The 72,089-nt window shown below is 43.2% G+C and overlaps 1 protein-coding gene, 1 non-coding gene and 1 pseudogene across 2 annotated transcripts; all 3 read right to left on the bottom strand.

The window, feature by feature from the left end:
- Window positions 1-33,321: 33,321 nt before the first annotated feature.
- On the bottom strand, window positions 33,322-51,726 carry ZNF41 (zinc finger protein 41). The gene is made up of 5 exons (XM_054714223.1): window positions 51,551-51,726; window positions 47,259-47,503; window positions 41,948-42,074; window positions 40,527-40,622; window positions 33,322-35,447 (listed from the first exon to the last, which is right to left on the bottom strand). The coding sequence occupies exons 2-5, from the start codon at window positions 47,328-47,330 to the stop codon at window positions 33,397-33,399; spliced, it is 2,346 nt and encodes a 781-aa protein (XP_054570198.1). The 5' UTR covers window positions 47,331-47,503; window positions 51,551-51,726; the 3' UTR covers window positions 33,322-33,396.
- A 6,230-nt stretch (window positions 51,727-57,956) lies between these two features.
- LOC114226903 (small nucleolar RNA SNORA28) lies at window positions 57,957-58,077 on the bottom strand. The gene has a single exon (XR_003613014.1). It is a non-coding gene; the product is annotated as a small nucleolar RNA SNORA28 (small nucleolar RNA).
- Window positions 58,078-59,442: 1,365 nt separating this feature from the next.
- On the bottom strand, window positions 59,443-67,729 carry LOC129149998 (glutathione S-transferase P-like; annotated as a pseudogene).
- Between the last annotated feature and the right edge of the window lie 4,360 nt (window positions 67,730-72,089).

Raw genomic sequence — 72,089 nt, 5'->3', positions numbered from 1 at the left:
GCCTCACACCTCCAGTTGGGAGAAGAGAATCTTAGGTCTTTGGGATGAAGGGACCCAAGTGTTGCCACCCTGTAGTTGCTGTTTTGGAATATTGACTTCAAGCGGTTTATTAAGAAATAAGACTGGGACCTTTGACCCTCCCCCCTTTCCTGCTCAAGAGACTCAGACAAAGAAACCTGCTTTAGGAGCCTTGGCTTAATCACCTTAGGAATCTTCACAGTAGCATTAGAGAAAAGTCCAAACCTGTTAGCCAGCTACCCGCTGTGTCCCATAGTTTCTGAGTTGCCTAGAAAGAATGTTTATGCCCCGTATGTTCTTCCTCAACTACCTGTAAATCGCCCACCCTCACTTCTGAGATCCAAGACCCCATCTCCTCCTTTTCTCCTCTCTCTAAAAATGTCGTTTAAAAAATAAAAAAATAAACATGGCATATATACCAATGTTGCCTCACTGTCTGGAATTTTCACGCTTATGTGAATGTCCCATGGGCATGTATTCAAACTTTTATTTTCTCCTGTTAAGGTCTCTGTTCATTTGATTATTGACCCTGCTAGAAGAATTTAGAAGGCGAGAGAAAAAGTATTTATTTAGGTAAAAGACGTTTTCCAGGCTGCATCCCTCCAGCAGGTTTCCCCGGCCTGCCCCGGGGGTGCCGATTGGGCCGATTGGGGAGAGGAGTCTCAAGCCCAGTGGAGAAAGAGCGTTCTTCTCATGGCCTCTTATTGTAAGGGAACCCCCAACCCACACCGTTGTGGAATGAGACTTGCCTTATGTTGTCAGAGGGACTTCCATTTGATCCAGAGAAGGAAGGAGCCTACTTGAACTGCCTTGTGAGGCTAGGTTGGGCACCAGGAAATGCTGGGCCTGGCCTCGAATCCTCATCTTCTGTTGGGTGTGGAGACCAAAGCTGCCCTGCCGTTGGTCTGTTCCTACAGTCCTGGCATCCGAAATGAGCTCACCTTCTTCTTACCGCCTTCCACGGTTTTCCTTTGTCTCGTGTTTTATTTCCAGGGTTGCCAGTTGTGCTTAGCGGGCTGGAACAGGAAGAAATGGGTCTATGCTATCCTGGTTGGGCTGGAACTATTTTTAAACTAATATAGGGGAGCAGAATTTTCCACCCCAAAATATGTCTCTTTGGCATAAGTATTATTTTCGGGTGGTAGGTTTTAAGAAAAAGCATATGCAGGAGAAGCTCAGAAAACCCAGTAGAAGTTATCCTTTGTAAGGAGATATTTACATTTGTAAGGGAAATCTCCATTTGTAAGGGTGTCCTGGGAATGGGGGTGGGGGATGACGGGATCTTTAGAAACCCCTATCAATGGAGAAGTCAACCACTAAAATCTGCATAACGACCTTACCCACAGCCTCCCCTAACTGACACCCTCACCCCAACATCTTTTGTTTTCAGCTGAAGATAATATTTAAGGTAATGGTTTTAACCATTTTGGAGAGTTCCTGCTTTCTTGAGTCCCTTCCTTGTATAGAGGAGGTATACACATGACAAGGAGGAAATTCTGACGTCCTAAACAAAATTGCAGCCTGCCAGAGGGTGGAAGAAGAGACTAAAAGGGGTTAAATCAGTGAACAACTGCAGTGCAAAAGCAACAAAAGACTGCTTAAACCCTGTGGCTATTTCCAAGATTATCTACAAAACCAGAGCCAGGCACCGCGGAACCCCAGGAGCGTCCACTTCTTGTTTACACAGGAGCTGTGCTGCCTGCATCCCAGAACCAGTCCCGCCTCCCCCTCCCCATCCCCTTGGTGTGGAGCTGATGTAAGTCCTTTCAGAATGGCTTACATCTTTCTCTCCCCTACTTGGTGTCTGAAAGCACTCGCAAAACTCGGGAACAAAGGGCATGTCTGTCTTTCCTATCTAGTCATGCTTGTTTAGACTAGATGCCCCTGACTGGTCTTTTTTCTCTAGTGTGGACAAAAAAGGGGCTCATGCTAACCTGACTAGCTCAGGGGAGGCCTGCGTGGCGGCCTTGCAAACTCAGAGACCTAACGTAACCCACAAAGGATGGACTGACATAAAAACGTTTTAACCAAAAGCAGTTTATGGCAGGTAGTCAGGTCCTAGGCTAGATTCTTCCCTGACAACAATCTTTGCCTTAACTTAGCCTGTTGTCTTTTGCATCTATGATAACATGCCTGTGGAATGTCAAGGTAACTTACCTTTTTCCGGACCCCTCCTGAAGACAACTACACCAGAACAGAGGCCATAAATCCTCGCATTGTTATAAAGTGTTCATTGTTGACTGTTGACTATGTAAAAGATGTATAGGTCTATCATTTTACCTTTTATCCAATCCCAGAGGATCCCTCCCCCTTAATTTGCTTTCTTCTGCTTCTCTGATTTATCACCAATCGGTTTCACGTACCCACTTGCGCCTTCTCTTTCGATTGTAATGTGTAAAATAAGGCACAAAACTGCCATTCTCTGGAGCATTTTCTCAATCTGTTGAGATTTTGCTTCCGGGCAATTGTCGACAGTTTGGCTCACATAAACTCACAAAAATTCTTTACAGGTTTGACTGTTACGTTGACACTAGCAATGTCCAAACAAACCCTTATTTAATTTTTTAATAACATTTGTGTTTAACACATGTTATGAAACGTGATAGATCCTCCCTTCCCCCAACTGATGGACAGAGTATGATGTAAACTCCACCTGCAGCCGGATATTCCTGAACACCTTATATGGACTGTACATTGAACCACCAATCAGCACCTGCCAAATACCCTAACCCCCCCCCCCCATTCCTAAGTCCCTAGGTCCCTAATCATGTACCTTACATGAAACCACCAATCAACGTGTGCTGAGTGCCCTAAGCCCCGTCCCCTCCATTCCTCCCCTCAAAAGGCGCTTTCAGCCGAAACCGGTTTGGCTCAGTGGATAGAGCGTCGGTCTGCGGACTGAAAGGTCCCGGCTTCGATTCCGGTCAAGGGCATGTACCTTGGTTGTGGGCACATCCCCAGTAGGAGGTGTGCAAGAGGAAGCTGATCGATGTTTCTCTCTCATTGATGTTTCTAACTCTCTATCCCTCTCTCTTCCTCTCTGTAAAAAAATCAATAAAATATATTTTTTTAAAAAAAAGGCGCTTTCACCAACCCCCCGCCCCCCCTGCATGCTCTCTTTTTCCCTCTGGAAGGGAGCCGGCAGGGGTCTTCTCTCCAATAACGCCTGTGTCCTGGTATCCCATGGTCTCCGGCCCTCTGTTTCATCTTTCAAAACGTTTGTGTTTCTCCTGTTAATCTGTTTTTGGTCAATTTAATTATTAAACCAGCCAAAGACCCTAAAGGGTAGAAGGAAAACTTTTCCAACCCTACACTATCAATGCCGGTGAGGTCTGACCTCAAACCCAAGCCTCTGTAAACTCTGCCAAGGCCAGTGGTACACTGGTCTGACCTTTCACATAGGCTTCTGTCAACACTTCACCACCAGTGGCCATCTCTCTTCTATCTCCAACCTGGGCCCTCTGACCTCTTCTTCCATCCATGCCTCTCTGGATTACAACTGAAAACCATGGCTCTGTCAGTTTCATCCATCAGTGACATGTCTAGCACTATGCTCTCTGACATGACACACACTGGCCACATGTGGCTACTGAGCACTTGAAATGAGGCTTGTAAGACTGAGAATTGAATTTTAAATTTTATTTACTTTAACTAATTAAAATTTAAAGTAATCCAGTTATTGGAAAACTTCTGAAGTATGTTTGGAACAACTTGTAAATATTAATGTGTTTTCAACTAAATTTTCTGAGCTCTAAATACAAATCACATATTTCTGGTGAATATTTAGCATTCCAATTCAGATATAAGTATAAAATATATATATGATTTCACAGACTTATTAAAACAAAAACAATGCCAAATATCTCATTGATAATTTTTTTTAAGGCAAGCATGTTTTTTTTTAATTTTTTAAATATATTTTTACTAGAGGCCTGGTGTACAAAATTTGTGCACTCAGGGCGGGGAGGGGGGTGGTCCCTCAGCCTGGCCTGTGCCCTCTCGGGGAGTGGGCCTAAGCCAACAGTCGGACATACTTAGCGCTGCTGTGGAGGCAGGAGAGGCTCCCACCACTGCTGTGCTTGCCAGCCCCTGAGCCAGCTTCTGGCTGAATGGCGCTCCCTCTGTGGGTGCACTGACCACCAGGGGGGCAGCTCCTGCGTTAAGCGTCTGCCTCCTGGTGGTCAGTGCGCTTCATAGCAACTGGTTGTTCCGCTGTTCAGTCGATTTGCATATTAGCCTTCTATTGTATAGGATTGCCTGGCTGGTGTGATTCTGTGGTTGAACGTAGACCAGGAGGTCATGGTTCAATTCTCCGTCAGGGCATGTGCCCAGGTTATGGCCTTGATCCCCAGTGTGGGGTGTGTAGGAGGCAGCCAATCAATGATTCTCTCTCATCATTGATGTTTCTATCTCTCCAGCCCTCTCCCTTCCTCTCTGAAATCAATAAAAAAAATATTAAAAAAAATAAATGAAATATATATTTAAAAAAAAATATTTTTTTATTGATTTCAGAGAGGAAGGGAGAGGGAGAAGGAGAGATAGAAACATCAATGATGAGAGAGAAGAGAGAGAATCACTGATCGGCTGCCTGCTGCACGTCCCTTACTGGGGATTGAGCCCGCAACCTGAGCATGTGCCCTTTACCAGAATCAAACCCTGGACCCTTCAGTCTGCAGGCCAAGGCTCTATCCACTGAGCAAAACCATCCAGGGCTCATTGATAATTTTTAAAAATTGATTACATGTTGCCTGACTGGTGAGACTCAGTGGTTGAGGTCACCGTTAGATCCTGGTAAAGGCACAAGACTGGGTTGCCAGCTCAATCCCCAGTACGGGGCATGGGGGAGGCAGCCAATCAATGACTCTTCTCATCATTGATGTTTCTATCTCTTTCCCTTTCTTCCTTCCTCTCTCTAAAATCAATTTCTAAATATTAAAAAAAATTGATTACACGTTGAAATGACAATGTTTTGGATATGTTTTGGATATTAGTTTAAATACTGTATGTTAAATTTCATTTGTTTCTTCTTCTTCTTCTTCTTTTTTTTTTTAATAATCATCTGTCCAGAACCTCCACCTGGACTGGAAATTGAGGCTGCTGTTCTGCGTCAGTGATTTAGATTCTCCAGGCAAGAGTGAGAGAGTTCATTCTTACTCATTTAATGTGGAACAGCAAAGCTATTGTTGCATAGCAACAGGGATGTTCGCACTTCAGTGGCCATGGAGACTAAAACCTGTCTCCCACACAGCCATTGGCCCAAAGCAACCTCAGGCCTCGCCCCACCCATTTCAACTTTCTGCCCAGGGCTGTGTCATCTGCACCTCCTCAGCCCATGCTCTGCCCCCTCCTTGCACTGGACAATGGGGACCTCTGCTGATTTACAGACCTGGCAGCCTCATATGACTGGGGAGACCAGAGCCTGATTCTCACACTCAGCCATTTGCTAACTATGCCTTCTGTCTACAGCCTCTCAGGAGCCACTTTGGATGCTTCATTTTCACAAGGCAGTGGGGTTGCCACCTAGTGACACTTTACCTTAGGCTTAAGAGGCTGAAGCCAGCTTCTGCAGTCATTAGCTAATTACTTGTCCAATGCAACTCTGGCTAGACCCTGTCTCTCTCACTCCCCACATAGCAACAGGGGCTTCTCCCTAGCAACAGGCTGCTACTTCATCCCATTAGCCACCAGAAACCAGATCCCACCTCTCATATACAGCCATTGGCCAGCTGCACCTTCTATCTACAGCCCCTCAGACTTGGTCTAGAGGAGAGAGCTCAAATTGCTGTCTTCTATTAACTCTTTCACTACCACTGCTCATCTGGTTGGCTCTTGAATCTGCTCATCTGTTATCTAATTCTCCATCAACGGTTCTCTTGCCAAATTTAAATCCAGGCCCTTGTTAACATTTCCACCATTACCCAACTGGTGTGGCTAAGTGGTTGAGTGTCAACCTATGAACTAGGAGGACAGGGGTGGATTCCCAGTCAGGGCACATATCCAGGTTGCAGCTTCCCCCGTAGGGGGTGTGCAGGAGACAGCGGACCAATGATTCTCTCTCATCACTGATGTTTCTATCTCTTTATCCCTCTCCCTTCCTCTCTAAAGTAAATAAAAAATATATTAAGAAACATTTGCACCAACTCTGGACCAATTTTTAACCCTATAAGTATTGCATTAGTCTGACCTCTAATCTAGAGCTCTGATAACTCTTCCACCGTCAATGCTTATCTGGTATGGTTTGGCATTGAGTCTTCAACTATTACTCCATCAATGCCCCTCTGAAGTGGAGCTTGAACCCACGCCTATTAATTTTCCCAACATCTAGGTATACTAAGACTGATCTCAAACTCAACCTCTGTGAAACCTTCCAACATTAATGACCTTGAGAAAGTCTATCTGATAAAGACCACCAGGGTCACATTCATAGTCCCGACAGGAATGGGGTTATTAACTTGCTGCAGCAAGGGAGACCACGACACCATAGGGTAGCCAACTTTTCCCAGTTTGCCCGAAACTTCCTAATTTTACCAGAGAATATCCCTTGCCCCAGTAAACCCTTGGTCCTGGGCAAACAGGGATAGTTGATAATTGGCCACCCAAACCTCACCAAACAAAGGGAAAAAAGGGATTACTACAGGATTTAATAATTGAGTTAGTTAAAATTTATTTATTCATTTTTAATATACTGAGTGGCCAGATTATTATGATCTCTGAATGCATAATAATCTGGGCACTCAGTATATATATATTAGAGGCCCGGTGCATGAATTCGTGCATGGGTGGGGTCCGGCCAGCCTGGCCAGGGGAGGGGACATGGGCGGTTGGCTGGCCTGCCTGCTGGTCGAACTCCTGGTCGAGGGGACAATTTGCATATTAGCCTTTTATTATATAGGATATACACTGAGTGGCCAGATTATTATGCGTTCAGAGATCATCATAATCTGGCCACTCAGTGTATATTTTTACTGATTTCAGAGGGGAAGGGAGAGGGAGAGAGAGCTAGAAACATCAGTGATGAGAGAGAATCATTGATCAGCTGCCTCCTGCACAGCCCCGCACTGGGGATCGAGTTGGCAACCCAGGCATGTGCCCTTGGCCGGAATCAAACCTGAGACCTTTAGTCCACAGGCCGATGCTCTATCCACTGAGCCGAACTGGATAGGGTGAGTTAGTTAAAATTTAAATGAAGCAGTGTTTTGATTTACCCAAAGCAAAGCAGGTTGGGTATGTAAAGACTCAGCGTCACCTCTGAACTGTGAAATAGATCCAGAGACCTGTTTATTTGGAAACGCTAACGCAAAGGTGGATGTGACATGTTTGCTCCATGTGCTCCTTGAAGCTCCGAACCTGGCTTGAAAATGGAGGCTGCTCCTCAGTGTGGCTTGGATTCTCCAAGCAATAGTGGAATGTTTTATTCTTACCGATATCATCTCGAACAGCAAAGTTTCCGATCCTCTATGACTTTAGAGAACAAGGTTTAAGGCTGGGACTAGGGTAAGGCAAGTGAGGCACTTACCTCAAAAGGCAAAATTTAAAGGGGCACCAAAAAGCTCAGTAATCAAGATAAATAAGGTTTGCCCAGCCAGTGTGGCTCAGTTGGTTGAGTGAGTGTCGCTCCCATGTACCATCCATTGGATTCCTGGTCAGGGCACATGCCCAGGTTATGGGCTCCATCCCCAGTAGGGGGTGTGCAGGAGGCAACTGATGTTTCTCATTGATGTTTCTATTTCTCTCTCCCTCTCTCTGAAATCAATAAAAACATGTAAATAATGTTATAGTGCAATATTTTAAAAAGTCAAAATTAATGCAAAAATCCATTAGGAACAAAATACCTAAACGTTAAATGCCTGTATTAGTTCTCTATTGCTGCAGAGCAAATTACTCTTAGATATAGAAGCTTAAAACAACAAACATTTATTCTTTCACAGCGTCTGTGGGAATCAAGAACTTAAAAGTGGCTTGGCTGATCTCAGGGTCTCTCCTGATGTTGTAGTGAAGTTGTCAGCTGGGGTTACAGTCAGCTAAGGCTGGATGTGTCACTTCCAAGATGGATCTTTTTTTTTAAGGATGACAAAATATTTAATATTGAATTATCAGTGGGAGATATACACATAATACTGAATGATCAGTAGAAGATATACAGATGCTCAATGCACTACTCTTTAACATTCTTGTACATTTGAAATGTTCCACAATAAAAAAATTAGCTTTCATGATGTAAGCATTGTGGGAAACTGGGTGAACGGAATATGGGACCTCTCTTACTCCTTTACACCTTCCTGTGAATCTAAAATTATAATAAAATAAAATGTTAAAACAAAAATGTTGGGAAGACTTCCAATTTGGTAATAAACACATACCCCCCCCCCCCGTTTATTTTCACTGAACTAAACTATAAAAACTGGACAGAATAAAACAGCACTGATAAAGCTCTAAGAACTGAATTGGCATTGGAACCACAACCCACCAAAGTCTAAAACAAAAATATCAACATTTGCCATGGAAAGTAAAGAAAATGTAGACTCTCATTAAAAGACAACACTTGCAATCAAGATGGCTCACACTATGGCTACAGGCTAGAGGCCTCAGCTGCTCACTGGCTATTGTCAGGAGTGCTTGGTATATGGGCTTCTCCAAAGTCTGCCTGAGTGCCATTGTGCCATAGCAGCTGGCTTCTCCCACAGTGAGTGCTATGAGGGAAGAAGAAGAAGAAGAAGAAGAAGAAGAAGAAGAAGAAGAAGAAGAAGAAGAAGAAGAAGAAGAAGAAGAAGAAGAAGAAGAAGAAGAGGAGGAGGAGGAGGAGGAGGAGGAGGAGGAGGAGGAGGAGGAGGAGGAGGAGGAGGAGGAGGAGGAGGAGGAGGGAGAAGAAGAAGAAGAAAGAAAGAGAGAGAGAATGAACACCCAAAATGGCCACCAAAGTCTTTCTTTTTTTTAAAATGTAGTCAATTTTATTCTCCTTAAACCACAAAATAGAGTCTTTGGTTGTACAAACATCACTAGTTACAGTCTTGCCAAGAGGTCCCTGCTGGGGAGGGGGCAGTTAGTCGGTGGCCAGAACTCCTGAGGGGTCTCTAAAATGCTAACACCCAGGTTAAAAGACTTGGGGCAAAGGTGGTATTGGTGCTGGCAGGGTCCCCACCCTAAGTCCAGGGAAGGGACCCGGCCCTCTAGGAGGGCAATGGGCCCGGGCCCAGGCCTCGCCCCTTGCCGCAGGGGCAGCAGCTGCTGCACAGTGTGACGACCTTGGAGCCCACAGCGTCCGGTGAGGGCCTGCCCAGGAGCACCATGGCCACCTCTCTATCCTCCTCCTGTAGGCCAGGGCTAGGAGACGGGCAGCTAAAGTCTTTCATAATCTAATCTCTTAAGTGACAAACGATCACTTCTTATCTTGAGCCCTGGGCCTCCATTAACGATTCCATGTCTCTATCCTAGGAAAATATTGACATTTCCATCACCAATTTCCCTGGTTTGATCTAAAAATGTCAGTTAATGATTATAGAAGAAATCACTATCTTGTTATTGATAAGCCCAGGCCTATAAGCAGACTTCCACCGTGAATAAACGTCTACCTTCAATGGTCTTCAGGTCTAGTGCTTGAACTTGGGCCTCTGTTACTTTATAAACATCATTATCCCTCTGGATTGAACTTGAAACCAGGCATCTATAACAGAGCTCTGTTTGGGAGGTATAATCAAAATGACATTGATAGTTAAAAAGGTAACCAGGGTTGAAACACAAAGAATAGAGACAACAACAACAAAAAATGAGAGAGAGAGAGAGAGAGAGAGAGAGAGAGAGAGAGAGAGAGAGAGAGAGAAAGTTAACCAGGGCAGGGTTGCCCTGGCCAATGTGGCTCAGTTGGTTGGAGCATCAAAAGGTGGCCGGCTGGATTCCTGGTCAGGGCACATACCCAGGTCTCAGGTTCCATTCTGGTTGAGGTACCTGCAGGAGGCAACAGATCTCTCTCTCTCTCTCTCTCTCTCTCTCTCTCTCTCTCTCTCTCTCTCTCTCTCCCTCCCTTCCTCTCTCTAAAATTAAAAAGAAAGTTAATCATGGTCTAATAGTTGAGATCTAGACCAGATAGATATTGATAATGGAAAATTAACATATGCCTAGTCTCTCAATCCATAAAGGACACATATGGCGGAAAAGTTAGCAATAGTTTGTATTCAGGGTCAAAATACAGGGCTATTGATAATAGAATCATTAATAGAGGACATGAATCTATATCAGAAAAGTGCAACATAGGTGTTGTAGAGTTAAAAAGAAAAAGTCCCAGGCTTGAGATCAGCCAAGGAAACATTGGTGATGGAAGTTAAGAGAGTCCAGGATTTGAGATGTTGACCAGAAGTCACACAATAAATTCTGGTAATTTTCTTTCTTTTTTTTTTTTATTAAAAAAATATTTTATTGCTTTTTTTACAGAGAGGAAGGGAGAGGAATAGAGAGTTAGAAACATCGATGAGAGAGAAACATCGATCAGCTGCCTCCTGCACACCCCTCACTGGGGCTGTGCCCACAACCAAGGTACATGCCCTTGACCGGAATCAAACCTGGGACCTTTCAGTCCGCAGGCTGACGCTCTGTCCACTGAGCCATACTGGCTAGGGCAATTCTGGTAATTTTCATACAAGTGTGTGTGTTATGGCAATGTTCTCACATTTGCCACTCTGTCTTCCATTCAATTCACAAATGCTGCAGGGGAGACAGAGAAAATGGAATACTCTGAGAGGCTGTCAGTCTAACTCCTGAAGGTTGAGCTGAGGCCCAGAGATCTCTCAATGTCTGTAGGGTACACAGCAACCCATACCCAAGTTTAGCCAGCGCCTGTTGGGTCTGGAATGCCTTCAGCAGGGGAAAAAACCCTCTCTACCTCTTGTCAGAGAAGGCTTCCTGCTGGAGCATATACGTAGACTAGGTTTTGAAGAATGGGTAGTTCAGAAGTGAAGAACACCCAGAATCTCTCTTCTTTCTCAAGACTCAGTAGCATCTCCTGAATTTCCATACAAGAGAGCTTAAACAGCTGCAGCCTGAATGACAGCAGAAGTCAGGGTATGTCTTGGAGATGCATTTTCATCAAAATATGCTTATAATGTTTTCCTAAATATTTTTCTATTGACAAATTTCTGAAAAATGTTAGTTGTCCGTATTGAAGGCTAGTATTATAATTATTTTCCTGGCTACTATTTTTTAAAAAATGTATTTTATTGATTTCAGAGAGGAAGGGAGAGGGAGAAACATTCATGATGAGAGAGAATCATGGATCAGCTGCTTCTTGCATGCTCCCTACTGGGGATTGAGCCCACAACCCAGGCCTGTGTCCTTGACCAGAATCGAACCTGGGACCCTTCAATCCACAGGCCGACGCTCTACCCACTGAGCAACCCAGCTAGGGCTTGTAGCTACTATTTTAGTGGGGTAATGGAGGGAATGTAGTCTGAGGTGAATTCAAGTCTCCTCCATACTAATTCCTCCACCTCCCTGCACTCCCCCGTCCCCCGCAACATCAAGAAGAGACTGTATGGGGGTGTGGGGGTCAACTGGGGAAAAAGGAGACTTATGTAAAACTTTAGACAATAAAAAAAAAAAAAAAAAAAGAGGCGACTGTACCACCCTGACCCTCCTCACCCCTCTTCTCCTGTGGTATCGCCCAGGAGGGGACTTGCTTTAGTCTGACTTTTATCGGTGGATCTCCAGGGTGCGGATTATACCACCCTGATTCTTCCCTCTCTTGCCCAGTGGTATCAGCCAGGAGGAGGACTGTACCATCCTAACTTCTCCTTTCACCTAGTGACATCTCCCAGGAAGAAACTGTAATCATGACTTTACCCCCCCCTCCCAGTGGTATCTGCTTTGAACATCTGGAAACATCTCCCTCCCCCCAGGGATGGGAGACTGCCACCTCTACTTCTGTAAACTTTGCACAGACCTTTAGAACCCAGTTCCAAAGATCAGTTGCTCAAGGAAACGCACACTGAGGTTTCTATCCATGAACAACGTCCCCCCCCCCCCGCCCTCTCCCCTTGTGGAACAGCCCACTGTACGGAATAGGCTCCAACATGGCGTCCCCTTATGGACGGGCGCCTGGGCGCAGCCATGTTCCTCGCCCTACAACGTCACTCAGGGACAAAGTCTGGGCGGATCCATAACTGCACCTGGTTCAGAGTGAGTAGACCACAGCCACACAACCCTTAAGATCGTGTGCAAAACCAACAGCCCCCCCCCCCACCTCCCCCCAAGGGGTAGTGGCAGGGGTGATGACAGGAAAGGATAGTGTCCCCTAGAGGCCGTTAAGTCTTAGTGGCGCGCGGCGCTAACGCGAGTGCACGAGAGTTTGTGATTTGACAGTCATTGAGGTGATTTTGAGGTGGTGGCTTTTGTTGGCTTTTGGGAAGGATACACTGTCAGTTAGTGGGGTCAACTGGTGGGCAATTAAAGAAGCTACTAAACGGGAGTCTATGCGGGACAGGGATGGGGTTTTCTGGGGTTGCTAGTTTTTAGACTCCTTGCTGTGTCTTGTTGCCAGGTCTTAATAATAATACATAGTGTGTCTGTTTAGATTTGTTCTTCATAAGTCTCCCCAGAAGTTTGCTAATTTCATTAGTCTTTCCAAAGAACCAACTTTTGGCCCTGTTGATCCTCTCTAATCTACCTTTGTTTTCTATTTCCTTAATTTCTGCTCTAACCTGTACTATGGTCTCTTTATCTAACTTCTTCAATTAGATGTTAATTTATTAATATTCAGTCTTTCTTTGTGAAAAAAACATTTCAGAACATGAATTTCCCTTTAAGAGTCCCTTTAGCTAAAATTGTATATGCACCATCTTATTACTGAGCTTTGTGTTTAAAATTTCTTCTTTAATTCTTTGCATTACTTCAGGATAATGCTTTGGAGAGGGTTGACATTTCTATTATACTAGTATCTTCTCATCCAGGGATATGGTATGTCTATGTGACTTTAATATTTGTCAGTTTTTTAAAACTTTTTAAAACTTTGTAGGTACAGTTTCTTTAAAAGTTTATTTTATATGTGTCTTGCTATCATTACTAATGGGCTTTTCCCATTTTCATTTTATCATTGTTCTAGAGGAAAAACCATTTGCTCTTATAATTTTATCTTGTATCTAGCCCCCTTATGAAATTACGCAGTGAATTCTAATAGAGTCTGGTAGGGTTTCTATGTATAAAATTGTATCTTTGGCAAAGGAAGCTACATTTTCATTTCGTTGCAATATTTATTCTGATTGTTTCATCTTCTATTGTGTGAGCCAAAGCCAGAAAAACAACTTTGAATTGTATCAGATATCCCTATCCTGTTGCTAATTTTAACAGCAATAGCTTCACCATTTTACTTTTTAGCATAGTGTTCCCGGATTATGTTTTGTACATGATTTTTGTGAAATGTAAATAATTTATTTCTTCCCTAATTTTAGTTTTTTATTAGTAAAGGCTGCTGACTTTTTTCCCCCCAAAGGATTTTTTTCCCCCTGTAAGTTAATAGTAGCATGTTTTCCCCATCCCCAATTTGTTGATTTAATAAATAATAATATTAATGTCGAATCATTTTCATCTGGGAAGAAGAGGCTAAGAGATTTCTGTATAAGAATTGAAGGACTTTCATCCTAAAATGGCAAAATAATTCACGATGGCAGCAGAGAGTCATTCATTCAGATGACCAGGTTTCCAGGTTTCCTGTCTCTACAGTCAGCCACCAGGTCCCCATGGACAAGTCCTCCCCGCACCCACCACTCCACGAGGCTTCAGCACCATTCAGTGCTCCGGTTTGCTCTCCCCCAAACCCAGCTCTGCCTTGAACCTGGAATTAACGGATGGGCTGGCTGGGTATGGTGAGAAGCCGCCTGGGGAGCCACCCAAGAATAAGAGACTCTGAGCTCATTAATTTGACTCCAAAACTCATGGTTGTTTAAATAATCCACCCTGACTAACCCTCAGAGTGGGTTTGCTGACCTTTGCGGGGTAAATGGGGAATGACACAGATAACATGGATACTATCCTTTTAGGAGTTCTTGGTGTCTCTGTGGAGCTTGCTCCTTCCTGGAGGTGGCAGGATCTTCCATTCATTCTGACTGCAGCCCACATACAGACGCCCATCTGGCTTTGAAAGGTGGGCTGAGCCCCAGGGTGAACATGCCAGCTAATGAGAAATCACTCCAGAGGTTCTCCGCCTTGGTTCCGGGACAACCTGACAGATCATTGAAGGTAAGGAGGAGGAGCCTACTGTTTCCTATTTCCTATTTTTTAGGTCAATTTTAATTTTGAGATAATTGTAGATTCACATGTAATGTACTGTTTCCCCAGTTTCCCCCAATGGTAACACTGTGCAGAACCTTGATACAGTATCACAATCAGTATATTGACATACAGAAAATGTCCATCACTATAAGGATCCCTCATGTTGTCCTTTAATGACCACAACTACTTCCCTTCTATCCCACTCCCTTCTTTTTTTTTTTTTCCCCACTCCCTTCTTAACCACTGGCAACCACCAATCTGTGATCCCACTCTATAATTTTGTCATTTCTAGAATGTTAGCCTGGCGGTGTGGCTCAGTGGTTGAGCATCAACCTATGAACCAGGAGGTCACGGTTTGATTCCCATTCAGGGCACATGCCTGGGTTGCGGGCTCAATCCCCAGTGTAGGGCGTGCAGGAGGCAGTTGATCAATGATTCACTCTCATCATTGATGTTTCTATATCTCTCTTCCTCTCACTTCCTCTCTCTGAAATCAATAAAAAAAATGTTATACAAGTGGAATCATACTGTACGTAATCTTTTGGGACTGGCTTATTTATTTATTTAAAAGTTTTCAGTATTGCCCTAACTGGCTTGGCTCAGTGGGTAGAGCGTCTGCCTGCGGGCTCAAGGGTCCCAGGTTCGATTCTGGTCAAGGGCATGTACCTTGGTTGCGGGCACATACCCAGTAGGGGAGTGTGCAGGAGGCAGCTGATCGATGTTTCTCTATCATCGATGTTTCTAACTCTCTATCCCTCTCCCTTTCTCTCTGTAAAAACTCAATAAAATATATATTTTTAAAAAAGTTTTCTGTCTTGCTAGGTTGTTCATCTTCTTGTCCCCCCCCCTTTTTTTAAAAATATTTTTATTGACAGTGAGGTTCTGGGTAGGCCTCTTATTTGAACATTGACTAGGCTTCTGAGAGGAAGTGATAGGTCCTGAACTTCCTCTTCCGGTTTATACATATGACTTTGTTTTTTAAAAAAATCTTTATTTTTCAGATTATTATAGATGTTCCTCTTTTTTCCCCCCATAGCTCCCCTCCACCCAGTTCCCACCCCACTCCAGGCCTTCCCTCCCCCACTGACCTTGTCCATAGGTGTAAGCTCTTTGTCCAATCTCTTCCCGCACCCCCCACAACACCTTCCCCCCGAGAATTGTCAGTCTGCTCCCTTTCCATGCCCCTGATTCTATTACATTCACCAGTCTGTTCTGTTCATCAGGTTTTTTATTCATTTGTTTTTTGGTTCACTTGTTGATAGATATGTATTTATTGTCACTTTGTTGTTCATAATTTTTTATCTTTACCTTTTTCTTCTTCTTCTTCCTCTTCTTACAGAATACCCTTCAACATTTCATATAATTCTGGTTTGGTGGCGATGAACTCCTTTAGCTTCTTCTTATCTGTGAAGCTCTTTATCTGACGTTCAATTCTGAATGATAGCTTTGCTGGGTAGAGTAATCTTGGTTGTAGGTTCTTGCTATTCATCACTTTGAATATTTCTTGCCATTCCCATCTGACCTGCATAGTTTCTGTTGAGAAATCAGCTGACAGTCGTATGGGTGCTCCCTTGTAGGTAACTAACTGTTTTTCTCTTGCTGCTTTTAATATTCTCTCTTTGTCTTTTGCCCTTGGCATTTTAATTATGATGTGTCTTGGTGTGGTCCTCTTTGGATTCCTTTTGTTTGGGGTTCTGTGTGCTTCCTGGACTTGTAAGTCTATTTCTTTCACCAGGTAGGGGAAGTTTTCTGTCATTATTTCTTCAAATAGGTTTTCAGTATCTTGCTCTCTCTCTTCTGGCACCCCCATAATTCGGATGTTGGTACACTTGAAGTTGTCCCAGAGGCTCCTTATACTGTCTTCATATTTTTGGATTATTTTTTTCTTTTTGTTTTTCTGGTTGGGTGTTTTTTGCTTTTTTGTATTTCAAATCTTTGACTTGATTCTTGGGATCCTCTAGTCTGCTGTTGGATCTCTGTATATTATTCTTTATTTCAGTCAGTGTATGCATAATTTCTGATTGGGCCTTTTTCATATCCTTGAGGGTCTCACTAAATTTCTCGGAGGTTTCTCGAAGATTCTTGAGTAATCTTATAACCGTGGTTTTGAACTCTATATCCAGTATTTTGCTTTCATCCATTTCTTTCATTTGTGACTTGTTTCTTTGTCTCTGCATTTTGGCTGCTTCCCTGTGTTTGTTTCTATATACTGGGTAGCTGCTAAGTCTCCTTGAGTTGATAGAGTGGCCTTGTGTAGTAGGTGTCCTATAGGGCCCAGTGGCTCAGCCTCCCCAGTCACCTGAGGTGGACACTCTTGGTGTACCCCTTTGTGGGCTGTGTGCACAGTCTTGTTGTAGTTAACCCTTGATTGCTGTTGGCATCACTGGGAGGAATTGACCTCCAAGCCAATTGGCTGTGATGACCAGCTGTGTCTATACTGGAAGATCTGTTGTGCAGGAGACACCCTTATGGGGCAGGACTTGCTTCAGTGGGGCTTTGGTGCTCACTGAGTCTGCCTTTTGAGTGTGTCTCTTATGGATGTGAAGAGTTGTAATCTGGTATGGTCTCACTCTGACCACTGGGTATACTGGCTCTTGGATCTCCAAGGAGGTGCAAGGTCAGCCACTGTCTGGGGCTGCCCAGCAGGAGCTATAGAGACATCTGCAGATTCCTCCTCTTTGTATGGGGTTTGGAAGTGCCCAGACGAGGCCCAGCTGTGAAGCAAGGCAGGCTGCTGCTGCCAGGCCTTGGGCCTTCTTTTGGAAGCTCTGGGGCTCTCAGACCCAGCTGCAGTTTGACAGGTTTTAGGTGGAGAAAGGACAGGCCATTCATATGCAAAAGCCGATGTGTACAGCTTGGGTGGGGTTGTAAATTGGGTGGGGCGGGGTCTCTGGGAATCACCAGGGCAGAGCAAACAGCAATGGCTGCCAGTCAGCCCTGCACCGGAGAAGTCCCCAGGTCTCTGTGTCCTGCGCCCCATGCGGGAACAATGATCGCTGCGAGCACCTAGTGTTCCTGTCCTGATTCCAGACAGTCCAGTTTCTCCCCCTATGTGCCTGGGTCCCCCAGAGTCTTGCCCAGAACTGGAGTTCAGAGCAAGCGGGAGCTTGTACCTTCCTTCCCGATTAAAAGAGCAGCACATCCAGGTGCCAGCACTTTCTGCGCCTCCGCACCTCTTACCGGTCTCAATGTGCTCTCTTTACCTCTCTAGTTGTGGAACTTCCACTCAGCCAGCTTTCCCGCAGTTCTGGGTGGTGGTTGTTCTGCCTTTTAGTTATAATTTTGATGTGGTTGTGAGAGACAGCAAATATAGGTGTTTATGCTGCCATCTTGGTTCTTTCCATACATATGACTTTGTTTTAAGAGAGGTGTATCACAAAATCTGGATGGAGAGTTTTTAGAAGTGTTACAGGGTTCAAATGAGGGATGAAAATATACTAAACTTCCTGACTGGTTCCCATTTGCAGCTGTTATTTCAACTTTTAGTGAGTGCATCTTTTGGTATTGATTTTAACAGCAACAGAACTGTTTGAGGATGCTTCTATCACTTTGTCATCTTCCCAACTTGCAGCCATCTGTGTAGACTGCTCATCATCACCTGCCGTCAACACCGTGAAGACCCTGCTGCTCCTCTTGGCCAATGTGATGGCTACCTGAATGGTGCTCAGGAACCACAGCATCACTCCCCTCTCCTCCATTATCTGTTATAAGGACACTTGTCATTGGATTTAGGGTCCACCCAGGTAATTCACTATGATCTCAATTCAAGATCCTTAACTACATATGCAAAGATCCTTTTCCCAAATAAGGTACATTCACAGAGTCCAGGTGTTAGCATGTGGATATATTTTTTGGGGGCCACCATTCAACCCATTATAGTCCATTTCTAGTCTCCAAATTCGTGTTCATCTCACGTGCAAAATAAATTCACCACATCTCAACATCCTCGAAAGTCTTAACTCATTATAGCATCAACTCTAAGTCCAAAATCTCACCTAAGTGTCATCAGCTCAAAAAGCCCTATATCTTATTATTTAAACTATCTAAGTCAAGTATGGATGGGATGAGACTGGGTATGATCCATCCTGGGACAAACTTTCTTTCCATCTGTGAATCTGAGAAATTAAAAAACAAGTTATCTGTTTCCAAGATACAATGGTGGACCAGGCATAAGATAGACATTTCTATTCCAAAGGGAGAAATTGGAAGGAATTGAGGGGTCACTGGTCCCAAGCAAGTTTGAAATTTAGCATGGCAATTCCATTAGGTTTCAAGGTGTCTGAGGATGGAGCACCAATGTAGTGACCACTGTAATGAGAGGGTTTCTTTTAAAGAATATATATTTTTATTGATTTCAGAGAGGAAGGGAGAGGGAGAGAGAGATAGAAACATCGATGAGACAGGAACATCATCAATTGGCTGCGTCCTGCATGGCCCCCACTGGGGATCGAGCTTGCAACCCCGGGCATATACCCTGAGCGGGAATCAAACCTGAAACCTCTTGGTTCATGGGTCGATATGCTCAACCACTAAGCCACACCAGCCGGATGAGAAGGTTTATTGAGACCAAAAAACGATGCAGGCAACTCCATATATGATAATGGAATTTATTATAAGTTAAGTTCCTTACAGGGATAGGATTGGAGCAGGCAGGTGACTTAGCAGTCTGTTTAGATACTCTTTGCTATCAGACTGCTGTTCCATTACCTTTTTTATAGTAGAGCTTAGGTATTAATGATTGTCAAGACAAAGGGACAAATAATGCAGTATGTGCCAGGAGCCATATCTCCTGGCGGCCTTGCGATAGATGACTGTTTAGAGTTGATGCTAACACTAGTTTGATATTTATCTCGGTTGCCATGCCATTCTGGCCACTACTGACAAGAATCTTTACAGCTACATTGTGCAGGTTTAAGAAACACAGATAATCATTAACTATAAAGCTTTGGTGTACTGGTTAAGAACAGTGAGGTTGGTCAGAATTCATAGCATGAAAAACCTGAATAGAAATGAGGAACACAAAAATGGAGTTAGTTTTGTTCACAGCTACATCTGTACACAAGGCCTGAAAATAATTCTTTGTGGCTTAATACTTGCCCTGTGGGGCTGAGGTGGCTCCATGTTTTGGACCTGTGGCACCGTTTTCAACCCCTGTACCACCTACTGCTCCATTGGCCTCTCTCTACCTCTGGGCCTGCATCTCCACTCTCTGACTCTTCCCTGGAAGTCATTCTTCCTTTTTTTTTTTTTTTTTTACAAGCTTATGTTTACAGCTAGGTAGTTCCATCAGATGGTTTCCTACCTGTAATATTTTAGAAGCCTGACAGCCTTTTCTCTTTTTGTCCTATATTTGTCCCTTTCAGTTTAAGCTTGCAGTGTTTTTGCACATACAACATTCTCAAAAGCCTTGTGGCTCTCCTGTGTAGGTCCCCATCAGCCAAGAGATCTTTACTGGATAATCTCATCTCTATTCCTAGATGGTTCAGTGGGTCATGAATCACTTAGCTCATCTCTTCAAGAAAAGATTATCTAGCTATACTCTTGGCTTTCTCTCCATAGCACTAGTTCCGAACAGTGAATTTTCTAATTTTATTTACAATATGGGTAGGACAAGAATATCCCAAATCATCAAGTGTTGGTTCCTTTTTTACTTAATAGTTTCTTAGCCAATATTTTTCTTTTGTCTCACCTTTCACTATAAGCAGCAAGACAAAAACAGGCTACACCTTAATACTTTGCTTGAAAATCTCTCAGCTAAATCTCCAAGTTCATTCCCTATAAGTTCTATTTTCCACACAACCGTAGAACACAATACTATCAAGTTTTCTGCCACTATATAATCAGGATAGTCTTTTCTCCAGTTTCCAGTAACTTGTTCTTCATTTTCATCTGAAATCTCACCTTAGAAGCACCTTTTATGTTCATATTTCTATTAACATTCTGCTCATGATGATACACTTATTCTCTAAGATGATAGATGCTTCCTCTACTCTTTCTCACTTCCTTTAGAGCCCTCTGCAGCAATGCCTTTAAAATGTTTTAAGTTATCGATTTAAAAATATATTTTTATTGATTTCAGAGAGGAAGGGAGAGGAAGATAGAAACATCAATCTCCTTCTGCAGTTCCCCTACTGGGGATCAACCTTGCAACTCTGGGCATGTGCCCTGGCTAGGAATCAAACCGTAACCTCCTGGTTCATAGGTTGACGCTCAACCACCGAGCCACACTTATTTATTGGTTTTAGAGAGAGAGAAAGAGAGAGAGAAATATAAATTTGTTGTTCACTTATTTATGCATTAATTGTTTGATTGGTGTATGTGCCCTGACTGGGGATTGAACCTGCAACCTTGGCATATGGGGACAATGCTCTAACTAACTGAGCTACCCAGCCAGGGCAGCAGTGCCTTTAATGTCCATATTTCTTCCAATAGTTTCTTCCAGGAAATCTAGGTGTTTTTCTGTCACACACCTCAAAATTCTTCCAGATTCTACACATTATCCCAAGCCAAAATCACTTGCACATTTTTAGGTAATTATTACAGTAGTACCTCATTTATACTAATAAAAGAGTAAGATGCAAAGTGACTGTACCTTTGTGACTCCCACCAGCCAATCAGGAGGGAGTATGCAAATTAATGCAACAAAGATGGTGGGTTAATTTACATATACAGGTGCTTGGGGCCTCTGGGCAGCATGGGAAGGTGGAAAGGTGGCTCCGGGCCGGAGTGAAGGCGGTGCCAGCAGCCAGGGGAAGGAAGGCCCATTCTTGCATGAATCTTCATGCATCGGGCCTCTAGTGTCCCAATAAAATTTGTGTTAGTTTCCAGGCCTGCCATAGCTAATGACCAAAACCTTGGCTTTAAACAACAAAAAATTTATTCTCTCATATTTCTGGAGGCCAGAGGTCTGAAATCAAGGTGTTGGCAGAGCCATGGTCTTTCTGAAGGCTCTAGGGGAGCATCCTTCCTTGCTTCTTCAAGGTGTTCTTTGGCTTTTGGCTGCATTACTCTCTGTGGTTTCAGGCATCCCCTGGGGGTCTCAGGGAACACATCCCTGTGGATAAGGGGTGAGGAAGTACTGTATATATAGCCCATTGGTAAGAGCCAGTAACTGCTTGTTGTCTTCATAGTATTTATTTCCATATTTGTCTCCCCCGACTGATGTACCCACAGGATTTGCCCTGAAGAAAAGTTGTGTATCGCCACAGAGGCTGCCGTGGCCACTGACCCTCTGCAGCTCGTGCTTCAGGACCTGCAGGAACTCCATCTTGTCCTGCAGGCCTAATTGAGTCTTCCAAAGGCTATTCAGTCATTCTTTCAAGCCAGCTGCTTCGGGATGGTGGGGCACATGGTAAGATAAGTGAATGCCGTGAGCTTGGACCCATTGCTGCACTTTATTTGCTGTGAAGTGAGTTTCTTGATCAGAAGCATTGCTGTGTGGAATACCATGATAGTGGATGAGACCACAGATGGGAGTTTTGGCAGAAGGATTGTGTGCAGGGAAGGCAAATCCATATCCAGAGTAACTGTCTGTTTCAGTAAGAATAATGTGCTGCCCCTTCCATGATGGAAGTGACCCAATGGAATCAACCTGCCACCGATAGCTGGCTGATCACCCTGGGGAATGGTGCCATATCAGGGACTCAGTGTTATTCTTTGCTGCTGGCAAGTCAGGCACTCTGCTGTCACCAGGTCTGCCTTGGTGACTGGTAGTCCATGTTGTTAAATCGATGCATAACCTCCCTCCCCGTCACCATGGTTATTTTGGTCATAAGCCTACTGGGCTCCCATCTTTGTTAGTACAAGTAGCACACACTCTGAGAATTATGTCTGAGTGTGGAGCATAAGGGTCCAAAGGCATCAAGAGAGCTGTTTGCAGTTCAGACATGGCTTACTTTTCTTTGGGGCCTTATTTAAATACAGCCTTCTTTTAGGGAGTGTTATGGAGAGGAACTAGCAATATTCTCAGTTGTGGAATATGCATTTTACAAAATTCGAGTCACCTGATCAGGTGCTGTTTCTTGCTTAGTACCGGGAGTAGGCAACAACAGCAGTTTATTTTTAAATTTTTTTTGGTAAATACATTTTTCTTGATTTAAAAAAATATATTTAAAAATATATATTTTAATTTATTTCAGAGAGGAAGGGAGAGAGGGAGAGACAGATAGAAACATCAATGATGAGAAAGAATCATTGATTGGCTGCCTCCTGCACACCCCACACTGAGGATCAATCCCGCAATCCAGGCATGTGCCCTTGACTGAAATCGAACCCATGACTCCTCAGTCCACAGGCCAACACTCTATCCACCGAGCCAAACCAACTAGGGCTTAAATATATATATATATAAATATATATTTTATTGATTTTTTTACAGAGAGAAAGGGAGAGGGATAGAGAGTTAGAAACATCGATGAGAGAGAAACATCAATCAGCTGCCTCCTGCACACCCCCTACTGGGGATGTGCCAGCAGCCAAGGTACATGCCCTTGACTGGAATCGAACCTGGGACCCTTGAGTCCGCAGGCCGATGCTCTATCCACTGAGCCAAACTGGTTAGGGCTTAAAAAAATATTTTTATTGATTTCAGAGGGGAAGGGAGAGGGAGAGATAGAAACACCAATGATGAGAGGGAATCATGGATCGGCTGCCTCCTGCATGCCCCACACTAGGGATCGAGCTCACAACCCAGGCATGTGCCATTGACTGGAACCAAACCTGGGAAGCTTCAGTCCACAGGCTGATGCTCTATTCAATGAGTCAGACTAGCTAGGGCTGTTTTTATTGATTTTTTTAGAGAAAGGGGAAGGGAGAGGGATAGAGAGATAGGAACATCGACGAAAAAGAAACATCATTGATCAGCTGTTTCCTTCATGCCCCCTACTGGAGATCAAACACGAAACCTGGGCATGTGCCATGACCAGGAATTGAACTATGCCCTCCTGGCTCATAAGTTGATGCTCAACCACTGAGCCACACCATCTGGGCTCCAGTGTAGTTTTTCTAGTAAATTCTTAATGGTGTTCTTTTGAGAGAATTAGTTCCCAGAAATCTTTTCTATGTGTCCCATTCTGATCATTTCAGATTGTTGTTACAGGGACCTGTATCTTTCGAGGATGTGGCTGTGGATTTTACCCGACAGGAGTGGCACAGACTGGACCCTGCTCAGAGGACCATGCACAAGGATGTGATGCTAGAGAACTACAGCAACCTGGCATCTGTGGGTGAGAATTATTGTCTCTGTAACTCCTGGTAGCATGTGCTTCCTTTTTGGTTGTTGTAGAGTTTAATGATATTTTAGTTTTAGATTCAAGGGTCACAGATGATTGATCAGTTGGGGGCACCAGGAAGAGTGTGTGTGTTCTCACTTCCCCCGATGAAAGGTTTAAATGGGCCCCCTTCCTCGTGCAGCTCATGAAGATGCACCTTCCTCCTCCATCAGAGGCCCTAAAGCTCAGACAAGTTGGCCCATGTCCTGTGCCATTTCCCATTAACAGGCCTCTGCGTGGCCAAACCAGAGATGATCTTCAAGTTGGAGCGAGGAGAAGAGCTGTGGATATTAGAGGAGGAATCCTCAGGCCATGGTTACCCAGGTGAGTGAGCAAGAACTGGGCATATGGATAATGAGAGAGAAGAGCCCAGGAATTCAGGTCTAAGGTTATCGTTCAGTGCCAGGGTTCTTGTCCCAGCATTATGAAGGGGTTCAGCAATCTGGAGAAAGGAGCTGATGTGTAGATTCAATAAGGAGTCCAAGGACGAAAGATAGTTTTGAAAGGCACTGGGGGTCAGAGGAGCTTCAGCTAAAGGAGCTAAAGACTTCTCCTTGACTCAGGACCGAGTGCTTTTTATTAACACAATTTGTCCTAAGGCAAGGTGGAGACATACACTTCAAAGGGTAGGGCTTCAAAGTGTAGGGTTTACAGAAGCATTGTCAGATTGGGGAATAGCCTACAACTGTTCAGGTGTTTGGCCAACAGGAGGCAATCACATGCAGATTAAGATGCCCTGAGCTGTCTGGCAGCAAGCAATCCTATTCAGGTTTGGGGGAGATGCTTTTTAGCCATTCCAACAGGTAAACTACATATGTGGCTCAGCCATTGTTGAGTCCACCAAGCTTCACCAACCTTTTGATGAAACGTGTAATTATGACATGCTGAAACTGGCTTCCAGCAGTTCAGTAATCTTTCTTTAGAGATCCTTGCTCTTTGAAAATGACTGGAGAACAGAATACCCGTATGTTTCAGATGTCTAAATCACACATCCCAGTATCATGCTCACACTTTGATGCTCTCTCCTATTTTATCTTGATTTTTGTGGTTATTTATCACTCTTGTCCATCCCTGCCTGCCTCACCTTAGACATTTATCCTTAGCTAGCCTCTCTCTCTTTAGTGTTCTCAATGCCTTTCTTCTCTCCATTGCTTCAGATGCCTTCTATTGTAGCTATTCATTCATTCATGAGTGTCAACTATATGCTGGTCACATTCTGTGCAAAGGTGTGGGGATCCAGCAATGAATAAACTAATATCTCTGTTCTCCCTCTACACAAGGGAAAGAGACCAGAAGTAAACAAATACATAATCTTTGGTAGGGAAAAATCAATGCAAGATAATAAGGATAGGCAATGATGGGAGGGGGGTGCTTTTAGGGAATGTGGCCAGGGAAGACTTTTTTGGTGAGGTTAACATCGTTGTACCAACATTAGTGAAGTGAGAGATATGGAGCCATGTCGATTTTGAATATTCTGGGGACAGATATCTGTAAGTGCCAATCCTAGTCTGACTGATATATCCTAGTAATAGCAAAGAGGCCAGTATGGCTTAAGTATGAGTGATGAGAGTGTTAATAAGCAATATCAGAAAGTTCGCTAGGGGCCAAATTATGTAGAGTTTTATAGGTTGTGTTAAGCACTTTAATTTTATACTGTGACAGGGAAAGCCATTGTTGGGTTTTGAATGAAAGAGTGATATGATCTGATTTGTTTTAAAAGGATCTTTCTCACTGCTGTGTGGCAACAGTTCTGTTGGGGGTGATTCCCTCAGGCATGATAATGACCTTCAGCATAAGACGATTCAAACTTTGGATCAAACTCTTGAATACAATGGGTGTGGGAAAGTCTTCTACAAGAAAACAGGCTTTGTTGGACATAAAAGAACACACACAGGAGATAAAAACTTTGAATGTCATGAATGTGGGAAAACTTACTGTAGGAAATCAAACCTTATTGAACATCTGAGAATACACACAGGGGAGAGACCCTATAAATGTAATGACTGTGCAAAAACCTTTAGTGCAAGATCCTACCTCATTGCTCATCATAAAACCCACACAGGGGAGAAGCCCTTTAAATGTAATGAATGTGGGAAATCTTTTGGTAGGAAGTCACAACTCATTCTACATCAGAGAACACACACAGGAGAGAGGCCCTATGAATGTAATGAATGTAGGAAAACCTTTTCTGAGAAGGCAACCCTCACCATTCATCAGAGAACTCACACCGGGGAGAAACCCTATGAATGTAGTGAATGTGGGAGAAAATTTCGCGTTAAGATATCCCTTACCCAACACCAGAGAACTCACACCGGGGAGAAACCCTATGAATGTGGTGACTGTGGGAAAAACTTCCGTGCAAAGAAATCCCTAAATCAACACCAGAGAACACACACAGGCGAGAAACCCTATAAATGTGAAGAATGTGGGAAATTCTTTAGAATGAAGACGACTCTCAATAATCATCAGAGAACTCACACAGGTGAAAAACCCTATCAATGTAATGAATGTGGGAAATCTTTTAGGGTGCACTCATCTCTGGGGATACATCAGCGAATTCACACAGGAGAGAAACCTTATGAATGTAGTAAATGTGGTAATGCTTTCTATGTTAAAGCACGCCTCATTGAACATCAGAGAATGCATTCAGGAGAGAAACCCTATGATTGTAGTGAATGTGGAAAAATCTTTAGTATGAAGAAATCCCTTTGTCAACATCAGAAAACTCACACCGGAGAGAAACCTTATGAATGTAGTGAATGTGGAAATGCCTTTTATTTGAAAGTGCGCCTCATTGAACACCAGCGAATTCACACAGGAGAGAGACCCTTTGAATGTGAGGAATGTGGGAAAGCCTTCTGCCGTAAAGCACACCTCACAGAACATCAGAAAACTCATGTAGGTTGGCACTTGCCTTATGCTAAGGAGAAAGCTTCTCTGTGAAGACTCCCTTCACCATTTGATCACCAGGGCACACAGAGTGCACCTGTAACAATTTGGCTCCTACATTGGTGTGAAAATATGTCCTGATCCCCTTAGGGGAGAGCTCATTGTTGTTTTTATTTCATTTGGATTTCCCTAATTAGTGGTGAGGTTGAACATCTTTCTCTCTGTTGATTGGCTGCATTGACTGACTGTTCATATCCTTATGCTCATCGTTTTCTAATGGGCAGTTTATCTTTTACCTCTTGGTTTAAATGTTGTTTTTAATATATGAGACTATAAAAATTCTTTTCCAGTCCTGTATGTTGCAAATATCTTCCCCCAGACTGTGGCTGGGTTCTTTAATTTTCTTCTTCTCAGGTTTTATGTTTTAATTGTCAGTTTCAGGGTGATAATATTCTTCTATACTTTCCTCCAAAGTTAAAGTTTCCTTTTCCACATTTAGAATTTTAATCTATCCTGAGTTTTTAAAATATAGTATGAATGCTGCAATATATGATGATATGTTGCTTTTAAAAAGGTTAATATATGGTATCACACTATGTTTAAACTTCCACAGCTTTCTTTTTTAATGAAATGTTTCCTTTCCAAGATCTAGCCATGTTGATAAATACAGGTCTGGTTTATTTATTTATGTCTCCATTCGCCTAGTGAAAGGCATTTGTATTATTTCCGTGTTGAGTATCTAGAAGTGGAACTGATGGGTCACAGGGTGCAGGCAGTGTGCCAGTTATTAGGCTATTGTGTGCCAGCTCCAAACATGTCCTTCTATGTTGTGCTTTGTGATGCTGGGGCCGTGACTCTACAAAACATGTTTCTGTCTTGCCAGCTGCTCCCTGTTGGGCCTCCCTGTTTATCTGAGCATCAGGCCAGCGTTGCTTCTTCACTGGGGCAGTAGTTCCTCAGAGTAGCAGCAGTTTAATCCAATTTTCAGTTTTCCAGCATTCACACATTTGCAGTTTTCCATGGTACCCCAACCCCCTAGAGACGTGAGGAGCAGCTGGTTGGGGCCCCCTCCTTAGAGGTATGAATCCCGACCACATGAGACGCCCTCCTCCAACCTTCCAACTTTTAATAGTTTCAATTTCTTCCCTTATTACCCTAGTCTGGCTGCTTTCTGCAGTTGCTACCTCCATGATAATTTTAATGTTCTCTTATTGTCTTTTCATATATGTGGTTAATAACTTCATAACCAGTTAAGCATTCTTCATAATGTTATTTCTGTTAAAATAATTGATATGGCTTCTGTCTCCTAGCTGGGTTCTGATTAATATAGACATTTTTCAACTTTATTAAATAATTGATTTCTCCCCTCCAAATTGTACTAATTTACACTCTCATGAGCAGTTTGAGAAAAAGTTACATTTTCCCACATATTCACCAGGACTTATTATTAGTCTTACAAATTATTGCTAATCTGAAAGGTGTAAAATGGCTTTAAGCCTTTTTATCCATGAATGTGTTTTTTTATTTTTTATTTTTAAACACATCTTTCTTGACCTTCAATAGTATTTTATGGCTTTTTCCAAAAAAATTGCCTTCAAAAGCTCATCTTTTAATAGAAACTTTGCTCATATACATTTATATACATATATATTTTAAAATGTAATGATGTATTATGGGATATATATATATATATATATATATATATATATATATATTTGTATATAATATATATGTGTGTACAAACACACACACACACACACACACACACACACACACACACACACACACATCTCCCCAGAAAACATTTTTGCTTTATACATTAATTTTGTTTAACCTCCATATTCACCACCTTGGTTGCTCTTTATTCCTTTCTGCATTCCTTCCAGGATTGCTTTCTTTTTAAAAAAATACTTTTACTCATTTCAGACAGAGAAAGGGAGAGGGAGAGAGGGAGAGAGATAGAAACATCAACGATGAGAGAGAATCATGATTGGCTGCCTCCTGCTCAATGGGGATTGAGCTCGCAATGTTGGCATGTGCCCTGACCAGGAATTGAACCCTGACCTCCTGGTTCATAGGTCGATGCTCAACCACTGAGCCACGCCAGTCAGGCTCGTTTTCTTCTTTGCCTGAAAAATACCCTTTAGAGTTGTCTTTAGTGGAGCTCTGTTAGTGGTAAACCTCAACTTTGAGAATGTTTTCTTTATATATATAATTGATTTTTTACAGAGAGGAAGGGAGAGGGATAGAGAGTTAGAAACATCGATGAGAGAGAAACATTGATCAGCTGCCTCCTGCACACCCCCTACTGGGTATGTGCCCGCAACCAAGGTACATGCCCTTGACCAGAATCAAACCTGGGACCCTTGAGTCTGCAGGCCGACGCTCTATCCACTGAGCAAAACCAGGTAGGGCAAGAGAATGTTTTCTATTTTACCTTATGTGCTAAGCAAAAGTAACTCTTTTGTCTTTAATATTTGGTGACACTATACCAGGGTAAATTGATGCTAAATTAAATACCTTTTTTGCTTTCCCCCACTGAATGTCCCATAATGATTATGATGACCCAAGATATTTGAATTAATCATCAGATTTCCCCCAATACAGCATACACTTGAATATACAGATTACACTTTCTGCATTTTGTATACAGCATGCCCTCACCCCCATCCACTAAGTATTAATTAAATTTATCAAGATGCCATCTTATCAGTTCTTTCAATCTCCATTCCATCCATTTAAAACATTTCATTTGATGGTATTTTTTTGTAGAACTCAGAGAAACATTTTATTTAGCAGTCAGATGGAAGAGATGCATAGGGCAAGGTATGGGTTAAGGATGTGGTACATCATGCCCCTGAGTGTATCGCTCTTACCAAATCTTTGTATATTCACCGACTTTGACGTTCTCCAAAACCCATCTTTTTGGGTGTTTATGGAGGTTTCATTACATACACATGGCTGATTAATCAGTGGCCATTGGTGATTAAACAATTTCCAGCCCCACTCCCCTCCCAGGAGTTCTTCTTTTTAATTTATTGGGGGTGATATTGGTTAATAAAATTATATAGGTTTCAAGTATATAATTCTATAACACATCATCTGTATGTGTGTTCATCACCCCAAGACAAGTCTCCTCCCGTCATCATTTATCTCCCCTATACCCTTCTCTACCTCCCTCTAGCCCCGTTTCCCTCTGGTAATCACCATACTGTTGTCTGTCTATGAGTGTTCCCCTTGCAACTTAAAATTCCTTCACCTTTTTTCATGTAGCCTCCCAATCACACTTCAGTTGACAGCTGTCAATCTGTTCTCTATCTATAGTCAGTTTCTATTTTGTTTATTTTGTTCATTAGATTCCACATATGAGTGGAATCGTATGGTACTTGTCTTTCTCTGACAGGCTTATTTCACTTAGCGTAATAATCTCCAGGTCCATCCATACTGTTGCAAAGAGTAAGGTTTCCTTCCATTTTTATGACCACATTTGATGTTTTAAAATTATTGTTACGGAAATGGCAAGCATAAATAAAAGTAATCTGTAATGATAGAAAGCAGATTAGTGGTTGCCTCTGAGGTGGGAATGAACTCCTAAGTGGTAAGAGGGAACTTTCTGGAGTGGTGGAACTATTCTGTATCTCGATTGGAGTGTTTGTTAATGGGTACATATAATAGTCATCCAATGAGTAAACTTAAGATCTGTGCATTTTATTGTATGTAAATCATGTCTCAATTAAAATTTAAAAACAATAATATCCCATGTGGCTCAGTGGTTGAGCATCGACCCATGCACCAGGAGGTCCCGGTTCAATTCCCTGCCAGGGCACGTGCCCGGGTGGCAGGTTCGATCCCCAGCAGGGGGTGTGCAGGAGGCAGCCGATTGATGTTGACGTTTATATCTCTCTCTCCCTGTCCCTTCCACTCTCTCTAAAATCCATAAAAACATATTAAAAAAACAATAAAAAGTTTCTTCTTCCCACACCGGGAGCTGTCTGGAAGAAAACCATGAATCTTGAACACTAGATCAGAGGAAAGACATTGGCAATGGGAGACTTCATCCTCCCTACGCTTTAGAAGTGGTCTTACTCCCCACTTAGCCACCAGAGTAGGTGCTAACCTACGTGAGATTCCAGCTCAGTATATGCTGATACCACACTCGCTTCACCTTGCTAACCACCCATTGGCCCTGAGTAGTGTCTTTGATTTTTAAAAGTCCAGTCACAATGTTGCTGACTCTGCATTAACTGTCATCACTCTGCCTGTTGATCCCCATTAGCCACTAATAGTGTCTGAATGCAATGATGCCTCAGTACAGTGCATACTGACTGTGGAAACGACCCAAATGTCCATCAGCTGATGAATGGATAATCAAAATGTGGTATAACCATACAATGGTACATTATTCAGTAATACAAATAATACACTGCAACATGTATGAACTTTGAAAACATTACTTCAGAGAAGCCAGTCGCAGAAGACCACATATTGTATGATTTCATTTATATGAAATGTCTAGAAGAGTGAATACTATGGAGACAGAAAGTAGATTAGCAGTTGTCTAGGGCTGAGGTCGGGGGAGGCAGGAGGAATGTAGAGTGACTGCTAATGGGTATGGGGTTCCTTTTGGGGATGATGAAAATATTTGAAAATACTATTGTGATGGTTGCACAGCTCTGTAATATGCTAAAAATTAGTTTCATTGCCACATTAAATGGATAAATTTTACTGTATGTGAATTGCATCTCAATAAAGTTTTAAAAAGAAAAAAATAGTAACTAGGTCATAAAAAAAATTGAATTAGTGCCTGCTTGCATTTTGAAAAAATAAAAAATCCTGCCTTTTCCTTGTCCTAGCTGTGTGTCCTTGGGGAAATCATATTACCTATTTATGCCTCAGTTTGTACATCTATAAAACGGGGATAAAATAATGTAATCTATACAAAAGTACTCTTTTTTAAAAATATATTTCTTTATTGATTTCAGAGAGGAAGGGAGAAGGAGAGAGAGATAGAAACATCAATGATGAGAAAGAATCATTGATTGGCTGCGTCCTGCACGCCCCCTACTAGGGATCGAGCCCGCAACCCAGGCATGTGCCCTTGGCCTGAATTGAACCTGGGACCCTTCAGTCCGCAGGCTGACACTCTATCCACTGAGCCAAGCTGGCTAGGGCTACACAAAAATATTCTTAATATGCATGTAGAAAATGAATACATCTGCCCGGCCGGCATAGCTCGGTGGTTGTGCGTCGACCTATGAACCAGGAGGTCTCAGTTTGATTCCGGGTCAGGACTCATGCCTGGGTTGAGGCTCAGTCCCCAGTGGGAGGTGTGCAGGAGGCAGCCAATCAATGATTTCTCTCTCATCATTGATGCTTCTATCTCTCTCTCCCTCTCCCTTCCTCTTTGAAGTCAATAAAAAATATATTAAAAAAGAAAATGTATATATCTTAACGAAATTGGAAAAACAAAATCCCAAAACGCTATGTATTGAAACCCAATTTCTCACTCATTTTTTTTTTCAAACGAGAGTCTCAAAGAAAGCAAAGGCTTCAGTGGATGAGACTGAACGTCCAGAGTCTTGGGACTCAGAGTCAGTCACTAAAGGGATAAGAAGACTGTGGTCTGCAACTTGCATAAATGATAGCTTTGGGGGTACAGGTTAGAAGATACGCAGTTTCTTTGGGTGTGAATCATCACTTGCTGCCATAGAATGGAATTAATGAGGGAACAATTGCCACCTTTGGATGTGTGCAACATTTAATAACTATATTCCTGTAACATAAGCTAGAGCTTTGCCTAATTTACCAATGCATAAAGTCAGACTTAATTTTTACAATTCTATTTAATTTTTTAAAAATATACCATGGTAACTTATCAAAGGGAAGAGAAAGAACAGTTCCTCATGGCAGTCTTTTCTGTGTCTTAAATGTCAATGATCACAAAAACTTCTGTCTTCTCACAGATCTGCATTCCCAAGTAGGTTTTTGCCTTGACTTCAGTGCCCTGCAGATATGTGGACAATGAAAACTTTTTTCCCACCTTAGAAATTTGAAAAAAAAAAATTGGCGAGTATTTAATACCTTTACATTCCAGGGTATGAAGAACTAACCAGTGCTAAATTTATAAAGCCCTTTATCCATAAAGTGATACATTAGAAATTACAAATAATCTCCTGAGGTCTCTATTTCTACCATTTGTAGGAGCTTGAGGGGTCCCTGTATGAAAACAAAAAGTCTATTGCCCAAAGACTTTATCGAAGAGTCTCCGTACACATATACTTGCGTATCAACTATGGTGATGCAGTTACTTGGATTTGGGGGATTCTTGACTTTGTTTGCTTCCTGTTCACATCACCTGTATCCTGTCATATCTACTTCCCCCTACACAATTATTTCAGCATCAGGCACGCCTCTTCCCCACTGAGATGTATGATGTACACCCAGATGAAGGCTTTTTCAATCACTGCCTTTATAGAGTTTTTCTCTACTATGAGTTTTCTGGTGTTTAATGAGATTTCATCTGTTAGGACCAATCATTGTTCTCTGATCTCTGTACATTGGTTTGTTGGCTGTTCTTTTAATACGTGCAATTGTTAAACATAGAGTTACCATATGATTTTTAAAAAATATATTTTTATTGATTTCAGAGAGGAAGAGAGAAGGAAAGAGAGATAGAAACATCAATGATGAGAGAGAATCATTGATCGGCTGCCTCCTGCATGCCCCCTACTGGGGGTCAAGCCCGAAACCCGGGCATATGCCCTTGGCTGGAATCAAACCTGGGACCCTTCAGTCTGCAGGCTGATGCTCTATCCACTGAACCAAACAGGCTAGGGCACCATATGATTTTTTAAAAATATATTTTTATTGATTTCAGAGAGGAAGGGGGGGAGAGAGAGCGAGAGAGAGAGTGAGCGAGTGAGAAACATCAATGATGAGAGAGAATAATTCCCAGATGAAGGCTTTTTCAGTCATTGCCTTTATAGACTTTTTCTCTACTATGAGTTTTCTGGTGTTTAATGAGATTTGATCTATTATTGAAGGCCTTCTGACATTCTGTACAAGTATAAGGTTTCTTTCCTGTATGAATTATCTGATGCACATTTAGTGTTGCTTTCTGAACGAAAGCTTTCCCACATTTACTGCATTCGTATTGTCTCTCTCCAGTATGAGATTTTTGATGGATAGTGAGGCGTGACTTCCAGGTGAAGGTTTTTCCACAGTCACTGCATTTATAGGGTTTCTCTCTAGTATGGATTTTCTGGTGTGTTATGAGATTTGACCTGTCAGCGAATGCTTTTCCACATTCAGCACATATATAGGGTTTCTCTCCTGTGTGAATTTTCTGATGCACATGGAGTTGTGACTTCTTAGTGAAGCACTTCCCACAGTCACTGCATTCATAAGGCTTCTCTCCAGTATGAATTCTCTGGTGTGTATTGAAATGTGATTTCTGGATGAAGGCCTTCCCACATTCAGTGCATACATAGGGTTTCTCTCCTGTATGGATTCTCTGATGCACACTTAGTGTTGATTTTTGGATAAAGGCTTTCCCACACTCATTGCATTCATAGCGTCTCTCTCCAATATGAGATTTCTGATGGATAGTGAGGCGTGACTTCCATATGAAGGCTTTTCCACAGCCATTGCATTTATAGGGTTTCTCTCCAGTATGAGTTTTCTGGTGTTTAATGAGATTTGATTGATCACTGAAAGCCTTCCCACATTCAGCACATGTATAGGGTTTCTCTCCGGTATGAGTTTTTTGATGTGTAGTGAGATTTGTCCTATGCGTAAAGACCTTCCCACATTCGGCACATATATAGGGCTTTTCTCCTGTGTGAATTCTTCGATGCACATGGAGCTGTGACTTCTTAGTGAATGATTTCCCACAGTCACTGCATTCATAAGGCTTCTCTCCAGTGTGAATTCTCTGGTGTGTATTGAAATGTGATTTCTGGATGAAGGCCTTCCCACATTCAGTGCATACATAGGGTTTCTCTCCTGTGTGAATTCTTTGATGCAACCTGACTGCTGATTTTCTTGTGAAGGCTTTTCCACATTCACTGCATGCACAGAGTTTCTCTCCAGTATGAGTTTTCTGATGTATATTGAGGTCTGAATTCTGGGAGAAGCCTCTTCCACATTCGCTGCATTCATAAGGTTTTTCTCCTGTATGAATTCTCATATGTCTAAAGAGATATGATCTGTGGAAAAAGGCCTTTCCACACTCACTGCATTTGTAGGGTTTCTGCCCAGTATGAATTTTCTGATGTGTAATGAGGTTTGACTTGAGAGTAAAAGCCTTCCCACATTGAGTGCATATATAGGGTTTTTCTCTTGTATAAACACACTGAGCTACATCAATTTGGGGCTTCTGAGTGAAGACTTTCTCACTGTTGTTGCATTCATGGGCTTTTTCTCCAGCATGAAGTTTCTGATGCTCAAAGAGATCTGGCTTCTGGGTGAAGTTCTTTACATACTCAGTACATACATAAAGTTTCCCCCCAGTATGAATTTTCTGATGGTGGATGAGAACTTGCCTGTGGCCAAGATGTTTTCCACATTGATTATGTTCACAAGCATTTGCTCCTGTATTATTAGCATTCTCAGTACAGGAAGAGCTATGGGCAAAATTGTTGCCATTTCCAAAAATCTTGTCAAGATTCAATGTTGCATTGCTTTTATTATGATTATGCAAGTTTAAAGTATTCTTCAAACTATTTCCAAATATGTCACAGTTATGGTGTCTTTTAATCGAAGGAACAAGCTTGGTACTCACATGAATTATTTTTTCAATATTTTTACATTCATAGCCCCTCTCTTTAATGAATACTTTCACATGACTTACAGGGTTATTTTGGTTTTCCTGAAATCTCTCTAGCTGGTCATTATCTTGCCACAATTCTTCTAAAATGGAACACAATGAATCATCTTCTATGGTTTGACCAAATTTCTCACAGTGGAATGAAACTTCTCCAGAAATTCTCTGTTGTTGGGTTTTCCCAATATTCTCATCTAAAAAGAAAAAAAAAAGAAAATAGCTCAAAGAACAATTAGCAGAGGATAGCGGGTATGTGTAGTTCAGACAGGATGAACACAAAGTTCATATGACAATATTGAAAATAGTAATAATGTAGTAATATAAAATTCTTCTAGAACACTCAATATATGCAAAACTATATCTAATATTTGTGGTGAACTGGGCACCACTGTTCCAAGTGCTTTACTTAAAACAGGCTCATTTAATCCTCACTGAACTCTAAAGAGGTAGCTATCATTATCCATCATGTTTCACAGATAAGACAATAGAAGCACAGAGAAGTTATATAACTTGCTGAATATCAAATAGCTTAATAAGTGAAAGAGATGGGACTTGAAACCTGGGAATCCATATTCACTAGTAGGAGGTCTGGACAGTGAGTAGAGAAACCAGAAGAAGAAACTGAAGTCCTTTAAAAGGAAGACTGACATACAAGAAATATTTCAGATTTTATGTTCTTATCACATATCAGCTTTAAAACCTTACTAATCTCTCTGATTCTTCTTGCTTTTCTCTCTGAACCATTATGAGCATCAACATTAAACTGTTATTGCATTCATGGGATTTATAATTTATAGATATAAATTCCTTTATATAAGAAAAACTCTTACAACACCAGCCATCTTGACATAGACAAACAGTAAATAAGTATCTGTGCTCCAACTCGGTAGCCAGCTGCAAATTTTCCCGGTGGAAACTGGAAGGTGGCTGGTGGCAGTCAAGTGGGAGTAGTGATGATGCTAAATGTGGTAAAGATTTTCTTTTTAAAAAATATATCTTTATTGATTTCAGAGAGGAAGGGAGAGGGAAAGAGAGGTAGAAACATCAATGATGAGAGAGAATCATGGATCAGCTGCCTCCTGCATACCCCCCACTGGGGATCGAGCCCACAACCTGGGCATGTGCTCTGACTGGGAGGTGAACCATGAACTCCTGGTTCATAGGTCGATGCTCAACCACTGAGCCATGCCAGGCTGAGCTGAATATATGCTTTTAACAAGTATAAAATAAGAGAGGGAAAGCTATCTATGGCAGAAACTTCAAGCCATCCACCAAAATCTATTTACCTCTCCTTTTATAGGAACAGAATACAGCTGAGCATTATATTGACCAGCTTCACTTTGTTCTCACCAGTGGATTATAAGCAGAAGTAATATGTGCCACTTCCAGGTCAGACCTTAAGACAGTGGGCAAATCTTCTCTATTCCTCCTTTCCCTTCCCACTGGACACAACAATGACCCAACATTAACCACACAACTGACAATAATGCCCTAGGAGATGGCAGAACAATGATTTGGAACATGGTCCCTGAGTGATGCGTCAGGGTTAGAGTTGTCTTGTTGAATGAACCTATTCACCTCAGAATTCTTATATGAGAGGATATCTATACTAATAAAAGCCTAGGTGGCATCTCACCCTCATGTCATCACAAGAAGGCTGCCCCCATGTCGTCACAAGATAGCTGCCACAAGGTGGCCCCTCATGTCATCACAAGATGGCTGCCCCATGTCGTCACAAGATGACTGCTCCCATGTCATCACAAGATGGCTGCCACAAGATGGCCGGCAGGGGAGGGCAGTTGGGGGTGACAGTGCCAGCAGAGGAGGGAAGTTAGGGGTGACCAGGCCAGCAGGGGAGGGCAGTTGGGGGCAATCGGGCTAGCAGGGGAGCAGTTAGCCATCAATCAGGCTGGCAGGGGAGCAGTTAGGGGGTGATCAGGCTGGCAGGCAGAAGCGGTTAGGGGCAATCAGGCAGGCAGGCAGGCAGGCAGGCAAACGGTTAGGAGCCAGCAGTCCCGGATTGTGAGAGGGTGCAGGCTGGGCTGAGGGACACCCCCCTCCAGTGCACAAATTTCATGCACCAGGCCTCTAGTACATTTATATTAAGCTTATTGTTTTATTCCTCTGTGTATATTCAAAATGGATTGTCCTTGATATTAGTTCTCATTTCAGCACACCTCTAGGGAGGTTGTTTCTGCTATGAACATATAAAGAAATATGGTACCATACATATTGATACTCAAAGTGGCAGTTTGGTGTTATAGCAGAAAGAATTAATACACAAAGACAGAAATTATTAACAGTGCATGCAGTTGTCTTCCCTTTCTAAATATATTCTATAGTCTTAGGAGGCACTTGAAAAATCCTTCTGAAGACAGCAAAATATCCTCTATCTCCCCACATTCAATAAATGTAAGTTAAAATTTACTAAACAAGCTCCATGTTTCATTTCATAAAATGGAATAATAAGTTTGCCAGCTATCAATTTATTGCCTCTCAACTTCAAATTTATGCTTTCCTGTCCACTCTACAAAAATGGATCTGTGTCTCTTTAAGTGTGTTTTTCCTTTGCCAGCTGGTACAATGATGAGCTTGGTCACTAGAGGGTAATGGAGAGACATTGCAGAAGGAAGGGGGTTTGCTTCCTGATTCTAGTGGGCTCACTCAGCACACTTTCAACAAGGGCAGCTTGTGCAGCACCAGGCTCCTGCACTGTGGGTGGCTTTGCTAACACCTGGCTTCTGATCCACATGCAGCTTCCCCAGCAACCAGGTCTTGCAGTGTGGGACGCTTCTCTAGAGCTCAGCTCCTGTCTGTAATGGGTGACTTCAGCACCCAGCTCCTGTAGCACCCAGGGGTTTACCTTTGCACGCCTCTCAGATGATTGGGAGTGGAATGCCTCCAGAAAGTCACTTCCCCATGGTCAGTTTTCTCTGGAACCCCAGAAGTCAGATGTTTAGCAAGTTCTGTCAACATGGCACCACAGCAACTCTTCTGCCATGCCATGAACCATGCAGTGCCCTCCCAACGAAGTCTGGATTGCATCCCTTGGAAGCAGGGGAGGCATTTGCTTGGGTGCTCCATCACAATAGTAGAGGTTATTCCCACAATTCCTTTATTCTTTAGAGTACTCTTTACTTTTACTAACCATCCCTTGTTACTCCAAAACCACTATAGTTAATAATTCTTTTTCTTGGGATATTTTTTCTATTGAATTTTAGAGAGAGTAGGAGGGAGGAAGAAGGGGGAGGGAGAGAGAGAGAAATATAGATGTGAGAGAGACATATCCATTGGTTGCCTCCCACATTAACTTTGACCGTGAGCAGGGATGAACCTGCAACTGAGGTATGTGCCCTTGACTGGGAATCCAACCTAGGACCCTTTTATCAGTGGGCCAATGCTCTAACCACTTAGCAACACCGGCCAGGGCACTAATAATTCTTTATGTTCAATTTCCCCAGTTTCTCTCTCCCAATCAGACCCTGAATTATACAACAGAATCAAGTTCTTAATTCTGTGAACATTCTAGAAACAGAGGCAAAAGCCTCAGTTACCACAAAGTGTAAAATCCTGTGTTTTTCTCTAAGTTCCTGTGAGATGGAGGAGGAGAAAAAGGAAAGAGCCATATATGCTGAAGTAATTAAGGGCTATTTCATGGAACAGTGAAATCTGATCACAGGGTGAAAATCATCATCTGAACAAACAGCACAGAATAGAGTTAGATTCAGGGAAGACAATAAATGCACTAGACATGAAGAAAACGCACAGCAAAAGAAACAATCTGCAAAATGTAGGGCAACTTACGAAATTAGAGAAAATATTTGCAAGTCATACATGTGGTAAAAGGTTAATATCCAAAATATACAAAGAACTCACATAACGCAATAGAAAAACAAAGCAACAAACACTAACCCCCAAACCCAACTTGATTTGAAAATGGCCAAGGAACTGAATGGAAAGTTTTCCAAGAAGACATACACATGATCAACAGGTCCATGAAAAGGTTCTCAACACCACTAATCATCAGAGAAATAAAAACCACAATGTTAGAATGGTTATCATCAAAAAGACAAGAGATAACAAGTGAAAAAAAGGAATAGAATGAAGACACATAGCACAGTGTAATTTATACATACTAAAACTACATACTCACAAACCCACACTTCAGACTTTAAGAGAATACCATACAAACACAAAGGTCAAATACATTAGACCAGTTGCCCATGGGAGGAGACATACGTAATGGATATGGGGAATTGGAATAAAAGGGAAGAAATTTAAAAATACCTGAATGGGCGCTCCGCCTCCAGGGAGCACACCTGTGCCTTTCTCTTTCCCTTCCCTCTCCTGCTCCCTGCCCTAGGCACGTTACCATTAGCTTCTTTTTAAAAAAAATATGTTTTATTGATTTTTTACAGAGAGGAAGGGAGAGGGATAGAGTTAGAAACATCCATGAGAGAGAAACATTGATCATCTGCCTCCTGCACACTCCCTACTGGGCATGTGCCCGCAACCAAGGTACATGCCCTTGACCGGAATCGAACCTGGGACCCTTAAGTCTGCAGGCCGACGCTCTATCCACTGAGCCAAACCGGTCAGGGCACCATTAGCTTCTTCACTCCCAAGCCCCAAAGGGCCCTTTCTTTACCTCAATAACTCATTTCCTAAGCCATTTCTTCTAGGAATTACTTCTTCTACTTCTGTAATTTACCAAATGTTCTCTTACCAAAAAATACCTAAATGTGCAAGGACAGAATCTAAGATAAGGGGGTGGAGGTGGAGTATAAAAAGGTTCTAGATAAAATAACGTGGTATGTATATGATCCAGGGTACAGAATTAGAGACAGCTTTCTTGTCAAAAAGCCAAGAGAAGCCCTAGCTAGTTTGGCTCAGTGGATAGAGGTCCTGGGTTTGATTCTGGTCAAGGGCACATGCCTGGGTTGTGGGCTCGATCCCCAGTAGGGGACGTGCAGGAGGCAGCTGATCAATGATTCTCTCTCATCATTGATGTTTCTATCTTTCTCTCCCTCTCTCTTCCTCTCTGAAATCAATAAAAACATATTTAAAGAAAAAAGCCAAGAGAAAAAGACAATAGATGTGGCAGGGGTCATAGATGGAGATGGCATTTAGGTATCAGAGGAGCTTCTGTCAACTATCCCTCAAGCAAGTCCAAAAGTTTAGAATTTCTAAGACAGGTTATCTTCACAGCCTTTGAAAGGTACCAACCTCTCCTACAAGTGAGATTTAATTCTGTATGGATTACACTTACTCACCTGAGCAGCTCTGATGTGGGGTTTCCCCCTCCAACGTCCATGGTCCCTCGCCTTGCTCCAACTTGAAGATGACCTCTGGTTTGGGAACTTGGTACCCTGTTAATAGACATGATAAAGATTGGGTCCAGCTAAATGGGTTTCAGGGACCTTTCAATGGTACTTCCATTTGTTCTTCAGAAAAGTAATCACATTTCACAGGGAATCCTCTCTAATAAAATGGTAATATGCAAATTAACCATCACTCCGCTACATAAGCCACGCCCACCAGCCAAACCATGCCCACCAGCCAATCAGGGCAAGTATGCAAATTAACCCTATCCAACATGGCTACAGCCACAGAGAGCAAGGTTTCCCAGGTAACAGAGGAAGCCAAGCTTTCCATAGCTGTTGCAGGCCTAAGCCTCCACTCAAGCTACAAAGTTTCAATTATAGAAGGTAAACAAATTCAAACAAATGGCGGCAGAATGGAGCTTGAGAGAGCAGGCCAGGGTTGCCGGTGGCAACAGGGGAAGCAAAGCTTTCCGCACACCCTGGCTGGGCTCACCCGCTTAAGGCTACAAAGTTTCAATTGTAGAAGGAAAATAAATTCCAGATACCAGGGCCTCCGCTTGGGTTGCCAGGGGGCGTGGCAGGCCTGCAAACCACCACAGGCCCCTCGCTCAGGCCACCCCACGCCCCAAGGGAACCCCCACCCTGATCCGGGACACCCTTCAGGGAAAACCAGCTGGCCCCCACCCCTGTACCAGGCCTCTATCCTATCTAATAAAAGAGTACTATGCAGATTGATCATCACTGCAACACACAATATCGCTGCCCCCATGTGGTCAAAGATCCTGCCCCCATGTGGACACAAGATGGCCACCACAGATGGCCAGCAGGAGAGGGCAGTTGGGAGGCACCAGGCTTGCAAGGGAGGGCAGTTGGAGGTGATCAACCCTGCAGGAGAGGGCAGTTAGGGGTGACCAGGCTGGCAGAGGAGGGAAGTTGGGGGCAAACAGGCTGGCAGGGGAGTGGTTAGGGGGTGATCAGACTGGCAGGCAGAAGCGGTTAGGGGCAATCAGGAAGGCAGGCAGGCAAGCAGTTGGGAGCCAGCAGTCCTGGATTGTGAGAGGGATGTCCGACTGCCCGTTTAGGCCCGATCCCACTAGGTTCGGGCCTAAACGGGCAGTCGGACATCCCTTGAGGAGTCCCAGATTGGAGAGGGTACAGGCTGGGCTGAGGGACAACCCCCCGCCGTGCACGAATTTCGTGCACCGGGCCTCTAGTAGAGTAATAATAATAATGCTCAAAACAGACTGAAGAATCTGGACAAATGAAAAAGGACATCATTACACACTTGAGATGCCCCAGAGCACTCAGCAGCTGAGGATGGAAATAGCCTCACTGAGGCCCTGCCAGACACATAGGTCGGCTGTACTTACCCACTGAGAGCAGGTGGCTGTAGTTCTCCAGTGTCACGTCCCGGTACAGGCATCTCTGAGCAGGGTCCAAGTGCTGCCATTCATCTCTGCTGAAGTCCACAGTCACATCCTCGAATGACAATGGGACCTGTAACAACACAATCCTGTTCAAAACATGGTCAGCATGGGGGGTGGGGGGGTGGGGGGGAAGGGAATAGAGGGAAGATAAATAGGAAGTTGTTTTTCATGACTTTTACCATAATTATCATGTAGGATTTTCACTCAGTACCTAGTTTTGCATTTTATTTTGTGAGAGAAAAAGCTTATTGAAGTAGCTTGACATTCATTGTGTACTACATTCATTCATTTATTCGAATATTCAGTCATTCATTTTTTCAAAAATGAGGGTCAAGATAAATCCTCTCTCTTTTTTTTTTAAAATATATTTTATTGATTTTTTTACAGAGAGGAAGGGAGAGGGAGACAGAGTTAGAAACATCGATGAGAAAGAAACATTGATCAGCTGCCTCCTGCACCCCCCCCCCCCCTACTGGGGATGTGCCCGCAACCAAGGTACATGTCCTTGACCGGAATCGAACCTGGGACCCTTCAGTCGGCAGGCCGACACTCTATCCACTGAGCCAAACTGGTTAGGGCAAGATAGATTCTCTTTAAGTGCTTTAACTAATGTAGGAACTAGATACATTTGCTGATCAATTCTGTGCTAGGCAATGACAATAGAGTTGAATAAGATAGAAAAAATTAAAAACTTGGACACCAACTTAGGACACAAAGGGTGCTACAGGCATTTGGAAGAAATGCATGGCCTTAGCTGGTTTGTCTCAGTGGATAGAGGATTGGTCTGTGGACTGAAGGGTTCAATTCTGGCCAAGGACATATGCCTGGGTTGCAGGCTCAATCCCCCGTGTGGGGTGTGTAGGAGGCAGCAGATCAATGATTCTCTCTCATCATTAATGTTTCTAACTCTCTCTCCCTCTCTCTTCCTCTCTGCAATCAATATATATATTTAAAGTATGTATATATTTAAAAAATAAATGTATGGGGCAAATGCAAACAAGAAAGCCTTTAAAAGATAATATAGGCAAATATCTTCATGATCTTGGATTACGAAAATAATTCACAGACAAGATGCAGAAAAACATTAACTGTAAGAAAAAAAATGGATAAGCCTGTCTACAGTGAAGTTTTTAAAACTTCTACTCATTTACAAGACAACATTAAAAGACAACATTATAAGACAAAAAAGGAAAGTTACCAAATAGAAGGTATCTGCAACACACATTACTGACAAAGACTCCTATTTAGATGATGTAAACAACTCACAAACCAATAGGAAGAAAAGAGACCACCCAGTAGAATAGTGGGCAAAGGATTTCAACAGGCATTTTCCAAAAGAGGAAATCCAAAACATCAATAGGCACATAAAAGGGTTTAACCTCCTTAGTTAACCAGGGAATGCAAATTCCAACCACTACACAACTCCTACAATGTCTTCAGTGAAAAGGACTGAATATGAAGCGATGAAGACAAGATGGTGCAATGAGAACGCTCACAGAACTATTTGATGGCAGTAAGTGGGTACAACCATACTTGAAAGCATTTTGGCTTCATCTGGTAATGTTGAAGACATGCATACACTAGGACACAGTGATTCCACTCATGGAAATATGCCCAATTGGAATATGTGCACACATGCAGCGGAAGACATGTTCAAAATATTTATAGCAGCATTATTCAAAACGTGTGTAATATTTCATGATAAAAAAGTTCAAATTCACAGTAATTTTTAAAAATCAGTGTTTAATAGAACAGTAACAGTATCAACCATCTTTATGGAAAAATGTTAAGGCAATTTTCTTTGTTGTTTTTATTTGCATAATCTCTAAGCATATACCCCACTGGACCCACGCACAAACTAACCAGGAATGGTTTCCTGTGCTAGGGAGACCTGGGGTGTTGGGAAGAGAACCAAATTAATGAATTAACTGTTCAAAAAGTGTAACTTAAAAATTACCAATGGGCCCTAGCTGGTTTGGCTCAGTGGATAGAGCATCGGCCTGTGGACTGAAAGGTTCTGGGTTCGATTCTGGTCAAGGGCACATGCCCGGGTTATGGGCTCGGATCCCCTGTGGGGGGCGTGCAGGAGGCAGCCGATCCATGATTCTCTCTCATCATTGATGTTTCTGTCTCTCTTTCCCTCTCCCTTCCTCTCTGAAATCAATAAAAACATATTTTTTTAAAAAATTTACCAATGGGACCAAAATGGAATAGGCATGTTTTTTCCTTGCTTCAACTTGCTAAGTACAGCTAAAAGCCCTGGGCATTATATGTAAACAAAGATAAGAACACTCTGTCAGTTGGAGAGACGAAGGCAAACTGGCTAGGGACCTCAGAGCCTGAGGACTGCCACAGCAGCGATTTTCCTGAGTTTTCTTTTAGTCCCATCTACACTGAGTGGCCAGATTATTATGATCTCTGAATGCATAATAACCTGGCCACTCAGTATATATATATTAGAGGCCCGGTGCATGAATTCGTGCATGGGTAGGGTCCGGCCAGCCTGGCCAGGGGAGGGGACATGGCAGTTGGCCCGCCTGCCTGCTGGTCGAACTCCTGGTTGAGGGGACAATTTGCATATTAGCCTTTTATTATATAGGATATACACTGAGTGGCCAGATTATTATGCGTTCAGAGATCATCATCATCTGGCCACTCAGTGTATACTGGACTAAGTGCTGTGGTAACTGGCAGCCCAGGATGCCAATTGTCACAAAAACTGCCCCAAGAAAGACTGCTCTCTCTAGCCAAAGTACCAGGAAAAGGGCAATGGAGCAGGAGAGAAAATTTTCGATAATAACTGCTCTACTCCAGCCAAGCACCACAGGAAAAACTGGGGCCCCACCACCATTCCCATCAGCAAAGGCTGAGTGGGGAGCCTCGACTTTCATCCTTTCCTGAGGGTAATGAAGCCTCTTCTCCATAGTGTCAATTTAGGCTAAGTGGGGAGTTGGATTTCCACCCCCACCCAGTAAGGAGGTCCCTCCTGCCTCTCCACCTGGCGGAGAGCCTGGTATTCCATCCCCGCCCAGCAGTGTCAAGGTGCTCATTCCTTTCTGGGATGTCAGAGGAGGCCTTGTGGGAAATCTGAACTTCCGCCTCCATCAGGCATTAAGGAGCAGATTCTCCTTTTCTAGCAGAATAGAGTCAGGGGGCCTGCTAACCACAAGATTGAAGTAATATCTAGAGTTTCATACTTCCCCAAATATCCAGGACATAATTGAAAATCAGGCATCAATGTGAAGAAGCAGAAAAATCTCAACTTGAATAAGAGAAGTCAATCAATAGACACAAACACGGAGATGACACAGATGTTAGAATTATCTGACAAGATTTTGAAAGTAGCCATCATAAAAATACTTCCGTATACTTAAAATAAATGCAAAAATAGAATGTCTCAGCAAAAAAAACCATAAGATATAAAAGGGAACTGAATGGCCCTAGCCAGTTTGGCTCAGTGAATAGAGCATCGGCCTGCGGACTGAAGGGTCCCGGGTTCGAATCTGGTCAAGGGCATGTACCTTGTTGCAGGCTCCTTTCAGGACCGGGCCCTGGTCAAGGCATGTGCAGGAGACAACCAATCAATGTATTTCTCTCACATTGATATTTCTCTCTGTCTTTACCTCTCTCTTCCACTCTCTCTAAAAATCAATGGGAAAATATCCTTGGGTGAGGGTTAAAAAGAATAAAAACAAAGATAAAAGAGAACTGAATGGAAATGTTAGAACTGAAAAAATACAATAACCAAAATTTAAAGACTCAGTGGGTGAGCCCGATAGCAGAATAGAGAGGGCAAAGTTAAGAATCAGAGAACCTGACAATAGGAAAGTAAAAATAATCCAATCTGAACAACAGAAGGAAAATTGACTGGAAAAAAAATGAGCAGGGTTTCAGGGACCTGTGAGACTATAAGCAAAGATCTGGCATTCACGTCATCAGAATTCCAGAGGTAGAGGAGAAAGAGTGTGGGGCTGAAAAAGTATGACTCAAAATATACCATAATTTCAGTGACTTGGGCAAAAGGATTTACGTAAGTGTAGAAATTTCACCACAGCAGTTTTAATCACAACAGAAACCCTGAAACACTTTAAATGCATATGTAGTAGATTGGTTAAATTAATTATAGTTTATCTAAAAGACATAATGCTATGCATCATGTGTATATGAAGAAAAAGACATAATGCCTAGAAAATTATGTTAAACTGCCAAGTTAAAATGGAGGCAACCAAATACTATATAAACTGGAGCTATATAATGTATATGTGTATGGTATGTATGTACAATCACAGCCTCACACATATACCCCCACACATGGTACTCATGCACATACAAAGGGGAAAACCGCAGAAAGGGAATAGAGCTATATGTTAACCTGGCTAATTAGGGGTAGTGCTGAATTTACAAGTAATGTTTTATTATCTTGTAGTTGCTTACCTGAATTTTTTAACATTTTCTTGTCAAATCATGAAATAATAAAAATAACTTAAAAAATATTATCCTAATTACCACATGCCCTTGAGCTTCTGTGACAATGAGCCTATCCCATAGGTAACAGCGTCCACAGGACAGTCTGAAGGAGGGGGCTGGCTGGTAGGGTCTGGCTCTGTCATCGTCTTCTTCTGTTTACAGAATCTCCAGGGGAACTTTTGGTGGGATACTTGGTCTGGGCTGCAGTGTGGCGAGGGTGGAGGACATGCTCTGGAGACTGGGTTGCAGTCAAGTCCCTTTTCAGGCCTTTTTGTTCATCTTTGAAAGGAGAAAGAACTAGAAAGGCCCTGGAGACTGTGGTCGCCCTACTACCGAAAGAAAAGTGATTTTTCTCCCTTAGATCAGGATAGAGGAGAAATCAGCAAATCCTCAGAGACCAGAGGAAAATGGGGCTCTAGTGGGGATTGACTGAGCTCTGCAAAGAGCCAGTGGGGAGTGAAGGGTCTGCGCTGGGAGCCAGGATGTAAGGTCTCCCTGGCTAGGGCCTGCAGACACCTTGCAGGGAACTGCCTGTCCCCTCCAGGTGTGGTGCTGACCCTCCTGTCCCACCTTTCCTCCATCAGACACATCACATTTTCCTCTGGGTATGGGACATGAGCCACGTGATGCTCCCACAGCAGGAGGATAGTGATCTGTTTTAGGGGCAGCCATTCCGGAATCCGATGTCCCTGTAACCCACCTGCCCCTGCCCTGAGTTCCTAGTGATAGGTCGGGAGTATCTCTTTACTGAATGAATTCCCGCCCCTGGAGTCCGCTCCCTTCTCACCTCACACAACCTTCCATGTTCCTCTGCAGCCTGGGACAAAGTCCACTGGGGAGAGCTCTGGTTGGCTGGCATGTTCCCGCTGAGCCTCAGCCCTCTGACTCTCTTGCTGACAACTCCACTCTTCCCAGGAGCCTAGAGCCAGGCAGGGTCTGCGGACTCAACCAGAGCTTCTGGGACCAGCAGGAAGATCTTGCAGCCTTCACTGTGGGGTCTGGTCCAGGAGATCCAAGGAGACACCAAGAAACCTGGAAAGACAGTGTCCACATGGTCAGTTATTCACATTCACCTCAGAAGTGCTTCCTGGGGGCAACAAGGGATGGTTCACTGTGGAAGAGAAAAGTTCAGTAAAACCAACACCAAATATTAGTGTAGAATATGGGAAAAACTCATGAGATTTGTTGTAAAAGAAATGAGGATTTGAATTCCAACTCTGGGGAAGTCACTTTTGCCTGAGTTTCATCTTAAGACAGGATAAAAATATCTGTCTCATATGGTTGTTACAGTTAAATGAAGTGAGGCTTCTAAAGTACTCACTTTTACTTAGCACCTAGAATGCAACACCATTAATTAAATATTGCTATTATAACATGCCAGGCATATTTTACTAGTTACCTCATTTAATTTTCACACTCATCCTGTGACCTATTATTATTACCATTTACCATGAGATAGAGCCATTCAGAGATACTAAGAAATTTGCTCCAAGATCACTCAGATTAGGGGGAAGGACATAAACTCAGGTATACCTGGCTCTGAAGTGCATTTTCTTAACTACTGTGCTGTAAGGTATCTACACTAATAAAAGAGTAAGATGCAAATTGACTGTACCTTCGCAACGCCCACCAGCCAATCAGGAGTGAGTATGCAGATTCACCCAACAAAGATGGTGGGTTAATTTGTATATACAGGCGCCGAGCTGCGGGGGGCAGGGTGGGACGCTTGCGTTGGCAACGATGCAGGCGTTCTGCACTGCCCCAGCTGCTCTGGGCCTCTGGGCAGTGTGGGAAGGCAGAAAGGCGGCTCTGGGCTGGAGTGAAGGTGGTGCCGGCAGCCATGGGAAGGAAGGCCCATTCTTGCACGAATCTTCATGCGTCGGGCCTCTAGTTTTACATAAGGCACAGTCACAAGAAACATTAGTTCTGTTTCCTACTGCCTGCATAGTGCTTCAGCTGAGAGGTGACCATGTCACATGTGCATAAACCAATCTGTTTAATTCAATGCACATCATGAGCAACTTGTAGAGCCCACCCTCTTACACCAAAGATGAAAATGGAAACTCATTGCCTGTCCTGCTCCCTCCAATTCCCATCTGGGCTTTGAAAACCAGCATGTCTGCACAGACTCGTAAATCATTAACTGACACTGTCTGACAGAACTATGTCCCAAAGGTGCCATCAACTGGTTTCCTTAGAAAAGCAACCATGGATCTGCTTAAGGCTCCTTGGGGGTCAAACCTGACTGCTTAGAGGACCCTGTAACTCACAGCCCATATATAGAATCAGTGACTCCCATAAACTCCTCAATAATAGATCTTCCGGTCCATCATTTCTCAATTCACACAGTCCTGCAATTACCGATGACCACAGGTGCAAGTCAATGACTCCTATAGGCCCCTGAAATCTGACTCCCAAAGACTGGTAATCCCAGGTGAATCAATCATTCAGCACCTCAGTGTCCTAACCAATAACTCTCATGGCCCAATGAACATTTAATTGAGTTAGAAAGGGATATTCATTAAACGATTGGTGCTGGCAAATTTTTCATCCAAATGGAAAACACCAACACTGATCCCATCTCACACCCCACACCAGAATAACTTCCAGTTGCATTAAAATTTAACTTTAAAAATTAAAACCATAGCCCTGGCTGGTTTGGCTCAGTGGATAGAGCATCGGCCTGCGGACTGAAGGGTCCCAGGTTCGATTCCAGTCAAGGGCACATGCCCGGGTTTCGGGCTTGATCCCTAGTAAGGGGCATGCAGGAGGCAGCCGATCAATGATTCCCTCTCATCATTGATGTTTCTATTCCTCTCTCCCTCTCCCTTCCTCTCTGAAGTCAATAAAAATATTTAAAATTAAAAAATTAAAACCATAGTCCAGCTGGTATGGCTTAGCATTTGAGCATTGACCCTTGAACCAGGAGGTCATGGTTCAATTCAGGTCAGATGCCCAGGTTGTGGGCTTTATCCCCAGTAGGGAGCGTGCAGGAGGCAGCCAATAGATTTCTCTCTCATGGATGTTTCTATCTCTCTATCCCTCTCCCTTCCTCTTTCTAAAACATATTTAAAATTAATGACCCATTTAAATAGAAATTTCACTAGGATTTTAGCAAGCCTAGAATTACAATAAAACATAAGAAATCTTATTTAAAATTTTAAAACAAAAATGTTAAATTTAAGGCATATATTCTTTAAGCATGAAGTGGGGAGAACTCACTAAGCAAGAAAAGACACTAAGAACCTGCAAAGAATAAAAACATATTTAATCAGATTATTATTCCTTCTAATTATATGTAAACACCTTATAAAAATAAATATATAAAGAGACAAAAGAACTATAATGACAAGAAATGACACAAGGTTAATATCCACAAATTAGTAAGAAAGACAAGCCACCCAAGTGGAAAAAGAGCAAAGGATAGAAAAAAAATTAAAAATATGTACATTTCAATGGCTAATAAAGAGGAAAAGATGTTCAACCACTAGTTGGCAGGAAAATGCATATCAAAATAAGCTAGATATCATTGTGTTTGGCTCTGAGAATGAGGAAAATTTAAAAAGCATTAACATTCAGTGTGGGAGAGGGTCTTGGAATGAACTGTTTTATAGGTTGCTGGTGGGAGTTTCAATTTTACAAGTTTTAGAAAGTAATCTGGTAGTATGTATTGAACTTAAAAACATCCATTCCTGCACCTAATAATCACTCAGATGACAGTTTCTCTCTGTAGCTGTGAAATCAATAACAAAAATGTCAACTTTTTGAGATATCAAATATCTAAGTAACTAAGGAGTCAGAGAGAAAACCACAGCATAAATTAGAAAACATTGCCCTAACCGGTTTGGCTCAGCGGATAGAGTGTCGGCCTGCGGACTCAAGGGTCCCGGGTTTGATTCGGGTCAACGGCATGTACCTTGGTTGCGGGCACATCCCCAGTAGGAGGTGTGCAGGAGGCAGCTGATCAATGTTTCTAACTCTCAATCCCTCTCCCTTCCTCTCTGTAAAAAATCAATAAAATATATATTTTTTTAAAAATTAGAAAACATTAGAAGGGAACCATAGTGAACATGTTACATATCAAAACTTGGGACATGGAGCTCAAATGTTCCCAGGGGGAAAATCATGAACTTAATGCTTATATTACATCATAAAAGAAAATGATTGAACATTAATGAGATAAGCATTCAATTAGGAATTTAGAAATAAGATATTTTTCAAAAAGAAAAGAAAGAAATCAAGGGCAGAAGTTAATGACACAGACACAAAGATACAGCAGGACCAACCAAGTCAAAGGTAGGACCTCCCACTTACTCCTAAGTGACCTCAGGGAAGCCCCATCGCTCACCCTACAGGTTACCATCACTGAGGACCACATTCAGGTGATAAAACCTACATAATCACGTGACTGCTTTCCTGGCCCTTAGTCGCCACCCCTGTTCAACTCAGGCCAGGAGCCCTAAAAAGTGCACTGGGGGGGGGGGGGGGGCGGGGGCGGGGAACTCTCTCATCCTGCACATGCTCAGTGTCGCCTGGGGAGTGATCTGCAGTCACACCGGGCGCACTCGCGACATCTCAGTGCGTGTGCGTGTGGGGGGAGTAGAGGGGGACTCTCCAATTTGCTTTTAGTGACTTTTGTCCGGCAGCTGACATGGCTGTCCCCTTGGGACGCTCTCTCTGGGAGTCGCCATCTTGGAAGGGTGCTCATTTCTGTCTTGGAGCCTGCGGTCCCCAGCCCGATCTCTCCCTCCCTCCCCCCCTCCCTCCCCCCCCCCCCCCCCCCGCGCGGTACTTCCCGGGAGCCAACGGGGCCCGATCTCGGGATGTGCCCACTGGACTTCTCCCCTGTATTGTCCCCAGCGATCGCCGAGGCTCAGGCCAGGCGCTGTGCCCTCCCAGCACGCAGGGGCTGGCACTCAGCTGTATCCCCAAAACGGCCAGCGCCCGCCTCCATGCCAGCTGCAAACATCCCTCCGAGCAGCCGGGGAAATGGGCCCCGCCCCCACCCCCCGCCCCGGCTCAAGGGCCTGAAAGATCCCCATTTGGCGCCCAGAACCCAGGGCGCCGCTTCGTGCCCACCTGCAGGCGCCTCGGTCCACCCGCTGGCTGAGGGCATCGCCCGATCCCTGGCTGTCACCGACCCTGGTCGCTGCCTCAAGGGACTAGTACGTGTCAGGTTTAGGCCAGGAAGCGGAAGTCATCCGCCCGCGGGAGTGGAGCCCCTCTGGGCGGGGAGCTCAAGCGATGGAGCGGGAGGCACCTAGGATCTGTGCGAGGAGCACCTGGGGGCCGGTGACGTCCGTCCCGGGGCATGTCATCCACTTTTTACAAACCGGTTACTCCACCTTTCTGGGTTCCTTCTGTACACATGAAGGCGAAAGTTCAACTAGTAAAGATGCAAGTTTTGATGTCTTATCGTTAGTGTCCAATTTCAAGTGCTCATTTGTAGCTTTCTTCTCCTTTTGACCCATGAATTATCTAGAAGTCCCTTGTCGAACTTGCAAACATGCTGTGAGCCCTGGCCGGTTCGCTCAATGGTTAGAGCGTCGCCCCCAAGGGTCGCGGGTTTGATTCTGATTGCAGGCTCCATCCCCGGCCCCCGTCAGGGTGCCAGTGTGAGGCAACCAATCGATGTGCCCCTCTGTCTATCCCCGGCCCTTCCACTCTCTGTAAAAATCGGTGGAAAGAATATATCCTTGTACTGAAACCGGTTTGGCTCAGTGGATAGAGCGTCAGCCTGCGGACTGAAGGGTCCCAGGTTCAGTTCCGGTCAAGGGCATGTACCTTGGTTGCGGGCACATCCCCAGTGGGGGGTGTGCAGGAGGCAGCTGATTGATGTTTCTCTCTCATTGATGTTTCTAACTCTCTATCCCTCTCCCTTCCTCTCTGTAAAAAATCAATAAAATATATATTATTTTTAAAAAAGAATATATCCTTGTTTGAGGATTAACAACAACAAGGCCAGGTGTTTGAAATGCAGCCGGAAGGAGCAGTTGACGCTTTGGGCCTCCTCAGTCCGCAGCTTCCTGTTCTCAGAATGAATGACGCCAAGAAAGAATGGAGAGGGAGCGCAGAATATTTTACAGTTCCTCACACGCATTTTCCATTTCCCCAAACACAAAGTGAATCGGATGTTGGTGACTGCTGTCCTGATTGCCCTGCAGCCTGAACATGTTGTCTTTGAAATGTCTTGAAATGCGCCTTAAGGCTTAAGTGCAGAGACATGGACACATGGGACAGACTGTCCATTGTCAGAGGGGTGTGGGGCGGGAGGGGCTGGGTGAAAGAAGGTGAACGGGTTAGTCAAAGAACATATATGCATAAACCATAAGCACAGACAACACTGTGGTGATGGCAAAAGGGAAGGGGGGACCGGGGCTGGGTGGAGGTGGGCAAAGAGAGTGAAGTGGGGACATCCGTAATTGTATCAATAATAAAAATAAGGTTAAAAAAAAAAAAAAAGCAACCCATGGGCCCAATTTTCAAAAATGTGTCATCTCTTGATTGAAAAGACTGTGTACCCATGGACACAGATAATAATGTGGTGAAGGCTTAGGGGGGTGGGGACAGGGCGGAGGGAGGCAAATTGGGGGGTGATGGGGGGAAAACAGAGTCAACAATAAAAATATTTTAAAAAGAAGACTGAATTTTTCAGTTGTTGTGTTAGGCATCTGTGTTTATTGGTTCACAAGCTTGGTCTTGGGCCCTTTAAAATGTGTATCTCCTTCCTGATGATTTTCTTCTGCTTTCCCATGAGCTACTGCATGAAGAGAGAGATTCTCCTACTGTATTGTTGATAAGTCAGGTTTTCACAGCACCAATTTGTGCTTCTTATATTTTGAACTTTTATTATTAAACTAGAGGCCCAGTGCACGAAATTCGTGCACAGAGGGGGGTTGTCCCTCAGCCCAGCCTGTACCCTCTCCAATCTCGGACCCCTCAAAGGATGTCCGACTGCCCGTTTAGGCCCGATCCCTGGGATCGGGCCTAAACGGGCAGTCGGACATCCCTCTCATAATCCAGGACTGCTGGCTCCCAACTGCTTGCCTGCCTGCCTTCCTGATTGCCCCTAACTGCTTCTGCCTGCCAGCCTGATCACCCCCTAACCACTCTGCTGCCAGCGTGTTTGCCCCCAACTTCCCTCCTCTGCTGGCCTGGTCACCCCTAACTGCCCTCTCCTGCAGGGTTGATCACCTCCAACTGCCCTTCCTTGCAGGCCTGATCCCTCTCAACTGCCCTCCCTTGCAAGCCTGGTCCCTTTCAACTGCCCTCCCTTGCAGGCAGGGTGCCTCCCAACTGCCCTCCCTTGCAGGCCGGGTGCCTCCCAACTGCCCTCTCCTGCTGGCCATCTTGTGGTGGCCATCTTGTGTCCACATGGGGGCAGGATCTTTGACCACATGGGGGCAGCTATATTGTGTGTTGCAGTGATGATCAATCTGCATAGTTCTCTTTTATTAGATAGGATAGAGGCCTGGTACAGGGGTGGGGGCCAGCTGGTTTGCCCTGAAGGGTGTCCCTGATCAGGGTGGGGTTCCCTTGGGGCGTGAGGCGGCCTGAGCGAGGGGCCTGTGGTAGTTTGCAGGCGGGCCACGCCCCCTGGCAACGCAAGCGGAGGCCCTGGTATCTGGAATTTATTTTCCTTCTACAACTGAAACTTTGTAGCCTGGAGCAGAGCCAAGCCTGGGGCTCCCTCCGAGTCCCGAATCCATTTGTGTTGGGGTTATAAATGAAACTTTGTTGCCTTAAGCAGGTGGGCCCGGCCAGGGTGTGCGGAAAGCTTTGCTACCCCTGTTGCTGGCGGCAACCCTGGCCTGCTCTCTCAAGCTCCATTCTGCCGCCATTTGTTTGAATTTGTTTACCTTCTATAATTGAAACTTTGTAGCTTGAGTGGAGGCTTAGGCCTGCAATGGCTGGCAGAAAGCTTGGCTTCCTCTGTTACCTAGGGAACCTTGCTCTCTGTGGCTGTAGCCATCTTGGTTTGGGTTAATTTGCATACTCGCTCTGATTGGATGGTGGGCGTGGCTTGTGGGTGTGTCGGAGGTATGGTCAATTTGCATATTTGTCTATTATTAGATTAAATGCAGGTAAGGGTATTTTGTTGTTGAATAGATACAGCCAAATCACTCCCCCAAAAGACTGTAACATGTCCTGCTCTCACCAGCAAAATATGAATTCATTGAGGCAAATCTCCAGCAGTGGATGTCCGTGCTCTCTTTAACCTTTGCCAGTCTAAGGGCTAGTAGCATTGAACTGCTTGAATGTGCATTTTCCTAACTACTTGTGCAACTGAGGATGTTTTTCTGTTTGTTGACCATTTCAATTTTGACTTCTGCCAGTCTTCAAATCCTTTGTCCAATTTTCTTTGGAGTGATTTGTCTTTTCTTATCAATCTGTAGACTCTCTTTGTACATTAGGGTTATTAACCCTTTGCTGCATTGCAATAGCTCCCCCCCCCCACAACTCTTTTTGTCCTTTGCATTTTATGTGTCCTTTAATCTGTCCTTTAATCTGTCCTTTTAATCTAAAAATGTATTCTCTCATCAGAAAAGTCTAAGCTTTCTTTTCTGTCTTCTATATCTCCTGTCTTGCATGGTGTTCCTTCCTCATTCCAGGTAGTCCTAAAAGGTAATCTTTTTTTAAGGATGGATGCAATAAAAGTTCATTTTCATAAATATCACATAGTTTACCTGTAGCCCATTAAGTGCATTTTATTTGATTTGTGTGTGTGTGCATCTCACTTTATTATTTTTTTAAATTAATTTTTTTCAATTACTGTTTCCATTCAATATTATTTTATAATAGTTTCAGGTGTATGGCATAGTGATTAGGCAATCATATACTCTATAAAGTGTTCCCCCGATATTTCCAGTACCCACCTGGCCCCATACATAGTTATTAAAATATTGTTGACTATATTCCCTCTGCTGTACTTTACATCCCTATGACTATTTTGTAACTACCAATCTGTACTTCTCAATCCCTTCACCCTAAAAACATAGTCTTAACATTTATTTACTTTTTAGTGTCTTCCTTTTTTTTTGCTGGAACTTTTAATTTACTTGGAATTTACTCTGGTGTGTGGCATGAGGTCAAGGTCAAGCTCTGTTTTTGTTTTGTCAAATCCGGATGTAGATATGAAGAGACTAACTAGAAAGGAAGACTGTTGCAATAGGGAGAAAGCTCCCATCTCAGAAATCTGCAAGCAGCTCATAACCAAACAGGAAAAGGGCCTTTCTTTGATTGCCAGGATAAGGAGAAGGCAAGCCGAGATAAGCAGAATCTATAGAGAGCCTGCACAAGCTGGAATGACCAGTGGGTTCTGACAGGTCAGCTCATTCTTAGGAAAAGCTGAGAAGGGGGGTTGGGCCCTTTTACATTTTTTTTATGCTTGCTCAGGCTTGCGGAAAAGCAGAGTTCAGGAGCCTGTAGGAAAGAGAGAAACCCAACTGAAGTTTAGCTAACAAGCATCTTGTTCCAATTAATCAGTGTTTGTGAGGCAAATAATCGGAATTTGAAGGGTCTGTATCCAAACTGGTTGTAGGTAAGCAAGAGGGGCATCTGTGAGTCCTATCTAAGTCATAGACAGAAGAGAGATTCTTTGCAGTAAGCCATTTTCTGGAACACAAAGAGCAAGGGGATTTTGTAATGGTGCCAAGACTTAGGTCAAATTCATTGTCAGCCGGGACCCGTTATGGAACACATTGCCTTGAATTCACTGAATTTAATACCACTTCTGTAATATAAGGTCACAAATATGTTTCATTTCATCTGAATGCTACTGTGTCTCTGTAATCTCAATTTTTGTTCTTGCAAATGTATCTTTCCAGGAACTCTGAAGCTTAAAGTTACTTTATCGTTTCAAAATGAATTCCGCCCCCCCAAGCCCCAACAAAACAAAAGTATTGCAATTTTGACTTGAATTGTATTATCTCTCTATATATAAGCCTAAGCGACCAAATGCTCGAACGACCAGTCACTATGACACTCACTGACCACCATGCAGGAGCTGTCCCCTGGTGGTCAGTGCACTCCCACAGGGGGAGCACCGCTCAGTCAGAAGCCCTGAGCTGGGCTCACGGCTGGCTGGTGAGCACAGTGGCAGTGGTGGGAGCCTCTCCCGCTTCTGTGACAACACTAAGGATGTCCAGCTTAGGCCCGCTCCCCATCCTCCGAGTGCTCCCAGACTGCGAGAGGGTGCAGGCTGGGCTGAGGGACCCCCCATCCCCGAGAGCACAAATTTTGTGCACCAGGCCTCTAGTATTTTATAGTCTTCTTATAAGTCCATTATCTTTTCTTATAAAATTTGTCCTTAGATATTTATAATATTTTTGTTGTCATTGTTAAAACTTATATTTGCTAATCCTATCTGCTTACTACTAGTACAGAAAGGAAGTACCCATTTTTATAAATATACTAGACTCCCAGTGCATGAAATTTGTGCATGGGTAGGATACTTAAGCCTGGCCGGTGATCAGGGCCGATCAGGGGCCTTCCAGCTGCTGGCTGGGGCCTTCCTTCATTCCATGCCACCCCCTGGTGGTCAGCACACATCAAATCAAGTGATTGAACTCCTGGTGGTCTCCTGGTCGAACTCCCGAGGGGACACTTTGCACATTAGCCTTTTATATATATAGATTTTGTCTATAGCTCCTTATCAAAACTACCTACCAATTCTGGTAGCTTCCCAGTATAGTCTCTTAGGTTTTCTAATTGTACAATCATATCATCCTACCTAATAATAGAGTAATATGCAAATTGACTGTACCTTCGCTACACCCACCAGCCATGTCCACCAGCCACGCCCACCAGGAAACAGTTGCAGGGACGCTGGGGTTCAGCCAAGCCCAAGGTCGGGAAAGCCTCGGGTGGAGGCTTTCCTGGCCTTGGGCACCAGCGGGGAGCCTGCACAGATCACAGGAAACCACTGGGGGTCGGCTCCTGCAATCCTTAGCAGGGATGTTGGGTGCGGCCGAGCCCAAGGCCACCGCCCGGGGCCAAGCCCCGACCCTGAAAGAAGGCAGAAGGTGGTGGCCACAGCCAAGGCCTGGGTCCCTGGTGCCGGCAGAAAACTGGTGCAGGCAGCCAGGTGAATGAAGGTCTATTGCACGAATCTTCATGCAAACGGGCTGCTAGTCCTATTAATAAAAGCCTATATGGTCGTCACGCCCTCATGCCATGATGCCCTCACGCTGCAATGAACAATCACCAGGAGGCTGTGTGCACAGTGGGTGCACGTGGGTGTGTGGGGGCTTGATGCTGTGAGCATGGCACAGAGGCGGGGCCCGCAGCTCCGCACAGTGAGGCCAGGGGTCCTGCTGCTCCATGCAGTGTGGAGGTGGGACCCCCAGCTCTGGCCTACCTCTTTGGGGCAATCAATCGCCTCTTTTGTCTCTTTTATCCAATACTTGATGTGATTATTTCTCCTATTGTCATTGTATTAGTTATTCCATGCAGTAGTTACTAAGTTTATGTGGCTTTTTTTTACACTAATTCTATATAACAGCTTGTCTGATAGAGGAGAGAACACTGGAATAGGTTAGACTTTATTGCTATAGCAAGTTCAAGTTATGTCTGACTGTTTTGGTAAAAAGGAAAGAGATTTATTCCTTATTAGTATTGCTTGAAATTATGTGGTTATTTAAATTTAAAATTAGTGAAACTAAAAAGTTTTAAATTCAGTTTCTTAGTCACCTCGCCACATTTCAAGTGCCCAATAGCTGTGTATGGCTAGTGGTGTAACAGTTGTGAATTGTAATCCATCCCACTTTTCTTTTTGACATAGTTTCTGCAAATGCTGACTCTGACTAATATGTAGCTTGTAGATAAACAACATGTTTGTATAAGAATCCTAGGAACTTACTTCAGAAAATGCAGACTCTGACCTTTAGTCATCTCAGTTCTAGATTTGCTGACCTTCAACCGTAAAACCAGGATGACGAACACCAGACCATCACTTGACCAGTTTTGAGATCTTTATCAAAATGGATTGTGTTTGCCTGCATACAGACAACTTTTAAATCCCCTCCCCTTGATTTCTTTGTTCTGCTTTCCCTCCCACTTCTTATAAAATCCTCTGCCTGCACTGAGGTGGGAAGATGGACTTTGGACAAGAATCCTCCATCTTCCCAAGATGCCAGCACTTGAATAAATCTGTTTCCTTTTTACCAGCATCTGTCTCACAAGTTTGGCTTTCATGAGGTCAGGCAGCCAAACCTTGGTTTCAGTTATGGTGGCTACTGTATTGGGCAGCATTAAATAGAAAACATTTTTATCATTATGGAAAGTTGTATTGGACAATGCTGAGATAGAACCTTTAAAATAATATTGGCTAATAGATATTATAGAGAGCATCCCTATCTTTTTGCCAATTTTAATGGAAATGATTTAAACATTTTATCAGTTAGTGTAAAGCTTTCTGGCAAATTTTGGAATATGGTTTTCTCAATTTTTAAGTAGTTTCCTTTGATTGTTAATTTTAGTTTTTATCATTAATATAAATGGCTACTGAATTGTATTATATACTTTTTAATATTAATAGCATTATGTGGCTTTTCTCTTTTTTAAATGTTTTCATTGATTTTAGAGAGAGAGGAAGGAAGGGGGAGAGAGAGAAACATTGATCAGTTGCCTACCGCACACATCTCGACTGAGGATTGAACTACAACTTGGGCATATGCCCTGACAGGGAATTGAACCATGACTTTTCAGTGCATGGGACTACACTCAATCAGCTGAGCCACACCGGCCAGGGTTATGTGGCTTTTCTAAAGTGTTGGTGTAATGAATTATGTTTCTTAATTTCCAGCTGGTTAAGATATGTTGGTAATATTTTATTTGTTTTTATTGGTTCTTATCAGAGAATGTGATCCTTCAAAGCCCTACATTTTTTTTCTCTCTCTCCTGAAAATTTTATTGGTTCTGAGGAAAGGGAAGAAGGCAGCCCTGCCTCCTACTGAGGGTGCCACAAGCACTCACGGTTTCCCGTTGCCACTGATGGGGAGTTTCACATGTTGGGGGGCAGGAAGGGAGGCCAGAAAGCCCTTGGGTTTGGGTCAGAGGTATGCCCCGCAGGCCCAGGCAGAGAGCAGGCGGAAGGACTCCAGGCAGCAGGGGAGCAGGATCTGGCTGCCCACCCTGAAAGCCTGGCCCCCTTGGTTCTGGGACATCAGGATCTCAAAAGGCTTCAGGTGCCCTGGCGTTTCCTTCACTCAGTCCTCCTTTCCCCCTTTGTAGTTGGTATACATGAGGGTGATGTATTTACAGTGGAGGTCCTCTATACCATCATTCACCAGATCTACCAGGGCTGCCTGCCACTGGTCCTTCCAGTACAGCCCAAGGGAGCGACTCGGGGGTCACAGGATGGCATTGGACTGGTCCAGGGTGGGGTTTCCATCCTGGAACTTGGGGAGCCCACACAGACAGGAGACCTTGAGTGAGCCCTGCAGCCAGGTCTCCTTGGTCACCGCCTCCTCCTTCCAGTTCTAGCCCTGGTGAGCCCGCAGCATGTCATGGCCTTACAGCGTCCTTGACCAGGGAATGTTTTATAAGGATATAGGAGTAGAGACTATATAGTCTGCTTGTAAGATATAAAGTTCTTTTTATGTCTATTTAATGTCGTTTATTGATTATAATTTTCATACATTTTTTTATTTTTTCATTTTTTATATATTTTATTGATTTTTTACAGAGAGGAAGGGAGAAGGAGATAGATAGAAAGTTAGAAACATCGATGAGAGAGAAATATCGATCAGCTGCCTCCTGCACACCCCCTACTGGGGATGTGCCCACAAACAAGATACATTCCCTTGACCAGAATCGAACCTGGGACCCTTCAGTCCGCAGGCCGAGGCTCTATCCACTGAGCCAAGCTGGTTAGGGCTTCATATATTTTTACCTTTGTTTTTGTTAACTTAATTCATCATATTCTGAAAGAGGTATAATCTCAGACTATAAATTATGATTTTAAGGTTTTGTTACATTTCTATTATTATATAATGTCTTTTATTTATTTGTTGAATGCTTTTGGCCTTGGATTTTGAGTTGATAATTATATCATCAGACCTGCTTTTGTTCTGCTTGCATTTATCTGCTGTATCCTTACATAGGGTTCAATTTTACCCCTTTATTTTAAACTAGAGCCCTAGCCGGTTTGGCTCAGTGGATAGAGCGTTGGCCTGTGGACTGAAAGGTCCCAGGTTCGATTCCGGTCAAGGGCATGTACCTGGGTTGTGGGCACATCCCCAGTAGGAGGTGTGCAGGAGGCAGCTGATCGATGTTTCTCTCTCTCATCGATGTTTCTAACTCTCTATCCCTCTCCCTTCCTCTCTGTAAAAAATCAATAAAATATATATTTAAACTAGAGGCCTGGTGCACGAATTCGTGCATGGGTGGGGTCCCTCTGGGTGGCCTGTGGGGATCGGGCCAAAATCCACAGTCCAATGCCACCTGCAGCTCCTACCTGTCGCTCCCACTCATCCTGGCCCCACTGTGCCTGCCATAAGTTTGCACCCAACCAGTCTCGTTCAGGAGAAGCTCACGCTGCAGCAGGGCCTGCCAGCTGTGAGCCCTGCATCTGGCGCCCTCCTGAGGGAAGTGGCCTGTGGGATCAGGCCAAAACCGGCTCTCTGGCATCCCCCTAGGGGTCCCGGATTGCAAGAGGGTGCAGGCCAGGCTGAAGGACCCCATCAGTACACAATCAGGGCTGGGGAGGGACCACAGGAGGGCTCCAGGGCGAGTCGGCCAGACTTGCTCAGCCCCAATTGACCGGACCCCAGCAACAAGCTAACCTACTGGTTGGAGCATCTGCCCCCTGGTGGTCAGTGCACGTCATAGCGACTGGCCAACGGGTTGACTGTCTGCCCCCTGGTGATTAGTGCATATCATAGCGAGTGGTTGAGAGGCCTTAGCATATTATTAGCATATTATGTTTTGATTGGTTGAACAGTCAACCAGTCACCAGATGACCAGACACATAGAATATTAGGTTTTTATTATATAGGATGTGTTTTTAGTAAACAACACACTACTTTAAAAAAATATATGTTTTTATTTATTTTAGAGAGAGAGAGGAAGGGAAAGGGAGAGGGAGAAACACTGATGAGAGAGAGAAACACCCATAGGCTGCCTCCTGCAGTTGGGTATTGAGCCCACAACCCTGGCATGTGCCCTAACCAGGAATCCAGGAATTGAACTGGAGACCTTTTGGTGCATGGAATGATGTCCAACCAACTGAGCCACACCAGCCAGGGCCACACAGCTTTTGTTTTTAACCCAATCTTATAGTCTGTTATAGGAGAATCCACTCCATTTTATTTGTAAGTGATATGTCTGATTTTGTGGCTTCCATCAAGAACTATTTCCCTTTTTCTACTTTGTTGTTTACTCCTTTTCCATGTCGTTATGTTTGTTGTTTCTGTTTATTGTCCCTCTATTAGTAATTTGTCAGTTCAACTCTGCTTATCAATTCTACTGGTGATTAGCCTTCTATTACTCATAAACATGATACAAATTATTTCAAGTGGTAGATTAAACACACATACACATACACAAATGCGTTATTTGCATTTCTCCTAATTTCTCAGGAGAATGAACCATTTAGAATGTTTTTACTTCTTCATTCTACTCTCACCCAAAACTTCTGTTCTTTTCTGGGAAAAAAAGTAAAATTAGAAGGAATTCTGGAAACATGGTAGCAGCAGAGCAGGGGTTTTGTTTTGTTTTGTTCATTCTCTGATTGGTCACCTCCCTGGGTACCAGGGCCAGGGATGGAAACTGCGACTCTTGAGTGCATGGGCCAATGCTCTGACCACTTGGCAACACTGGTCAGGGCAGTGGAGCATTTTTTAAATCTCTTTTTGTGCCAACATGCAAATAGACAGAGCAACCAGATAGCAAAATCAAAACCCATGGACGACATTCATAATGAAACTAGAGGACATAGTATACCAGTATGGTAGATTTTCTGTAGATAGGGCTGCAAAGAATATTTCCATTCCCATATGTGCTTGCTACTTCTCCCATCAAGATGTGAAAAAAAATTTTCCCCCTCTTTGTGTCTGGGCTGGCTTTAAGTTCTGTTTTGCCAATAAAATGACATTCTGCGACTTCTGTGCCCAGGTCTTAAGAGGTCCTGAATTTCTGCTTTATTGAGAGGCAAACTTAGATACCCCATAATAAAGTCCATGCTGTCTTTCTTCAGAAAGAAGCCCTGGAGGATGAGGCTCCATTTTTTATTATTTTCTTTTCGTTTTTTTTAGAGTCATTAATTTATTTTAAAAATTTCTCTTCTTTTCACTTTTTAAAAATTGTTTAAAGTATCACAAATAGTAGTACATATGTCTCCTTTTTTCCCCCCCATTGACCTTCCCCCGGCCTCCCCTCCCCCCTCCCCCCCGGCACTTGCCCTCACCCCACCCCACCCCCAGTGTCTTGTGTCCATTGGTTATTCTTATTAAAATTTCTCTTTATTTTTGAAAGTATTACAGATGTCCCCTCCATTGGTCCCCTACTCTCCACTCTTGCCTCCTCCCCAGGCCTTCACAGCACTATTGTCTGTGTTCATGGGTTATACATATATGCATATAAGTTCTTTGGTTGATCTCTTCCCTCTCCTTCCCTCTGAGATTCCTCAGTCTGTTCCATGCTTCTATGTCTCTGGATCTATTTTGTTCATCAGATTATTTTGTTCATTAGATTCCACATATGAGTGAGATCATGTGATACTTGTCTTTCTATGACTGGCTTATTTTGCTTAACATGATACTCTCCAGGTCCCTCCAGATTGTCTCAGAGGATAATAGATCCTTCTTTTTTACAGCTGCATAGTATTCCACTGTGTAAATGTACCACAGCTTTTTTATCCACTCATCTACTGATGGGCACTTGAGCTGTTTCCAGATCTTAACTATTGTAAATAATAAAAGCCTAATATGCTAAATGTCCGGTCATCCAGTCGTCCATTCAACCAATCAAAGCATAATATGTTAATGATATGCTAAGGCGACTCAACCACTCGCTATGATGTGCACTGACCACCAGGGGGCAGACAGTTGACCAGTTGACCAGTCACTATGACATGCACTGACCACCAGGGGGCAGATGCTCCAATCGGTAGCTTAGCTTGCTGCTGGGGTCCGGATGATTGGGATTGAGCAAGAAGGGCTGGACACACCCTGGAGACCTCCTGTGGTCCCTCCCCAGCTAGCCAACCTCCCTGGCCCCAATCATGCACCAGTGGGGTCCCTCAGCCTGGCCTGCACCCTCTTGCAATCTGGGACCTGTCAGGAGATGTCAGAGAGCCGGTTTTGGTCCGATCCCGCAGGCCAAGCTGAGGGACCCCACTGGTGCATGAATTCGTGCATGGGGTCTCTAGTTGTAAATAAAGGTGCTATAAACATAGGGGTGTATGCATTCATTCTGATTCTTAGGATCTATTCCTAGAAGTGGGATCACTGGGTCAAATGGGAGTTCCATTTTTAAAATTTTTTGAGGAAACTCCACACCGTTTTCCACAGTGGCTGCACCAGTCTGCATTCCCACCAGTAGTTTACTAGGTCCCTTTTTCTCCACATCTTGGCCAGCACTTGTTTGTTGATTTGATGGTAGCCATTCTGGCAGGTGTGTGATGGTACCTCGTTGTTTTAATTTGCATCTCCCTGATGCATCAAAATGAAAAAGGAACCCACTGTACAGGAGAACATATTTGCCAATGATACATCTGATAAGCAGTTAATTTACAAAATATTTAAAGCATTCATACAACTTAACAAAAGGAAGACAAACAATCCAAGTAAAAGATGGGCAGAAGACCTGAATAGACACTTCTCCAAAGAGGACATACAGAGGACCAAGTGACATGAAAAAAGGCTCAACGTCAGAAATCATCAGAGAGATGCAAATGAAAACGAGACACCATTTTTTTAAAAGGCCATGTGCATGAGGGCTAAGGCCGCAGCTGCCAACTAGCACCAAGGTCCCAATCTTGTGATGAAATCATCTTGGATGCTCCAATCTCATTCCAGCTGCCTCAGACATCATATGGAGAAGAAATGAGCCATCCCCTTGGGCCCCTGCTCACGTTCCTGACCCACAAAATCATGAGAAATAAAATGGTTATTTTAAGCCACCAAGTTTTGGTGTGGTTTGTTTACATAGAAATAGCTGAAATATCTGTGAATCTTGAAATACATGTGAGTGAGGTCAAGTCACCAACAGCTATGAGAACTACATGGTATAGGTATCTGTGTAGGAATAAAACAGAGGGAAGTAGGGGCATTTGTCATACCGGAGACTAGGAGAATGATAAAATGCTCGACAGGGATGGCAAGCTGACTTGAATTCAGGAGCTGAAACTGAGAGGCATTTTGCTCCATCTGTAGCAAGTAAGTGCAAGGGGTCTGAAGGAAAATCTGAAGGGGCTGGAGCAGCCCAATTCCTGTGAGCTCTTAAGACTGATTGTGCTTGGGGTCCTTAAGACCACCCTCTGGTTCAGTGATTCACTAGAAGAACTCACAGAACTTATCAAAGCTGTTATACTCATGGTTACAGTTTATCACACACACAAAAAAGAATAGATATTTATATCAGCAATAATGGAAAAGAGCACATAGGGCAGAGTCCAGGAGCAAGTTTCCAATTCTCTTCTCCCACAGCAGTCCTCTGGTCAGGGCTTAATTCCACCAGTAAGATGTAGGGCAACACATGAAGTATTGCCTGCCAGGGAAGCTCACCTGATCCTTGATGTGTCGAATTTTTATTTGCGGTCAGTCACATAGGCATGGCTGATCTTAGTTACTCAGTCCCTCTAAAGTTCAAGCTGATACTGCATGGCTCAAGCACCCCCTCACCCCCGCCATAAATCACAGTGTTAGAATAAACTATCTGGTGTGGCTCATGGACTCAGATAAACAAAGATCATTTTAACAGGCAGGACATTCCAAGGGCTTTAAAGGTTATCTTCCAGGAGTTGGCAAGGTCCAAACTTTTCTTTGAAATGTGCAAGGTTTGGACATCCAGACCTGCTGAGTTAATCCTTCACTATCCACTAATCCACCAGGGCTCTCTTCTGGGACAGGGATCTATACTTAGGAGAAACTGCTAGGGTTGAAATAAAAATTGAGCTGGTTGAGGCAATAGAAACTCAGTGTATTCATTTCTTATGGCTGCTGTAACGAATTACTTCAAACACGGTGGCTTTTGACAACAGAAATGTATTCTTTCACAGTTCTGGAGGCAAGAAGTCTTAAATCAGTACCACTGAGCCAAAATCAAGGTGTCAGCCGGGCTTTCATCCATGTCACTTTAACTCCACCTCCGTGGTCACACTGTCTTCTCTTCTGTCTGTATCATCTCTCTGCCTCTCTCATATAAGAACACTTGTGATTGTATTTAGGGCCCACCTGGAAGATCCAGGATGATCTTCCTATCTCAGGATCCTTAACTTAACCACATCTACGAAGTCTCTCCCCCCCCCCTTTTTTTGGTCAAATAAGATAGCGCTCACAGGTTCCAGAAGTTAGCACATGCATATCTTTTGGGGAGCCATTATACAACCTACCATAGTCTACCTTCCTGTCCCCAAACATTGACACCCATCCCACATACAAAATACATTCACCCTTCCTGGCCAGTGTGGCTCAGTGGTTGAGCGTCAACCTATGAACCAGAAGGTCATGGTTTAATTCCCAGTCAGGGCACATGCCTGGGTTGCAGGCTCCATCCCCAGTGTAGAGCATGTAGGAAGCAACTGATTAATGATTCTCTCTCATCATTGATGTTCCAATCTTTCTCCCTCTCTCTTACTCTCTGAAATAAATAACAATAAATTAAATTAGCCTTAACTGGTTTGGCTCAGTGGATAGAGCATTGGCCTGTGGACTGAAGGGTCCCAGGTTCGATTCCAGTCAAGGGCATGTACCTTGGTTGCAGGCACATACCCAGTGGGGAGTGTACAGGAGGCAGCTGATCAATCTTTCTCTCTCATCGATGTTTCTAACTCTCTATCCCTCTCCCTTCCTCTCTGCAAAAATCAATAAAATATATTTTAAAAAAAAATTAAATTAAATACATTTATCCTATCTCAACATCCTCAAAAGTGTCAAAACATTATAGCATCCTCTCAAATCCAAAATTTCATCTAAATATCATCGGTTTGGAAGTCCCACATCTCATTATGTAAATCAGTTATAGGTGAGACTATAAGTATGCCATCCTAGGGCAAAATTTCTCTCCATCTGTGGACTTTGGAAAACAAGAAAACAGAAAACAAGTTATCTGTTCCCAAAATACAATGGTGGGACAGGTATAGGATAAGAGTTATTGACACGGAAATGGAAGGAAAAGGGAAGTCATTGTTACTGAGCCATTTTGAAATACAGCCACAAATGATCCACCCTATGGGCCCAAACCCCAATCTAGGAATTATTGCCTTTTTTTTTATGGTTAACACATATTTGAAGCTGAATAGTTTTATAACCCTGTTTTCTACCTGCAGAATTTTAGGCTTTCTTTCATTTTATCTCATATCTGTCCCTTTCTATCCAAGCTGGCAGTACTTCTGCTGGTATAACATTCTCAAAAACCTTGCAAGCTCCAGCATATGTCACAGGAACTTAAACCATTAGACAAGAAGATCCTCCATAGATCGTTTCTCATCAATCCCATCTGTATTCCTGGCTTCTGCTCTGAAGATGGAGGGATCCATCAATCACATGCCCAATCTCTTCAGTACTAGCAAAAGGTTGTCTGGTCACACCCTTGGCCTTCCCTGCAGAGCATACTTTCCTAGCATTGAATGTCCTAACTTTAGCACCTTTTGCAACTGTACAGGCTGAGAACTTCCCCAATCACCAAGTCCTGGTTCCTGTTTGTGTAGCCATTCTTCCTTCCGTTTATCTCTTTCCTTTCATATTTTACTATAAGCAGTAAGTAGAAACCAGGCTGCTTCTTCAACAGTTTGCTTGGAAATCAATCAACTAAATATTCAAGTTTATTGCTTATAAATTCTGTTTTCCACATAACTGTAGGGCACAATTAAGCTAAATGTTCTGTCACTGTATGACAAAGATGCCCTTCCCTCCAGTTTCTAGTACTATATCCCACATTTCTTTTTGAGCTCTCATAAACAGGCCCTTCAACGTTTATATTGGTACCAACATTCTGTTTATGATGATAAATGCATCCTCTGAGACAATACAGGATTTTCTACCTTGTTCCTCACCTCTTCTGAGCCTTCACCAACAGTTCCTTCAGCGTGTGCATTTCTACGAACAGTCTGTCTTAGGCAATCTAGGCTTTTTCTGTAGTGCTCCTCAACATTCTTCCCGCCTCTTCCTATTATCCAATTACCTTAGTCCAAAGTGATTCCTATATTTTTAGGTATTTGTTACAGCAGCACCCCAGTTTCGGTATAAACTCTGTATTAGTTTCCTGTTGCTGCTGTCATAAATGACCATAAACTTGGTGACTTAAAACAATGGGAATTTATCCTCTCACAGATCTGGAGGCCAGAAATGCAAAATCAGAATCACTGGGCGAAAATCAAAGTGTTGGCAACACCATGCTTCCTCTGGAAGCTTTAGGGAGAATCCATTCCTTGCCTCTTCTGGCTTCTGGTGGCTGTCGTCATTCCTTGGCTTATGGCCACATCACTCCAATATCTTCCCCTGTAGTCATATCTTTCTCCTCTTCTATCGGTGTGATCTCTCTTTGCTTCCCTATTATAAAGATACTTGTTACTGTATGTAGTTAGGGCCCACATGGAGAATCCAGGATAATCTCTTCATCTCAAAATCCTTAATCAGATCTGCAAAGTCTTTGTTTCTCCGTATGTTAACATTCACAGGTTTCAAGGGTTAGGACATGCTATTATTTAGCCTACTTCAGTAAGGAAAGAGAATGCCCAGATCAAAGTGGGGAAAAGGAGCAAAGAAATCTCAGGACCAAGTTGCCATAACTTTTAGCACTATGCAAAAACAACAGAAGAGGGAGCTCTGACATTTGGGAAACTACCCCGAACCCCACCTCCTTCCAAAAGTTAAGGAAAGCTAATTTCATATAAAGAAGAGCAACAAAAATGTACGGAGGGCAAACCCCATACAATGTTGCTATAAGAATAAAAGCTTAAGGGTAGAATACCATCCTAAGAGGCAATGAAAGCATGCCAGAAACATATCCTCACCAAAGAGATCAAAACTATAATTAGCGAATGCAAACAAGCTAAAAAACATTAAGAAAATGATGCAAGACAATGAAAGAACAACATAAATAAGAAAGAGAAAATTTCAGGAATTATTTGACAGATCTCAGAAAACATCTGGAAATAAAATAAAAAGCATTCAGAATAAATGACAAGGAACACAAAGCAAATAAGTACAATACATGATGGCTTAACAGAAATAGAAGGCAAAGAGGAAGAAACTTTAAAAAAAGGAAATAAAGAAAAATATTTGAAAGCAAATGACAAATACCAAAGTTTTTTTTTTAAAGTATCCAATTATACATCATAGGAGTTCCTCAATAAAGACAAGGAGACCAAGGGAAAAAACAAATACTAAAAACTATAATTCAAGAAAACTTCCTGCAATAATAAACAATTTGAAACTATATACTGAGAGAGCACACCAGACTTCCTCTGCTTCTGGCCAAGGTGCAGTAACAGGGACCAGATTTACCCTTTCACCTGAAACAACTAAAATAATGATAAAATATATGAAACAATGGTCTTCAAAACATTGGACATCAGGCAACGAAGAACAGTGATCCTTGAGAAAGGGGAAACAAACAAAATACAAAAGAAAGGGGAGACAAATGAAGTGAGTCCTGCTAATGCCTCAGTTTGGATAGTTTCCAGTCACAGTGCTGAGAGAGGGAATCCAGGCAGAGCCCAAGCGCTCTTCCTGGGTTAAGGAGATGGACCTGAGAGTCCAAACAGCCCCAGGACTCCATTGGAATGGAAAGAGCTCCAGAGACCTACAGAGGGTCCCTCTTGAGTCTTCAGCTGAGTATTCCTCAGCTCATGCATGTAAGGAAACTATTCAAGGCGAAGCAAAGAACCACCAGAAAGGATTAGAGAGGATAATCCCTGGAGTTCACAGAGCTCTGATAATAGTTTCCAATCTTACCAGGCACAGTGGAAAAACCTTGTAATTCACAGGGAATTGAGTAGAGTACTTAGAAGGCCAGTAATGGGGGTAAATTAGCCCTAGACTAAATGATGCTCTGTCCTTCCTAATAAAGCTGAAAAGCAAGACCTAAAAGAATCAAATTGTTACCAGCTAAATTCACTGTGTCCCAGAATAAAGCTTCTGTTCTTATTTATAGGAATGCAAAAATATCCAGCTTCAAGCAAGATAAAATTCACAATGTCTATCATCCAGTAAAAAATCACCAGGCATGCAATGAACCAAGAAAATATGACATATCATTTGGAGAAAAAAATTCAAGTAGACTTAGAAATGGGACAGATTATGAATAAATAGTGAAGAGCACTAAAGCAATCATTAAAACTTTATTTTAATTGTAAAAAGAAAACACCCTAAATTAAGCATATTGACTAGAGCAGTGGTCGGCAAACTCATTAGTCAACAGAGTGACAAACCACAGCTCGCAAGCCGCATGTGGCTCGCGAGCCGCAGTTTGCCGACCACTGGACTAGAGACATGAAAGATGTTTAAAAGCCCAAATAGAACTTTTAGAGATGAAAACTATAATATGAAATTTAAAAATGCATGAATGGGATTAATAGCAGATTAGACATGGCAGAAGAAAAGATTAGTGAATTTGAAGGCATAGTAATAGACACTATCCAAACTAAAATGTAGAAGGGAAAAATACTTAAAAAATGAATAGAGTATCAGTTCTGGGATAAATTCAAGATGTAGTTGGTATCCCTGGGAGATGGGGATGGATGGTGGTGGGGCAGGAGGGGTAGAAGAGATCTTTGAAAGAGCACACTCTACCTGACAATATTTACCCAGAATGATCACCACCAAGTCATATTCTTATAAATTACTGGACTTTAAAGATGAAGAAAAAATTTTTGAGCATGTAGAAAAAAGCAAGTGATTTATAAGATAAGAAAATTAGATCATCATCAGACTATATTTAGAGAAAGAGGGAGGGAGAGAGAGAGAGGGAGAGAGAGAGAGAGAGAGAGAGAGAGAGAGAGAGAGAGAGAGAGAGAAGCATTGATGTGAAAGAAGCACATTAATCGGCTGCCTCCCATACATGCCCTAGCTGGGGATCAAACTTGTGACTTTCTTTTGCATGGGACATGGAACGATACTCCAACCAACTGAATCACACTAACCAGGGCTGATAGCAACCGTTTATGCCAGAATAAGTAACATTTAAGATACACAAGGAAAGAAAAAGTGAGCTAAGAAATTTACATCAAAGCCGAAGCCGGTTTGGCTCAGTGGATGGAGCGTCGGCCTGCGGACTCAAGGGTCCCGGGTTCGATTCCGGTCAAGGGCATATATCTTGGTTGTGGGCACATCCCCAGTAGGGGGTGTGCAAGAGGCAGCTGATCGATGTTTCTCTCCCATCGATGTTTCTAACTCTCTATCCCTCTCTCTTCCTCTCTGTAAAAAATCAATAAAACATATTAAAAAAAAAAAGAAATTTACATCAAAGAAAATTGTCTTTCAACTATAAAGGACATGGACAAAATGTTATCAACATGCAAAAACTGGAGGAATATTGTCCTCATAAGTCCTTCCGAAGGAACATATTAAAGAACAAGCTTCAGCAAGGCTGGTGTGGCTCAGTGGATTGACTTCATCCCATGTACCACGAGATTGCTGATTGGCCCGGCTGGCATGGCTCAGTGGTTGAGCATTGACCTATGAACTAGGAGGTCTCAGTTCATTCCCAGTCAGGGCACATGCCCGGGTTGTGGGCTCGGTCCCCAGTGGGGAGCGTGCTTGAGGCAGCTGATCAACAATTCTCTCTCATCATTGATGTTTCTATCTCTCTCTCCCTCTCCCTTCGTCTCTGAAAGCAATAAAAAAATATTTTTAAAAAATCAAGAGGTTGCTGGTTGATTCCCAGTCAGGGCACATGCCCAGGTTGTAGGCTCGATCCCCAGTAGGGGGCGTGCAGGAGGCAGCTGATTGATGTTTCTCTATCATCATTGATGTTTCTCTTTCTTTTCCTTCCTCTCATTCTAAAAAATCAATAAAACATATTTTTAAAAAGAACACGCTTCAGAAAAACAAAATGACCAGAGAGTTTTTGACCTAAGGGTTGGTGGTGAGCGCTGAACTGAGAAGACTAATGACGGTTCAAAGGGAGAGTTTAGTGTGCAAGGATTCAGGTAACAGATATAGACCAATCATGAAAAAATTGGGAGAGAATGGGGAGAATATATCTACATTCTACATTTTAATACTATTCTTTTCTTTTAATTTCTTTATTGATTAAGGTGTCACATATTTGTCCTCATTCCCCCATTCCCATCCCACACCCCTCCCCACGGGTGCCCCCACCCCCCTTTAACACTATTCTTAATAATTATACCAGCAGTGGTGGTAGTATGAGTACTGCTATTCTGAGACTGAATACTGTGAGTTCCCAGAAAGGGGTTAACACAGCAGGCCTGAGGCTGCTATCCTTCTAA

The sequence above is a fragment of the Eptesicus fuscus genome, chromosome 1 (genome assembly GCF_027574615.1).
Source record: "Eptesicus fuscus isolate TK198812 chromosome 1, DD_ASM_mEF_20220401, whole genome shotgun sequence".
NCBI classification, from domain to species: domain Eukaryota; kingdom Metazoa; phylum Chordata; class Mammalia; order Chiroptera; family Vespertilionidae; genus Eptesicus; species Eptesicus fuscus.
The sequence above is the reverse complement of the archived record's forward strand: the minus strand, read 5'-3'. Positions and strand labels throughout refer to the sequence as shown.

Bases quoted from the DNA above. Each gene is read 5' to 3' on its own strand.
- ZNF41 (XM_054714223.1), bottom strand. From the start codon at position 47,330: ATGCCAGCCAACCAGAGCTCTCCCCAGTGGACTTTGTCCCAGGCTGCA. The intron at 42,075-47,258 runs GTGAGAAGGGAG...GTGTTGTTACAG, and splicing joins AACATGGAAGGTTGTGTGAG to GTCCCATTGTCATTCGAGGA. The intron at 40,623-41,947 runs GTAAGTACAGCC...GTCTATTAACAG, and splicing joins CAGCCACCTGCTCTCAGTGG to GGTACCAAGTTCCCAAACCA.